The following is a 72,089-nucleotide window of genomic DNA, read 5'->3' on the forward strand; positions in this document are numbered from 1 at the left end:
CCAACAGCAGCAGCACTCTCAGAAACACCACTTTCTGGGTCCATTAGAATGGGTTTCACTCCTCACTGCCTCACACAGCTCTGACCTTTCCAATTCTCTGCCACCAAAAGCTTATATCATCTGCCAGATCCATCTGCAGCTCCACCTGGCCTGCTTTCCCACGCCAAAAGGCCGGATCAAACATACGTGTCTGAAAACACATCCCTGCTTTTTCTTCGCACCACCCGGAGGGGAAGCACTCCCCACCAGCTTCAGACCAGAGGAAGCCTCCAAGAACACTTCTGGAAAGCCCCGAAATCCTCGGAAATCGCAGCAAAATGAACTTCAGCACCTTGGACAGGACACACCGACAGAAAACCACTGAAATGAGCTCATTGGCCCCGAAAATGCGGTGCCTGGACATGACCCTCTAGGACACATCTGCGGGCCCGGTTATTTTTAGTATTGACAAATCCTCTTTGAATCGCAGCATTTATTTCACCATCCGTCCTGTATTTCGGGAAGAGCTGCTCGCCAACCCAGTGGTGGGAGAAATCAGGGCCACGAGCTCTGGATTCAATGCCCGTTTGTGGGATCACTGCCTGCCCCAGTTGAACCTGGAAAAAGCTTAGCTCAAGCACTCACAAAGCTCAGCTCATCCTTTCCAGACAAAACAAGACCTGTTGCTGGAGGTGCGCGTGGCTCGTGTGTTTCTCCGCTTTCTAGAAGCTCATCTCCACCTCCTCAGCCAAATCTCCAGGGAAAATAAAATGAAAAGGTCTGATTTATTCCCATTGCAGCCACACTTTCATTGTGTAAGTTTTCCTTTAATTTAGCTTTCATTCTTTCTTACAGTGCTCCCAGTATGTGTCTGTTCCCCTCGAGGCTGCCTTGATAAAACCATGATCACCTTGCCGGAGCGCAGCACAGCTCTCCCTGTTATTCTTTTACTTGCACAAGCCAAGTGGAGCTTTTAATGTGTGTCAGTAAAAACTCCAAGCATTTTAAGCAGAGATATGCTACAAACAGCTCTGTGGTGAGCGGTGCCATTAAGGTATACACTTAAAATATGTCAATTCTCACAAGTGATACCAATAATATTCTCTTTATACAGGAGAACGATACATTTTCCCTGCCACGACAGAAACACCTGTTCTAGTTCATTTCTTCCCTTCAAAACGTGCCACTGAATTTCTACCCCGACACATCTGCTGCCACATGACATTAAGCAAACAATTTGCAGAGTATTTTCTATGTTGTGAGTTCTTTCCAGCACTTCTGGGTGCAGAAGCGAGATGGAAACTAGACCCTGACAGAGTTACCTTTCGACAGCAATACACATATACACACACCTATATCCTCTGCTTATATACCCTGACAAAGCTTTTCTGAGCCAACTTCTCTCCCCTCCAGCTCCTCCCACGTAGCCCCTCTGCCCGGACGGGACCTCCCGCCCCGAGCGGAAAGTTTAGGGAAAAGATAATCCCAGCACTACCTCCACGACACGCTCGGAACCGGACGTCTTTGTCTTGTGCTTTACTTCTTTTTTCCACCCCCCTTTTTATTATTACTATAATTTTATTAACAAGCAAACAAAAAAAAAAAAATAAACTTACATGTGTTTATTTAATTTTTCCTGCTAAACCCAGAGTCCCAGAGCCACTTCACTGTATCCACAGAGTTTTAGTCCCCGAGCGGCACCGTCCCGCGGGCAGGGCCCGGCTGCTGGGCGCGGAGGGCGCATGGCTCGATCCGCCGCGCCGACTGCGCGCCTGCCGCCCGAGCGCGGCCCCGGCCGGGCGGCGGGGAGGGGCGGGCAGGGGAGGGGACGGGAGGGCGGGAGGAGGCACCGCCCGCCCCGCCCCGCTACCGGAACAGAGCCCCGCCGAGCCCGCAGCGCCCCCTGCCGCCGGTGGGGAGAGAGAGGGAGTGGGGAAAGGAGGAGGGATGGGCAGGTGCGCTGGAAAAGGGGGGGAGGGTTAAGGATGGGAAGGGAGAAATGGGAGTGGGGAAGCTGGGGGAAGGTTAGGGAAGAAGGATAGGCAGGGGTAAGGAGAGAGAAATAGTGGGAAAGGAAGAGGGGATAGGGAGGAAGGAGTGAGGAGGGTTGGAAAAAAGGGAGGGATTGAGAAGAGAAAGATGGCAGCGGGGGGGAAGGATGGGGAAGGAAGGGCAGGAAGGAGAGATTATAGCAAAGGAAGAGTAGTAGGGAGGAAGGAAGGGTGAGGAGGACACTGGGAAGAAGGAAGGGATAAGGAAGAGAAGGATGGAAAACGCAGGAGAAGAGAGCATGAGGAAGGCTAGGGAGCAAGGTGGGATGAATAATACTGGGGAGAAAGGTGGGAGGGGGAAGAAGGGGGATGGAGCTTCAATGGTGGATGGGGGGGCACCATGAAGGACTTTGAGAGAGGGATTGACCAGGGAACAGGCATAGGGGAGCAGCACATGGCAAGGGACACCCAGCACGCAGGGGAAGGGGGCAGGTGTGACCAGTGCCAAAGCTGGCAATATTGAAGTATTCAGGGTGGTAAAAGTGGAAAAGACCTCTGAAGAACTGCAAAAGGACCCCAAAATACTGATCAAGGTAAAATACAGCCAAGACTGGCAACACTTTACTGACTCAGAGACGGGCTGTGATGAGTGATGTGAAGAGATGTGAAGAGAGTCTGGAGCTGTAACAAACATTCCTATGAAAGCAGCTCAGGGTTTAGTAGTGATCAGAAAGAAAAAAGTGATCAAAAGGAGCAAGTCCTGGAAAAGGAGTGGATCAGGAAGAGGAAAACTGAGGGCCTACACAACAGACCCCAAAATGCAGCAGTTGCCCCAGGAAAGTGGCTGGAGAGCAGATTTCCATTCAAGAACAGGTTCATGCTCAAGGAAACTATCAAATGAAGGATTCAAAATATGCAAACATTGTGAACTGGAAAGCAGCAAATGAAAAAATGCATCACAGGGAAGATTCTGGGTGAGGAGGATGAGGAGAGCTGCGATGGGGGGGTAGAGGTCAGAGACTGGAAAACAAAGACTACAGAGGAAGGGAGAAGGAAGGGAGTGAAGACTAGGAAAGGCAGAGGAGGATGGATGTGCCAGGTAGGAAATAAGGAGAAACAAATCCTCAGGGATTTAATAGCTCAACATGAATCTGAATGGTGATGGTACAAAAGGAAGGAAGTTCTCGTGAGGACCTAGGGTGGACAGAGGATGGGCATATCTTCAGCATGGGAAAGGTAGACTGTGAATCCAGCTCAGCCCCTGCTGTTGAACCCTACGGCTGTGGCAGGTGCATCCCTAAAGGGCAACTCTACCTTACAAGAGGAACAGCTCTTTTTCAGCAGTTTAATGGATTTGCAACACCATTGTAAGTTCAACCAGAAAAAGGAATTCATACCTGAGCGAAAATGCTGCATAAGGGTTATCACTGGCCTGAGTCCAGCGGGCTGTGGTCACGCTGCTCGTCACAACGGCATAGCTGCCCTGGAAAACCTCCACTCTGGGATGGCCATGGCATGGTCCCGCCATGCAGATGTTCTCAGCACCCAGAAACACCCCTGCTCTGGGGCAGGAGGGCCAGCATCACTGTGGGGTGCTCAGACCTGCACAGACTCCTACCATTGAGCCATGCCCTATATCACTTCTGAAAATGCTGCTTCTTCCCCTAGATCACCCAAACAGCTAAAAAATACTGTCACAGGTGAGCTGGGCTTGTGCAGAGGAAGGACAGGTGAACCTACTGCTTCTTCCTACAGAAGAGCAGCTAATTAATAGACTGCCTTGGTAGTGGCATAGTGCTCTCTGTGCTCATAACAGGTGAGGGTACGTATTTTGGGGCTGATACGCATGTGTATGAGTGTGAGGGAATTTTGGGGTTGGTGTATTTTTGCCTGTGCTTCCACAGACCAGAGTTTGCCTCCGCAGGTTGATGTTACACAGACATCGCTGGAGCTTTAACTTAAATTCAGGAGGTTCATGTGGAAGGTGCCTTGGCAGCTAAAAGTAAATACTTCAGTCTCTTCCATGCAGTTCTTGCTCCACTCACAATCCATGAAGGAAGGTCCTCAGCTCTGTCTTCCTTCCTGCATATTCTCAGTAGCAATTGTCTCAGGATTGACCAGAGAAATAAAGTGGGAGTGGACCACAGGAGCAGTAATGTCCCAGTGTCACAGATTCAGTGACACAGACAGGTGAAAGCCTGTGGCTTTCACCTAAAGTTTCACCCACTGATCCTGAGCTTAAGATCTCATGTCTCTCTTTTGCAGTATGTAATAGATAATGCTACTGTAAATTTTCAACTCTATTTCTTTTTTACAGGGAGGAAAACCCTAGTAAAACTAAACCCTAATAAAACACCAGGAAAAGCAGTCTGTTTCATCTGTCTTTAGACAGTGAGAAATTATTTGTAATACTAGCAAATCCTCAATCCTGTGATAATGAAATCGGCCCAGTCTATAGGTTATAGAAAAACAGAACCCAGGTTATAGAAAAAACAGAGCAATATTTACAAACAAAATAAATAAGGTGAATAAAAGGGAGGAAGAAGTACAGGAGAGGAAAGCTAAATGTCAAATTTATTCCATGCCAGGAGCAGGACTAAGATGGTTCCCCAATTTCCCACTCTTTAGTTCAACTCACAGCCCAGAAAACTGTCATCTTGCCTAGTTTTCAATTCAAATATGTACACATTGAATCCTTGCTTCTAAATTGCGTCCCTTTAGGCATCACTTCTGAAGATTCAGAAACATAACGCAGGAGCATACACCAAAGGCAGTGCTTCAGGGGTGAGTACCGGCTCTGTGCAGCATCAAACTCACACAGCAAGCAGGGAGCATCCTTGGCACAGGAGCAACTCATAATGCAAATTCTGATCATAAAGCAACCCTATAGGCAGACTGATCAGCGAGATAAATTGATTAAGCCTGTGCTGCCTTGCCAAAATCTTCCTTTCTGCAAGAAAGGTTTAGGTAATGCCGACTTACTGAATATCTGACAAAGTTCAGGCAAGTCAGCTGAAACCCAATAAATGTGCATGTCAGATGGAAGTAAGTACCAGCAGCAAAATAAATACTGTGTGGGAGATCAGTTGATGTCATCTTTCTATTCATTTCTCTCCAGAAAGGTACTTTTTTCCCCCACAAAACAATACTGTTTTCTTAAAAGGATTACAGGCAGCAATGCTGGTTGCAAAGAGCCGTTTATTCTCCCAAGATGTTTATAAAGCTTTTCTTTCATCCTGTATCCCTACACTTTTGTTGCTGCCTTTTTTTTTTTAAACGGAAACAAAGAAAATGGAAAATGTGCAGTTCTTGAAACAGAAGAACAGTTTAAGTTTAAAACACATATGGGGTTTTTTTCCTTAAAAAACCCCATGCTTCTTTAGAAATACTTTTCTTGCAAAATTTCATTTGGCAGAAAGGAAATAAAAATATTTTCCTTCAAAATTCGGAAGCCTTTCCCCTGCCATCCCACCCTGCTGGAGCTCAGTGGAGTGCTTTGATTTTCACAGATTCTAGCTTTCTATAAAGCCTTTTACAACCTGGAGTAAGCGCTGTGAGAATCTCCTTTAGCACGAAGCAAAACTCAATTGAGCCAATACTTCCCTCTACCGGGAAAGAGAAATACTGCGATTTGTTACAATTCCCTTCGAAATAGAGATACCAGGACAAGCAGGGTTTTCCTAGCTAAAAATGACGGAAGATTCAGGGTGTGTAGGATGAAGAAAGAGCATCAGATTAACATTGCTCATTTATTAACCAGGCAAAAGAGGTTTTGACTGTCCCATATTGACTCCCCCTTGATGAGGATTCCCCCCAAGCTCCCTTCTCTGCTGGATTCCTGGCCCCACTGTGACTGTGATTGAACAGAGAAAATCTGCAGGCTGTGTCCCCTCTGCACCCCCACATCTGTGCTACAGAAAGCAGAAGATCAGCCCCTATCAGCCCCAGGACTGAGTCTGCTGCTGGGTTGCATCAGGGATGGTGCTAAAGCTTCATTGTATGACATTGTCTGGGATATGGGCTTGCTCCTTCCTCTGTTATAAAAGCCCTGATTCCTTCTCACCCCCCACTTCAATTTCAATAAGCAAAGAGACCCTGACGTAAACCCAGCTGCTGTGTCAGGAAACATCTGTATCAGTCTTCAGCTTCTGTCTTTTAATTAAGTATATCATCCTCATGGAGCGTCTTTCATCAAGCATCCATGGGGAAATACTGTAATGCCTGGCTAAATTACTACATTTGTTCAATCACACTCAAAGATATAATCCTAACGTGAGCTAATCTAATTTAATGGGGGGGGGGAGGGGGGGAGGAGGAGGGAATTACAGGCAGGCAATGCCTCTGTCAACAAATGTGTCCAAGTGTGAAGAAATCGTTCAGTGCTCTGTCAGACACATAACAGCTCACATCATTAAAGTAAAATGCCTTTTACCTCCTTAAAGAGGCTCACACCCCACACCACCCCAAATTATGCCACTTAATGTCATAGCAAAATACAGCTGTATTTTAATTTAGAAGGGGATGAAGGTTGTGCTGGGCTGAATTATGTCCCTTTAGCACACTCCTGCCACCTGTGGACAGTGCAAATATTTGGTAATTAAGCAGTTCAGAGAGCAGAGAAACACTGCTTCACTAAATGAGGGAAGCACTTACATGGGGTTTCATTGTTAGCAGTGTCAGAAAGGCAGTCCTCAGGTTTCCAGCAAAGCTTTTCATTCCTCCCATGTTCCCTGCATCATAATAAATCACAGACCCCATGAATTTCTGACACTCAAAAGGCTGAGAAAAATTTCACCTCGCATGAGCCTCCCTTTGCTAGCTTCCTCAAAAAAGTTATCTGATCCGCCGCTTTCCGAGGTTAGATAAAGCCTCCTATAAGAAGTGATCACACATGGAGCCTTCTCAGGATGACTGAGAAATACAAATCTGTTTCCTCCTTTCGGGATCAAAAGCACCAACTCGTGACACCGAAGTTGCTTTAACCCTGCAACCTCTCAGCAGGGGACACTGCCATGTCTTCAGTGGCTTTGAGGAACAATAAGGCTTAACTTGTGGAGGGAACCCAGAGAACTCCTGGACATCAAATGCCCAAGGGAGATGTTTTAGGGAGGGTGAAGTTTAAACTTCGTCTTGCTCCAAGGGACTTTTGGCTGTGATTTCCATAGGGAAGGGCTTCAGAGCAGACCCAGTGAAAGGTTAAGCATTTCTAAGAAAAGAAATCCACATAGAATCTAAAGCATCTAGAAACATTGGTTCTTTAAATGCATTGCAAGATCAACCACACCTGATGTAAAATCATATTTGATTTGTGGCAAATTACATTTGCTGTACATTTTCCTCTCCTTGCACGGACACTTTGAGCAAATCCTTGACCTTCTTTTGCCTCCAGAGCCACCCCTTGTACAATATAGAGGATCTCCAAGGATCATCTTTACATTTCATTTTGCTAAAGACACCAAAAAAAAGTCTGTCAGAGAAAATTGGTTGATTGGTTGGTTTTGGTCAAACGCTACCTGTGAGCCTGCAGTTAGAAACCTGCCTTCAGGTGCATCACGAAGACAGAGCTAATGAGAAGACCCCCATAAGCGCTGGAGGGAAATTGAAAGCAATAATTTTCTGCATTTAGTACACTCTTCTTTTGCTGCAGTCCATCATGCCTTCCCTATTCCATCTTAACACTAATTAAAGTCAAGCTTCCTTCCAGTACATTTACTTAATATTTTAAGCCAATCATGAACCATTTCCTTTTTTTTTTTTTTTTTTTTTTAATTTGAATCTTCTAATTAATTGTAATGCCTATTAGTTTGCATTCAGACACTAACATTTCATTTCTGGGAAGTGCTCAGGGTAGCAAGATGCAGTATAGCTAAGCAATAAAGACCACATCTTTCAGTAGAGAAATAATCCTGTGGACTTCTTTAGGACTGCTCTAGGCCTATCAATGCTTGCATAGGCCAAATCTCGGGCAAATTGTGGTTGCAAGTGGTTAAGTGACTCAGAATTTCTGATAAAAGCTTGACAAATATGAGGAAAATTAAGCTGAGTCCTCCAGTTCCTCTTCTTGTAAGGCTTCCTGTAAGGTTTCTACATCATCTTTATCCCTCAGTGCCCTTTCTCTTGTGCTCCTCACTGATGGTTTCATCCTTCTGCTTTGTAAGTTGCAACCCAGGGGTTGTAGGCTGCAGGACTGTGACTGGTCATGTTATTTCATTTGCAAAAGTCTTCAGTCCACCAGATAACCTATTTCTGGTCACATTTCCCTAGCATACCTAGCTTTTCCATCCATTTCCAACCTAAATATACTGCAACACAGATATGAGACAACAGAGTCTGTCTTTCTGAAAAGAGGAAGACATGACTGAATTCAGGACCTGTCATTAATATTTTTTCAGCATCTTCAAGCTTAAGCAGCTTGAGAAGCCCCAGGTGAACATAGGGGCCCTGCCACCAAGCTCTTTCAATCTTAAAATCTTATCCTGATACTGCATGTACGCGGGCAACTTGTCTGAGCCCTTTTGCCTTTGGGGATTGCTCGCATGAGTGCTGCTATTCATCCTCCTGGTGAGATGAAGGCACAAGGAGGATGGGTGATCAGCAAGAGCCTGTAGAAAATAGAAAAGGATTCAATGATAAACAGGCACTCACAAACTGGTGGTCTGTTGGGCTGACCCGTTCGCTACTTGGAGATATACAAAAAGGCACCAACAAGACCCAAGACCAGGAGATACGTTCACATGCAGATCTCCACCTTTCCTCCACCTTTGAGTGAACACTACAAACCAGAAATAATCACCAAATATACCCACCAGCTGCCTCTTGTGCCAAGTTAATAAGAGTCAGTCACTAGCTCTCATACACCTCTGGGCTTTCTCCTTCTCTCCTTCATCTGCCTGTTTACAAACACAGTCTGCAAACGTCACCCCTCTCCTGCTTACTTCCACTTTCAACTCAAAACTTTCATTAGGTCTTACCACTGATTTCCCCCTCATCTTCCTTTCCCCAGAAAAAAAAAAAACCAGTTTATTTTTTACACCAAACTAGATCTGAGACAAAGTTAGAGCCATGACAAGACAATCATCCAGCATAAATCACCTGTAGCCCTAATGTAATAAACCTGTCTGTCACTCACAAGGGCAGGCAGGAGGAGGACAGCATTCAACAAGGATGCTGCTAATGCAACAAGCTCCATTACCTGCTGGGATAAACTACAGTGAAGTCACTGCGTCCTCCAAGCATTCAAAAATTTGCCTTACTAAAAGTCAAGAAATCCTTTGAATCCTCCTGGTTTGCCTCTTTGCAAAAGATTTTAAACAAAGCTATAATTGCTCAATGCTCTCAGCTTTTCATACTTCGTCCTTAATGCAATATCCTACCTCTGACAAATGGAGCCTTTAAGAACTGTACTGCCCTTGACTGGAAATCTAGCATTAAAGCACATCAGTGTGTACACTGAACAACCACATATTGCTTTCCAAGCTGACCCCCTTTGAGTGCAGGGTCAGACCCTTGCTGGATATTGAATGCTTTCCTCATCATCAAGCAAAGTAATTTTTTTTTCTCTACAGAGCTTTTGAGTGCTCTCTCAGAGAGGTTTTTAATTTTATCTATCCTTTCATCTATTTTCAAGCATTGATTTGGAGGTGACTTTAAATGGGATACAGCTGGGGCTTCTGCCAGGTATTTTGAAGGGAATTGCTGTCCCTCAACACAGCCACCCATGGACAAATAACACAAAATCCTGACAACTGACTTTGGTCTCCCAAAGAGGTGGAAGGGTTCAAGAGTGGCCTCTCTTTGTGGGCATTTGGAAGTCTGACAGAAGTGATGGATGCTGGAAATGTACTTCCTGCTGCCTGCCACTTTTCAAATTTTGCTTTTTAGAACAGATTTTCACTTGTTTTTTTCTGTACTCACATTTGAAAGAGAAGTAAAAAACAACACAAAAAATGGTTTAAATAGATGGCTTAAGTAAAAGAAATGTTGAATTGTGAATATATGTAAAAGGCAGGTACTCTGAACTGAGTGAGTTTACCTCATTTTTCTTACAAACAGGGTCACCATTTTACTATTTTTGTACAACTGATAGCAGTAACTCACTCATGTCAATCCCTCCCCAAGAACATCCCATTATCCTACAGTCTCACTTCATGTCCCAGGTTTAGTACCCAACACAAAGACAAGTAGAGCTATGAAACCATCCTGCACAACAGATGGGCAAACAAAAGCAGTCATTTCTTAAAAGCAAACAAATAACCACCCCCAAAACCAAACAGGATGAACCCTAAAATTCCACATGCTTGCAGAACACAGCTCCAACAATATCCCCAGCAAAAATACGTATCTCAGCCTTATAAACTCATTAGATAAAGAGGCCATGATTGGTTTAGGACTATAACATAGCACAAGAAACTCTGAAACTGCAACAAAGGAGAGTGGTCACTGGACTTAACCAGACTTGGGCTCAGTGCAGAGTCCAAAACTTTCTCCCAAAATCGTGACTGTGCAGTAAACCCATCAGAGGTTAGTGCTTTACAGCTGTGAGCTTTGTGTGTTTTTTCCAATCTTGTGTGAGTTATAGTGGGATTAATGTGCTCCCATTAAGGTGTCTAAAAGTTAGACCTAAGTCTGAGTCTAAATAAGTCATATTATGTCTCCCCTCCAAATGGTCAGTGGAGAGATATGCGACTATCCATGTCTGGATAGGTAAGATCAATCAGTCTCTGGAGCTTCCTTTCTCCTCTGCATTAACTTGTAGTGTGAGCCTAGAGCTGAGGTTGTAGTGTATTAATGATAAATTGTATTGGGTTTACCTTGCCACACAAACCCAACCCATAAATATGCAGCTCTTCTGTGGGGGTTCTTCCTGAACTGACTGATGAGCAGCAAGATGTAAAGGCACCCAGTCCCAGTCCTCCCACTTGCCTATTTTTATTTGCATTTATTTTATTTAACTAGGTTTTATTTTAGATAAGTATCTGTGGATATATATGTACACACATGGTGGAGGGTGTTCATTTGTTGTTTTTTGGTGTTTGTGGGTTTTGGTGGTGGTGGTTATTTTTTCTTCACTTCAACAAACCTTTAAGGAGACCAGTTCTCCTGGAACTTGCAAGTTTCTGCTGTAAGTGCAACCAGAAGACCCCACTTACAAAATACCACTGCCTGAACAGTGCCTACTTCCTAACAATTCTTCTGTCATTTTGCTCTTTGTAAGAGCCACCATACTTCAGATGTTTCTCAGCTTGACAAAGGTGGAGACAGTGTCCTCCTGAGCAAAGAGCAGTGCCTGAAGGTGCACTCTAGAAAGAGACCACAGGAGCAGGTGCCCAATAAACTGCTCCATAATCAGTTTATTTGTCTGAAGAGATGCTGCTTGTAGGAAATGTTGGGGCTGATGTCAGCTAACGGACTGCTAAGGTTTGGGCAAATAAATGAAAAACCAATTTTTAAGGAAGTTTGAAGAATTCAAGTAATAGAGGATACAACAGTATTTGTAAAAGGCTTGATAAGACATGTAAGACCAGCTCAGAACACAGCTTAATCAAAATGGGAAAAAAAGTTCTGGATTGTTCTTAATGTATAAATTCCACATTAGCTTGCTCATGACTGACAAAAACAACAAAACAAAACAAAAACACAAACAACAACAACAAAAATAAAAGCAAAGACCAAGACCCCAAACCCATAACTTTGGTTTAGTTAATGAAGATTTCAGCAGACAAGGTCCTCAGATGGCATAAATGGGTTCAACCATCAATCAAATTATATCAGCTGAGGGCCTGATTCAGAAATAACTAAGAAATTAAAAGCGGGTAAAAGTTTCCAAGACACATTAAAAATTAACTAACAGATGAAATTAACTCACTTCTGGGGGGTGGTGGGCATCACTACGATTTTTCTTGCAACTGTGCTGCAGCCTCAGTGGAGGAGGGAACTAATCACCCCATGAACCTGAACATTCACCAGCTGCATTTTCCCTAAAAAGCAACTCACTCAAAAATAAGTCTCCAAAAACTTCAGGGAGGAACTGAAGAGAGAGGGAGAATAGTTATGGAAAGAAAGTATTCAGACTGATTAAGATCTTTGTCCTTAGATAAATGAGGTAGGATAAATTAAAGTTGTATTTTGCACCTGCTACCCATAATTAGATGAGAATGGGTGCTGAGCTGCTAGGAGGATCCATTTGCAGTGTCCCTCCCATTCCACCAGCATCAGTGGAACCCCCTACATGTTTAGGTTTACATGATTTACATCAAGCATCCTGCTTCCTGCCCAAAGAACCTGGCAAATGCATTTGCAAAAGATTTACCTATGTATAAAACTAAGTGCATGATGCAGTATGATCAAAGCTGGTGGGAAGAGCAATGTGAAGGAAATAGGGCCATCTTCACCCCACTAGCCTCTCTGCTGCTCACCATCAGTGCTTGGCAATGTTTTTTACAGTAGGGTTTAAAATAACTCTTTAGTGGCCATTGTAGTTTCAGTCATGTTCCCTATTCGTAGCATGGCTACATTCTGTCCTGCACAGGGATTTTTCATAGGATTTGGGTTTACCTCTGTAGTCATCTTTAGCTCAGAAGTGAGCCACAGGTTTTTCAAGAGTGTGATAGCATTCAGTCTTGCTTGTGACTGGCAAACAGTTGTGTGAAAGGGAAAGTTTTGACATCCTCTATACTTTAATTAAACATTTTGATCTTTCAGTTAATGACAACAGTGTGCAATATGACACCTGACCCACTGAAACATTAAAACTGTTAATGACTTATATGTAGGGGGTAATAGACCCCCAAGTCACTGTGCTGTACAGGTGGAGTTGTACAAGCACACACTGATGAGGTAGCCCTACAGTTGGGCATCAATGGAAATGCTGTCATTGCATCACACATGACCTGGCATTCTTTCATAATCCAACTGTCTCACAATGTCACTTCTCAGTCAGTCTGCTGTGGCAGAACATTGCTCCTGTGTTGAAACCTGTGATGTAATCCAGAGTAAAGCTTGCAATTCACACTAAGACATTTTAAAATATAACTTGAGCCTCACTGAGGTAAAAGATCTGTCAAGACCATGAACCTCAAGCATAAGCCGCATCATGCATGAGACTGAGAAATGAACTCCAGACCTCAGTATCCCAGAGACTCACAACCAGTACTGGGTTTACCCATTGAGAAGTGCCAGGCCAGAACAAGGGAACAGACCTATTCAAGATCTTCCCACTTGGAGGAGGGTTGGGTAGGGTGCAGAAGTTTTGCAACTCTAAGCAAGCGCTCCCTACATCAGGAAAGATTCTTCCTTCCCAGACTAAATGTTTATTTTAGAAGAAATATAAAGCAAGCCAAACTTTTTCAGGTTACTCATCTTGTGAAAAAAGATGCTGACTGACCTTTCTTCCTTTAGAATGTGAAAAATACGCATTATTTTGATAAGCAAACCCAGCTGCCTTTCCTTAACGTACTGCCAGACATGCCTTTTCTGGATTGCACCAGACTCAGCCTGGCCCCTCTCATGACACCAGGTCACCTCCTTTCCCCAAGGAGTTTGACACCAGAATAAAACCTCAAGGTTACCCCATGGCTTACCAGAGTAGATGTATCATCTCGTGCAAATCCTCCCACCCACAGAAGCTCATACCTTATCAGAAATCACCCAGTCATATTAAATTCAACCAAGTCTTCCTACAGCTGTAAGTCCTCAAACCACTTCTTTTATCCCTGCTCCACCTCCAAAACAACACCAAACTCTCCCACACCTCACCTTGACAGAACCCAATCACCCTTCCCTTGCCTCGCCCCACCTCGCCCCACCCTGCCCCACCCTGCCCCGCCCTGCCCCGCCCTGCCCCGCCCCCAAATACTCACCCCTATCCCTAGCCATCATCTCTTCACTTATATCTATCTTTTTATTCCTCCCACCCCAGTCTTTTATATCTCACAGCTGGGTCCTGGTGGCTGAATGGGTTAACCCTTTCCCTGCCATACCCAGGAAAGCTCCTGACAATTGACGTTTCAGCCCCCAGGAGAGGGAAAATTGGCTGCATACCATCAGGGCTATAATGACAGGTTACAGCTTTGGCACTGCTGGGTCAGCTATAGGAAGATGTGGAAAACAGCCAAAAGATTATTTGATTGATGAGAAAAATGCCTGTGTGAGAGGCTTTAAGAAGTCATTCCACTTCATTAAAATAATAAATAGAGAGATGATAGTGAATAAGTGCCTTCATTGAATGAAAATAACAGGTACTAAATAATTTTTTAATGTAGCATTAAAGGTATATCAATAACTAGTGGCTTGGAGCTGAAGTCAAGCTAATTTAAATTAAAAGGTAGGCTTGTGATTTTAAGTGTAAGCCTATTTAACTGTGAAACAAAGCACCAGGGGGAGATATTCTTTGTGATGTATATACATATATATAACATAACAACCTGCACTAAGGTCACTCAGTTGATCTGTGCTCACACTATCCAAAAGCAGGCCCTCTGGATCTGCTTTTCATATCAGCTTGCACAAACCTTAGCTCAGTACTTGTCCAGCAACCTTCTGCATTTATTTTCTTGCAATTATACTAACACCTGTCCTGCACATGACTTGTGAACATGCCAGTCTGCTCTGCTTTATGCTATACCTCCTGCAAAAGTTGCTTTGCATTTGTTGCCAGAAAATATCTTTCCACCTTCTGGCACATGTCCCAGCACATGATGTCTCAGTTAGGGACAACTGACTCAATTGACTGGATGAGATAAACAAACATATTTTGGATGATTGGATCTTGCTGTTTTGCAGCAACCTGTACTTTGAGACCAATACAGTATGGATGACCAATTTTCTATGTGTATTTTCCAGATTTTCCCTGTGCGAGAGCCCTGGCCTATAGCCATTGGGTCATGGAAAGCTTCCACAGGGAAAACTGCACCCCTCCTATACATTTGGGAGGAAGGGTCGTGGTTGATGCAGGCTGTATTCAAAATAAGCATTGTTTAGTACTCTAGTTTAACCCTCAATGACATTTATTCCCTTTCAAGAACAGTTATGTCTCTCCTCTTGACCTTCATTTTGCGGGATTAAACAAGTTAGGATTCCAGGCCTCTTCCTAAAGCCTTTCTAATCCCCTATCATAGAAGCTCTTTAATTCTTGTTTGATTTGTATGAATCTGTCTTGAGCATCAGTAACCAATGCATATACAGGTGCAGAGGCAACCTCACCCATGCCTTCCCACTGCATTAGCATATCCTGCCCTCCACGGACTATGTTTCAGCTGGTAGATCTTCACTCACGTTTGTCTATTTCATGATTGCATCACACTACACATCACAACCGTTCTGCTTCAGTAGTTTATCCTGGTCTTCACAGTGCTCTGCTGTTTCCATCACCTGCTAACCCATCTGGCTCCCAGTAGAGGACTTTCTTCTCAGCCTTATTACATTTTGTTTATCAGAGTACCAGTAGATAAGATCAACTATATTCTTCTTCCTTAGTAAATAGATTTCAAACCTATTTCATTCACCTTTACACTTTCTTTCAAGTGTTTCATTATTTCCCCTTCAAAATGTGTTCTGCAGCCCTGCAACATACTTAGTTCAGATTAGCAAGCCTCTGATTCCTTGAATTGCTTGTTAGTGCCTTTTCAAATAAAAATATTATGTTTGGGTTAGCTTTTATGGAGTTTTTTTTCCCTCCTGCTACCTTCCCTAATTTGACAGTGTTAAAAAACCTCATACCTGTCCCATTTTATGCCAATCCCACATCTTCTTTAATTTCTACTTTCTTGTATAGTCAATGAGTTATTTATCATTGTTCCAGCTTCCTATTCATGGTCTAATTCTCCTTTACCCTGGGAATTTTCACTCATTTTGTTTTCTGACCTTTAAACTGCAGCTTTCTTTCATCACAACCCTTTCACCCATTCCCTCTAAGCTCTCTTCTTTCTGCTAAAGCTCCTTCTTAAATTATTTATCTGTTTAAGTTTCAGTCCCTATAGTTGAGATAAAGGTCCCAACTACTTTTTTTTTTTTTTTACACTTTGATTATGTAATTTGGATCTAAAACCACTAGGAGGAAGCATTCAACAAGTTTCACTGTCCTGCTGCAGATCCCAGTCCTAGTTTTATTAAATTCAAAGAGGTCTGAGCAGGAACCAAGGGGCCTGCTGTGTCACAGATCCCCTTGAAAGAGCCACGGCACATAATCCCTTGAAGAATGTTTAACTATTCACCTTCCAGTCAGACTGGTTCCTTTGCTCCTTCTACAAAGCATTTTCACAATTCCATCCTCTGAAGAACAGAAGCCACTTCTAATTTCCAGGGTAATACGTGCACTTTAGGTAGTTAAATGAAGCACACTACAGTTGTCCTCATAGTCTCATGCACTTCATTGGTATATTTATTGTGTTACATCACTATCAAGGGAATAAACAGGAATATATTGCTGATCTGGTGTTTCTCATGGCCTGTCAAAGGGAAAAGCTCTCGCTTTTATTGTCTCTATTCATAATGTCTTTAAAAAATCAGTAGTTTGGGGTAAAATTTGTAATACAGAGATTATGGAAGAGGTAAATGTTGAGGAGACCAAGCTGTTAATGCAACACTCTCAGAATAGTGGCTAAAAGGGGGCAAGCACATAAGGTGTCATTCTTATGTGTGACCGGAAAGACAGCAGTGCATCTGGAAACAAGACTGTATGCCACAGCACAAGAAACTAGGGTTTTAATATGGACATCTGTAGTATCCAAAATTAAGAAGGTTCAGATAAGAACCAGAAGGATTAAAGTACACAGCAAGAGACTTGCCTTCCCCCAGACTTATCCCCTTTACTGACAAGGGCTTCTGAAGATGGTAAAATTCACCCTAAGGGACAACTGCCATTTCTTGCACCAATACACAGCTTGCTTAAGGTAGAAAATGATCTTTTGCACCCAATCTGCTACACTGGTGGAGCTCTGACTCAGCTTCAGGGTGGTCTTCCCACGCAGACAGACTTCAGTGAGGCTTGTGTATGCAGCTATCAATAAACCATTCTTACAATTAAAAATACCCCTTCCTGGCATACAGACTGACAAGGATGAGTTGCACCACCTTTGAGTATGGATGTGTTTAAACATATAATCTCCTGAGAGGGTGTCAGGACTGCTCAGTGCACATCCAAATTGACGGGAACATCATTACTACTTCTCGATGGACTCTACATTGTGGGAATCGGGCATTGAACAGGCAGGACCTGGAAAACAGCATCACAAGCGACATGTTGTCAGCTCCTGAACTGTGGCGGGTCACAAATTGGACAAGTGGTTTGAAAATAATTTTAGCCAAACAAAACCATTTAATTTGTTTCTAGCTGTTAGTTTTGGGGTTTTTTGTCATGAACAGAGTCCCCTGGGTTCCAATAGCACAGAGCTGTTGACTTCTCTGGTAAAACACAGATTAGCACTGCACCTGTCTTAAAATATGAGGGAGTCAAAACTAGTTAAAGATGCTATGATGACATGAATAGCTAGGAGAAGATAAGGGAATAGCACAGAGGAAATTAAAGTATACTATAAATGTTTATTTGTATTCAGTGTTCAGACAATACTAACTGGAAACAGAGTCTCAGTAATAGGTGTAATTTACCTTTCATAGTAAAAGAGAATTTCTATCCAGAAAGCACACAATCTGAACAGGTGAAAAAGACACAAGAAGAAGAAAATTATACAAGATAGGACATGTAACTGCCACAGTAGAGAAGAGGCATTGAAGAGAGTAGGCAACTTGCTGCAGGTTGCAAACGGTACAACAGGTCCCACTCAGTTACAAAATCTGGTTTCCTTTCTGGCTGAAATCAGTGTAGAAGGACAAGCTCACTTGAGCCTTGCCAGAACCTGCCAAACCCAACAGTGACCACACAGCTACAACATTGCAACTAGCTTGTGTGTAATGTGTTTGAAGTTTAAGAAATTAGAATGTCACGAGTAATTAATGACTATGTCTAGTGCATGACAAAGGATAACAGTTATTACATCACAAAGTGCATCAGCTGGAAGCATCTCCAAAGTACACGTACAAAGGACAAAAAACAACACTGTTTGGGCATGTGTTTTTCTGAGGATCTCAAGCTAGTTAAGGACATGAAGAAAGATAAAGAACTTCATAAGGAAAATGTGGTGAGGATCATGATAGACCATGTGCACACAGAATTTCAGAATTAGAATTTATGATTACATTCTTAGTCTTCTGTTAACCGCCAGACCCAAATGCTTCAACCCAGAATTCCTGTTTGTCCATATTCCTCGCTCTTTGGTTTCTTCTAATCTTTGAAGGAGAAAGAAAACTGGTTTTCCCATCAGAGAAACACAGGCTGAAGGGAGAAAGCCTCCTACCATCAATGGAGCACATCCACCTTAGGTTAAAGCTTCATTCCATGGCCATGGATGATGCTCACCACCGTGAGGCAGCTCATAAAGGGCCCGCACTCCGCAGCCTGGGTTACTGAAACCTAAGGGAGTGGTTGAAGCAATACTGCCAATTTCCACCCAGCTGAAGTGCTTACTTGTGTCTGTCTTAAACCACCACATTGGCAGGAATGAACTTGAGTATGAAACTAAACCATACTGTGAAGTCTGAAGAAAGGATGTAATAAACTCAACTTGTTGAGTACCTTCACCTTGTTGACAAAGGAAACCAGGTTAAAAAAGTAATCCTCACAGACAAAATATAAGGCAAGATTTTACTCAGCTCAGTAAAACTTCTGTAATACTTAGAGTTGTATTTATTATTTCATTAAGCTGCAGCAACACAACCACAATAGCATACATGCCATGACTTATTCTGTAAATTGATCATATTGGAAGATGTCCACTACACTGTGGCATATCTGTTGCTCATGCAGTGGCTATGTTTGTGGTACATCAGTCCCCAAACGTTAAAAAAGGGAAATCAGAAGCCATTTGCTTAACAGGCTCTTAGTAACAGGAATGGACATCAACTAGGAATGGGCTAAGGGTAAAATCTAGCTCCTTTCCCTTCAGCAATTTATCTTAACACTAACATTCTTTTTCTTTTCTCCAGCAGATCTGCTGATGCTTGGGCTTTTCTCTGCTTCTTACTCCAGGGGTAATGTCAGCAGATATGAATCCACCAGAGCACTCAGGCACTGTGGGACCTGCTTTGCAGTGGGGTGCCCTCCATCAAACAGATCCAAAACCTTTCTCTACATATGTAAACACAGAGCAGAGCTGAACACAGCAGAGCCAAAGGCTACAATTTAGCTGCTACCATAGTTAACCCATCACGATCAAAAGACTTTTTTTAATAGGGAGACTGCCTCAGCTGACATGTATTTACAATATCAGCCTCTGTGAACATTTTAAAATATTCTTAGTAATATAGTCACTGATGAACTATTTAATGTCTGGAGATTGTTGATTACCTGTAATTTCTCCATCCTCAACCACGAGATTGCTACCATTGGCTCTTGTGACACTGTCATATGATGGAGGGAAGGATGTTGAGGACAAAGTTTCAGACTTGTCAGGACTCCTACCATAGTTTTCACCCATCATGCCTACAATAAGTCCTTCTTTTTCTGGAGCAGCATCTCCAAGAGTATCAATGCTGGAAGTTCTGCGATGGTACAGATAAGATGCCTGCTTTACAGAGCGCAGGAACAAATGACTCCTGTAGGCACGCTGGATGACAGTGGCAGATGCTTCCTCTTGTCTGTGTCTGAGTGTAGTAGAGATTGGCTCATAGGATTTTTTTGATGGATTGGCAGACATGAACTTCTCTTCCATTTGTACTTTTAGAGTATCCAGCTCCCCAGAATCTCCTAACACTCGTTTGGTAAAAGCAAACAAAATGTCCAAGCAGTGGATCCTGTCTCCACTCACCATAGGCAGATCCATTGCTATGAGTTCAACTCTATTTGGTTTTGGTACCCGTAAAGGTTCAGCCAGAGCATCTGCAAAGTCTGAAAGAGCAGAGAAAGTTATAAACTGAGTTGCCTCAGGATCAAACTTCTCCCAGATTTCATAAAAGATGTCAAAGTCATCTTCCCCTAAAGGCTCTGTACTTTCCTCTGTAGCAGCATTGAAGTTCTCCAGAATAACAGCTATATACATATTTACAACAATAAGAAATGATACAATGATGTAACTTACAAAATAAATAATACCTATAGCAGGTTTACCACATTCACCTATAGTACCATTTATATTTGGATCACAGAATGGCGGCCCAGTGTTTAAGATAGGACTGAGAAGACCATCCCAGCCAGCTGACGTAGTGATTTGGAAGAGACAGAGCATGCTGTTAGCGAAAGTTTGGAAGTTGAATATATCGTCAATGCCATCTTCCATCTTCACATAGGCAAAGTTAGCCATGCCAAAAATGGCATAAATAAACATGACCAGAAAAAGCAAGAGGCCAATGTTGAATAGAGCAGGTAGAGACATCATTAATGCAAAGAGCAGTGTTCGAATTCCTTTGGCAGCCCGGATGAGTCTCAGTATTCGTCCAATCCGAGCCAAGCGAATGACCCTGAAGAGTGTAGGTGGTAAGAAATGTTCAAATGCTTTACCAATGCCAGAAAGCAGTAAGGCTAAAATAGAAAGGATAACAGCTGGTTAGAATTTGCATTTTAGCCTAATTAGTAAATAGAATGAAATTATAGTATCTGTTCTGTTGAAAAAATATCTGATGTGTGTGTGCTAAGACCCTAACAGAACAACCTTTAATAGAAGTTAGATTAAAAAAATAGCTTTAGAAATCAGCAATTATGAACTACATTCCTCAGCCACCAGAAGACAGTACCTGTTGCACTAAGGATGGTAAGCACATTTCTATATAAAACTTCAAATATCCAAATCAGTCAACATTCAATGACTGATGGTTTTCTTTGACACTCGTTGCATGAATACTTCAGCAGGTGCAAGTTATGCACTTACCTTCTAAATTTGACTTCAAATACTGACATTACAAAGCTAAACTAACAAAACAAGACATAATAATAATATTATGGTCATCATTTAGATAATATAGTCAAGATATGCATAAGCAAACCCAGTGATGGACATTGAAGTTGTGCATGCCACTTCACAATGACTTTTGGTTCATTAGGGACATAGCTACACAAGGATGTTATTTTATCATTAGTTTGCATGAAAAATGGCAGACCTACTAGCACTAGAAGAGGTTTGGTTTTTCTAGGTTTTGATGTGCTGGATACATTTTTCTGGATTTCCATTCCGGGAACTTAATTTCTCAAGCAAGAGCATTGGAATCTTACTTACTCTCATTGGAATCTTACTTACTCTCATTGGAATCTTACTTACTTAAAACGTAAGTCATACTAAAAAACCAAACTATTTTTCTTCTCCTAAATGCTTTCCGCTATTTTGGCAATACAGGAGTTAGGAGTTGTTACATTGGCAGAAATCTCAAATTCACTACAGATCTTTACCCCGTTTTTCCACTGCAATCCCTTCAAACTGAACCTGTGATACGTCCAAGTTGTTCTGTTACACAGTGTAAACCCTTATTTTCAATCAGCTATGCCTGAGTTTCCAGAAATGGAATTCTATAGTCTATAGTTGAATTGCAGTCTTCATATTCTCTATATACTTCAATTCTTTATTACAAACACATATGACAAAATCCAGTAATTTTTATCTGATCGAAGGTTTTCTTAGTTGGCACTAAACCCATAACAATAGAAATTATCACATAATGTGGTACTGGTATGATCAGTTATTCATTCTCCCTTTCAGACTAGGAAAAATGAACCTAAAGAATCATTATGAAATATTTTACATGACACAAGTGCTTTTAATTTTTAATACTTTTACTAAAAGAAAATAGAAGAAATTAAAAAAAAAAAATTGTTTCATATTATTTGAACATAATAACGGTGGGTTTTTTAGTCCTTTTTCCTCAAGAATTATGATTTCCATTGCAACATCCTTTTGCAATTGATAAGTTTTAATTAATTTTTTCTATGAAAAGAATTATAATTGATTTATCAAATAATTTGCCAAGCAGATTTTACTTACCAACAAGTGACATGATCACAACAACTAAATCAAATATGTTCCAGGCATTTGAGAAATAGTACTGCCTCAGAGCCACCAATTTCAGTACACATTCTGCAGTAAAGATGGTAACAAAAAGTATATTGATTTTGTTAAGGATGTTAGTCTTTGTTTCACTTTGCTCATAGGTTTCCACCATCATGGTGATCATGTTAAGGCAGATAAGAATCATGATGACAACATCAAAGGCTTGACGTGTTACAATGTCAAATAGGAAACCTTGGTACCTGTTCTAAAAAAAAAAAAAAAAGAAATACATCAGGAATTAGATATGAAAGTAGGGAGTATTCACCTGTACATGTTTTATGTTGCAAAGTCATTCAACTATAATGAAGTCAGAGAAATTTAAGGCAGAACACAAAAATTACATTAAAAATCCCTTCCCATCCTGAAGTTTAACCAGTTCCAAGGTAAATGTAAAACCCAACATTATTTATGCAGAGAACTTAATAAATATTTAACTTGCAAAATCTTTAAGTGCAACTTTTTGGTATGAAATTTATTTTTGAGCACAGTCTGAGTATCAATATACAGACTGTATAAATAATTCATACGCAATATATAAACACACACACTTTTAAGTGAATTAAATAGCACTTTTGCAATGCATTTTCCTTTTGAAGAATTCAGACAGTCTTACCAGTGGTCTTGGAATGGGTTTTTGAGGTTTCTTGGATCCCAGCTTTTTCATTGCATTGTAATATTTTTTCTGTTCTTCAGTCATAAAGATATCTTCCCCACCTAAGTATTTAAAGAAATGTCACTGTTACTTAGTATGAAAGCAGCACAATTGTAGTTGCAAAGTCTGAAATGCTGGAAACTAACATTCCTTCCTTTATCATGTGTTGCTAGTACTAGCCTTTTCATAATGTCTAACGGTGTCCAAAAAACCAGTGTCACAAACCGTACATTCACAGAGCAGAAGTCCTGGGGTGACACACACCCAGCTCAGGAAGCAGGAAATCAAAGTACCTACTGAAAACCTGGACAGGAACAAATTTTTCCCTGGCTTCACACATCCTATTCTTGTTGAATATGCAGACTACTCAGAGTATCTGTACCAGACCACTTTCAAAATGAGTTTCCTGACATGCTCAGTTCCCCAAAATGAGCAAAATTTCAAGGAGCTGCAGAGAAGATGCCATTGCCTTCAAAACCCTGGGAAAGAGAGAGGTGTTCTGATTGTACCAGAAAAGAATAGAGGCAGAAACTCACCCTGGGTGTTACTTCTGCCAACTTAATTACTAATGCTTTTGTGAATGCCAATAGAAGTTTAAGATTCTATGTATAGAAAGGACCATGTTCTCTTAAGATAGTGTTGTTCAAGATATAGCAGTTACCTGGGAGCACAAGCAGTATACTTATCTTTTTTTTTTGTTGGTTGAAGTTGTCAATAATAACACCCACAAAGAGATTCAGGATAAAAAAAGATCCAAAAATTATAAAGATCACAAAGTAGAGATACATAAATAGACTGTGCTCCATTTTTGGCTGTTCATTTTTCTGCAAAAATAAGAAACAACATGAAAAATCACCAATAACAACACGGGCCCAATTCAGAATAATCTTCATATTGCAGATCTTCCCACAAATAGATTCCAGAATTACAGACCTACTGCTAGTTTTGACAAAATTGGTATAGTTTAAAACTACCAGTAGTGCGTAACACAAGATTTTGTATGTATATGGCACTTTTGAAAGGCGAACAAAATGGTGGAAGAAAGTAACATTCTTATTGCAACTACATGATGCATCAGAATTCTAGGATCTCATACAGGCATTACTGTTTACATGCCATTGTGGTCTGTTGGGGTTTTTTTAATTTTCAAACCTGACTTAAAATCCTACAGTTTGAAATTGATTGAGAACTAAATAAGCCAATAGAAACAGTTACTGAGTTGGACATTCTTGACATGATTTTCACAATAGTTTCAGAAGCATCATGTCAGCTTCTTCCAGTAAGAATAGGAGCTGTAAATTGCTCAGTACTTGAAAAATCAAGCAAACTATTTAGATGTCTAATTCCAAGCTGTTGTCATTAAAAATCTTGGCCTACATATATCCCTTTCTTCTCAGGAAAAAACTTCTCCACGGTTACTTGGGACAAAAACAAAATCAAAGCAAGAAGTTTTTCAAATCAAAACACAAAAAAACCCACTGAAACACTCACACACAGAATTCATGTATGGTTACTTTTAAAATTACTTGACCCCTTTAAACTCACAATCAAATTAAGATAGCCTCTTAATTTCAAATTCTTTGCCTCCAAAGACATACCACTTTGTTCTGCATAACATTGGATGATACGTCTAATATGACAGCAAATGTGACTGAAAACATAAACAATAGGTGAAATAGTACTCCTGATGCTTGACAATGTATTCTAAATGGTTGCTTAGCCACAATAGCTCAGTTCTTGGTGAAGAATGGTTTTATGTTTTGAAGTGGACTATGCTACTTCAAAACATTCAGGTTTACTCTACGCTTGAGTTTCATAAAATATGATGTGTAATGGTAGGTGCTTCCATGTGAGTGGGAACTTTGACCTCCCCTGCTAGCTGATGGACACCCAGTTATTAGTAGAGCCAACATACTACAAAGAGGTGTTCAGCTGAGCAATACAGATATCCAAGGTGAGCATAAATACTGCCTAGATCCCTCTGAGCACATTGACTAGATCTTCATCACTGATAGAGGGCATTTGGAGGTGAACTCAAATGGAAACCTTACGCTATGGTTAACTGCATTTAGGTTGGTGAGCGGATCTGAATTCCTCTCCCCATTACAATAGATTAGCTGTAGGATATGAGTCATTCACAGATGAAATGTTTACATCAGCTGACAAAACTGATTACTGGAAAAAATTTGCACAAACAACAGAAGTAAAAGTGCAGAAATCATAATGCTTTTGCAGAAAGCAGTAGTATTTGCAAAAAATATAGTTTAACTATAATGACTGACCTCTCGCGAATCTACTGCTGCATACATGATTTCCATCCAACCTTTAAATGTTGCCTAGAATGAGAGATTATAGAAAACATGTTGAACTTTCAGGGTAAAAGTCTTCACATAATTTGCAATATCTGAATGACACAAATTGGAGTAAGAGCATGGTATGGTCACAAACCTTCATTAGCATGGTCTATTAAAGCCTTTACAACCCTCATGGCCAAACAATCTGTATTTTGGCAGATTAGGTCAGTATTTGCCCCAGATTTCCTTCTGAGATAGACCCTAGCTCTCAGGCTTGTGAACCTGCTGGGGAATCAAACAACACCTGTATACCAGATGCTTACTTTATCACCGGGAAATTCTTAGTGGGGTTTAATTTGTCCCCCTTTTTCTATTTGTGTGTACACACAGTGCTAGCATTTGAACAGCCAGATACAAGGGAATAGCCAGCTGTACAATACCACTCTCTTCCACCACCCTTAGATGTAAGTTAGGAGTTGATGGGAAATCAAGCCGACACGGCATGGTGCTGGCTAGTGAAGGCAAGCAGCACTTACCACCTGAAGAAGAGCCAGGTAGCCAGAGCCAACATCATCAAAGTTGACTTTAACATTGACCCAGAATATTTTTCCTGTGTTATTATACATTCTACAGTCTGTTATGTCATTGATTGAATTATTTAATTCTGAATCTTCTTCTGTCAGATTGACACATTTCCCAAACTTCCCAGCAAAGAGGGTCACTCCCATGATGCTAAAGATGAGCCAGAAGATGAGGCAAACAAGCAGAACATTCATGATGGAAGGGATGGCTCCCAAGAGGGCATTGACCACCACCTTGGATGAAATAGGAGAGCAAAAATACACTTAAACAAAGATAGGCTCAAGAATCTGTTCAATGCAATAAGCAGTCACTTGGTCATCTCAGCAAACAGAAACCTAATGTTTTCCACATAAATACTAGCCACAGCTGTCAGGGGTCCCTTGAACAGATTCAAAGCTCTATAGTATATCTCTGCCTTCACAGTAATAAGGTTGCAATTGGAGGGCTTAGTCTCACTTCCAGAAGATATTCAAGAGCAATCTATGTTGCTGCATTACGATATAAGTGTGTGACAGTGATACCATAGATATTTCTATCACTTGTTTTCGCATACCAGAGTATATCCTATAGACTAGACTTCTGACAAAATGCCACTGTGATTATCATACTGTTTCACACTGCAGAGTACAGTTGTGTTTTGCATAGGGCTTAGGGAAATTTTCTCTGCAGTTGCTTAATGGTAGATTTGCAATTAAATGTTTTTAATGCCCAGCAGCTTCACATTGTTCCAGGTGCTCCTTTGATAGAAAAAGGCAGGAAATATTCTACAGACAAACACTCTTGCATTTTGAAAGAATAAGTCTCTTTAGAACAAGAATTTGAGCTAAGTATTTCTTAATAGCCTAAATTTTTGTAAATCAATCCAGTGAAAACTTGTGGAAGGGAGGTGATTCTTTCCTCTAAATTAGATGTCATCAGACTTTGAAAATGAGAATTGTGCTCACAGTTCTCATTCTCTCTTTTATTTTTGGCTATATCATTAAGACAGAAACACAAGAATGACTGAGCAGCAATGGAACAAAGTTCTGCCTAGTCTATTTTTAGTTTCAATGGCCCTTAGGATCGATCACTAGAGGAAAGTCCGTAAGCAGCAGCCAAGTACAGAGGAACCTTTTATAAATTCATTTTATAGGTTCTAAACTGAACTTGGGATAGATATGTGAACTTCATAAAGACACAGTCATGAGTTATGAACTTCTAACATGCTTATTATACTGACAAGCTTTAATTTATATTCAGTCTTACTCTCATGCCTTCAAATCGAGATAATGCTCTTAAGGGTCTCAGAGCTCTGAGAGTCCTAAGAGATTTCATGGGGCCTAATGAGCTGCTGAAGAGGTCTATTAAAGAGACCTGAAAGGGAAGACAAAAGAAATCATTAGCAATGTCCTGACACCTGTTTCTTTTATTCCTGTTTAAAAAACAAACCCAACAAACAAAAACAAAACCAAAAACCCAAACCAAATCTCCCCATATTTTCAGCACCCAGAGTGCAATATCCTGAAACCATCATTAAAGGAGGCAGGAGTGCTGTCTTAACTTCGTATCCAGAAAATAGTCAGCAATTCTACTGCATCCTGCATCACAATCCCTGTAGAAACACCAAAGGCATAACTTACTCCTACAATAAGGAAGTCCAGCCAGCACCAGGCATTGGTGAAATACTTCTTGAAGCCATAAGCCACCCATTTCAGAAGCATCTCCAGAAAAAATATGAAAGTGAATATTTTGTCAAGAAATGACAACATGGTTTTAATGCTTTTTCTCTCATTTATATGTATGTCTTCAAATGCCTGAAATTGTAACATAGAGATAAATGGTAAAAGTCAGAGATGAGCTTCATAAAATGGAAGTCTAGCATTATTAAGAACCCTTCATCATTCAATAGGTGTTTTACATACATCTAAATGCAATCTTTTACTCAAATCTATGTCAGCTGATAAACCTGAAATTCTCCCTGTCCCTTCTCTTTCTTTTTCTCTATATACTACAGCCTTGTACTTCTCTATATTACAGCCTATAGTACAGCATGATGTGGGGACACACACATCATACACACTGGAATCCTAGGAGGAAAATATATGCCTTTTGGGAAATTTATTTCAAGACATTTAAACATTGAAGAGAACTAGGTACTATTTTTTTTAACTGTTAAGAGTAATTTATTTCTTTTAATGATATAAAAACTCCTTTATATTTCACAAATGAGAAATAACTTCCTGAGAAATATCCAGTATACAACCAGAATAGAAACATTTTCTGAGATTTATATATTTTTGGCTTTGCTCATGCTCTCTTATAATTTTTCATAATATGAATAATACATTTGCAATAATTACAATAGTGAATAAATGACTGCTATGTGAAGCCTCTTCTTTTTTTTTCCCTGATGAGTTCAAAGATATTTGCTGTGTTTTCTACTGAAAACAACTTCTCTGTGTGCAAATTAATGTTAAAAATGCCTCTAAATAAATGCATGAAACTGTGCTATACTAACCAGGGCTCCACTGCTCAAAAGAATCATGAATATGATAAAAGATTCAAACCAGGAATGTTCAACAATCTCGTAGCAGGTTTTTCTCAGATTCCACCATGTTTCTCCTCCAGACTTTACGGTACTGCTCATAGAACAACAAAAGTATCGAACACAACCTAAAGTGAGAGACAATAATGAACATATGGGAGGAATGTACCTGCATGTGAAGGGGTGCCCCAGCAACCTTTCGGGGCAGGGAGAAATCAACAGACACATTATCTGCATCACTGTTGGTCATTTTCCCTGTTCTACCATGAGAAATAAAAAAGGAAACATCTAATTTTGTTTGCCTTGTAGCTCCTATTTACATAAAGCAGGTGGAGCCCTTTTGGACAACTTCCTGTTACGTCATATTCTAGCTGACACATAGGCTCCCTAAGACGACACATCTTCTTTCAAGCCCACCAGATTACTTTTTATATCAGACAATGACACCAGAGCCATCTGACATTTCCTGACAATCTCATTACAAAATCCTTATAAATTACTTACTAATTTTGCCAAGAATTAACTCACCTTGGCTAACATTTTCCTTGCTGTGTGCTCTATGCTAATTCATGTTTTCATTATGTCCACAATGTCAGTCAGAAGGCATCTGTCATTTCCAAGCACGGAAAAAATAATGCATATATGTGTCATATGTATGCGATATACACATTATATAGTATCATATATATAACTCATATATACAATAGGATATAATATATGTATAAAACATCTAATCGTTTTTCTTTTAATAATCCCAGTTTTCCCAGTAATGTTGATCTGGGGTGCAAGATGAGGCAGGGATTGCACAAGATGAGAACTTTTTTTTGTGCAGACATCTGTGTTAGGTACAGCCCTGCTGCACTTTCAGTTAAGTTTTCTGATAGTTTGGCCACAGCAGTCACATTCCAGCCTGGGACTACAGAGCACAAAACATTTCACAAATCTTCTCTGGAGCAGGGAAAAAAACCCAAAACCAACGAAACAAACAAAAAAGGAACAAAAAATGTTCATTTCTTTTGTTCTAAGGGCTGTACTGGCAAAAAAAAAAAAAAAAAAAAAAAAAAAAAAAAGCCGTTGATAAAGAGTTTTGGAAAAAACCCGACCCTTGTAGCTCAGAAAATTGACATCTGTATTATTAATGCAATACTTGTGTGTTTTTCAGGAGAAATCTAACTGCAATGTAGGAATAGTGAATCTCCCTGAGGATTTATGATGTATAACACAACAGTAAAAATATGTATATTATTAGTACACAGAGAATACTTTGCATTCAGGTACAACACCTCTCTAGCTTCAAATAATTTCTGCATGCTTCACTGTTATTGATTTAATCCTAAAACTGCACGTTAGAAATTTCATTGGCTCAGAAAGTGCACTGCTTAAAAAAGGCCAGCTCTGCAGAACAGGGCAAGGAGATGAGGGGATGGAAGTAATTACAACCAGATTGGATTTATCCATGTTTTTGTCAGATAAAATATCCAGGAAGTGGTGCTTAAATGGGAAAGTGGTGACGAAAGTAAGGCTTTGCCTTTGAGAGCGGAGGAGGAAAACAAGCTCAGAGAGCTGTGGGACCTGCTGCTGAGCTCCACACATGCAAGTTTGAGAAGTCCCTCCTGATCAATTTGTGTTAGAGGGAAGCTTGAATGGATAGAAAACAACAGACTCAAAAAAATCTCGGGGGATGGGTGGAAATGGTGATGGAGCAAAGAACAAATTGTAGCACCAGGAAGAACTTTACTACAGTTATTCATTTAGTATAACACATGTAGAAGAAATGAGCCTATAACCTGACTTGATATAGCTCATTCTCTTGCAATTAATACTGAGAGTGCAGTGATTACACCTGGTCTTCAGTAGCGATGGTTATTAGGGAAAAATCTCAAGAGCTATGTCTTTGCATCTCATGAAAACAACGTGTTGTTACACATTAGAGTAGGAAGAATTTAGAAAAGTACAAAACAAAATGTGAAACTATTTCTAAAGCTAGATGTTGTATGATGACTTGAGAAGGGATTCCCAGGTTATCTCCTTATAGAAATTCAGCTTCATCCTAGAAGCTTCTCTCTGCTTATTTCCCTCCTTTGTTTGCTACAAAGATAGCTCACAAAATGCTATTCAAGGAATAAACATTCATACAGTTGCAAAGTTGTTAAGGTTAGAGACCCTTTTTTGTGTTTGTCTCAAAGCAACTCAAAAGACAGAAGGAACTGACAGCGTGTTATCGCTCGGGCAAACGGCCAGGGTCAGAGCACTGACCCTGCTCTATCAAGGTGGAGGATGCTTTCCTGTGTTGTCTGCCCAGAGGCCGTGAAGATTAATTGCTGTGCCCGGCAACAAACTGCCAGGAGACAGCAACACAGATACAGCAGAGCCTGCCAGGGCACAACGTGAACTGGATCTGGGGTTTACTTGATATTCCTGCAGGTGAGTCTCACCTGGGAGAGAGCCAGACCCTATAAAAAAGCAGATGACGTTCAGCCATGTGGTGCATCCCTCCACCCTGGATCCCAGCAGACGCACTGTCACAAGGACTGGAGGGGCCACAACTGAAAGAATTCCCACTTGCTGACCAAGAAGACATTGATGGATCCACAGGGTAGTGATCCTGTTTCTCTGTTTATTTTCCTTCCTCCTTTTTTCCTTCTACTTTGGATATTTTATAAGAACCTGCCACTTCCTAACAGTTTTAGGGAAGTTTACAATAAAATTGTTTTGTTTTTTTCAACCTCCAGAGCTCCCATGGTTTCTCCAGTGAACCGTGCTGAGTATAGCAAAAGATCACCTCCCCACACATGGGGAGAGGACAAAATACAAATAAATCTGATGTGCCAAGTGGCCATTGCCAGGTGAGACCCTACCACATACACTTTAATGTTAAACTCCAGAAGTGACTTGGATTCTGTCCAATAGAGGGGAATTTGCCTTACCTCACTATAATAATCTCCTTTTTCAGGATTTGGTCTATGCCATTCCCCAGGTACCAGAAGCAGCTAGCATTTAGGGGAAGGGAGGTTATTTTTCAGGTATCACAATCTCTCCATTGACTAGAGAGGCAGAAAGATCTGGACTATTTATTCAATTTCCAGATAACTAATATTAGCTGAAAATAACCAGACCCTACTGACTTAGTATCACTAGAGAAACAAGTTGGGTTTTGACTCTTCTCACTTCCCAGTAGTGAAATCATGAGAGCCTTACCTTCTGGAAAACAGTCTTCTGGAGTCTTGAAGTCTTCAGCAAACTCTGGAATCTGTTTCAAAAGATCTTCAGGATTTGTCAGATCCACTGTGCTTCCTTCAGAAGAGCTGACACTGTTGAGCTATGGAGCATAAAAAGATCAGGTTTTGATTCTTTCTGCATTCAGCTCTAAATTAATAATTTACCCACAAACAAATAAATTTCAAAATTAAAACTTGGCTATGTACTAATATTTCAAATAGTGTGGCTAATGGAACAAACTTTGTGATCTTATAAGTATACGAACCTAGAATTGCAAATAGAGGCCAAATATAATTACAGTATCTGTCTACATGGACCAGATGTAGCCACTTTATAAACTGGTAAATTGAAGAGGTTTTAAATTGCTTATGATCATACATAGTCCTCAAAGCATGATAAACTACTTGGGTTACAATCATGAAATCATACAAAGATACATTCAAACAGGAGAAGCAGATAAATATATCAGGTTCTTTATACCCATAGCAGAATTAATGAAGTAGGAATTGGAATCATATATTCTTCAGTTACAAAGCTTTTTGCTATCCCATTACACGACATCCAATGTATGATGAGTCAGCAGTTTGTTACAAATTACTTCCTCTATGCTTTTCTTTTATGTTTGCATTGTGGTGTTTGTTAGTTTTTTACTGTATTCTTTATTCAAAATTATTCAAAAAATATTTTTAATTAAAAACTACTGCCTTTAATGTCATAGTGAGAATGCAATTTCAAGTATTACTTTTCTTGATATCAAGATACTTAGGACACGGGCAGACACGGTGGCACTTCCTACTTGGAAACATCTCTCTTTCAATATCAATTTGGACTTCTTCCCTGCTCTTGTGTTTTTGTGGACTCAGGTTTCAATAAATGGAAAGTAGCAAAGAATATTTTATATATTATTTATGTGAATCAAATTATTTTGTATTTTTTCCTTTCTAAACACTCTGTTTCCTATACATACTTTTTCTTAAATATCAATACCTAGAAACAAGCACAGCTTTGATTTTATTCACAGAATTCCAACTGTCATTAATCAGCCAGACTGGCTACTACAAGCTCAGAGTTGCTTTTGTCACTGAATCCCACTCCAGCAAATTCTTGGACAGAGACGTGCTTGATCTGGTCCAGAGTTAGAAAGTCAATGCCATAGGAAAAAAAATTGTTACCTCTTTTTCTTCTGACGATGACAATTCAAACTTCCTATCCTTTCCTAGGTAAAGCACACTGAATTCTTCAGAGGAAAATCCCGATCCTTTACTCCAGCTGCTTGAATTTTTAGCTCTTTCTCCCCTTTGCCTCAGGTGACTTTCATCCTGAAAATAATCTGTGGATTAGAAGGGTTTTCTTTTCCCTTTTTAGGAGGTGGACAAGTTGGAAGGGAAAGAAAGATAAGATATGCATTTCATTTAAAGTAGGACTCTCCTGACAAAATCATAAGATACAATCTTTTTGATTCTCTTATTTTACCTAAAGATAGAGAAAGGGGAATTTTTCTCAGCAGACATGTGGCAAACTGATGAATTCCAGTGAACTAGCTGAAAGTTAAGTGAGAATTTTTACATAAGAATTAAGACTGCAACATAAGGTAGGAAATCTTGAGACTAAACTGGCAATTTTCTGTGGTTAAAATAAAACTGAAAAATTAAGAGAACACAAAGAAATAGGATAACATATGCTAGCATGTAAAAACCATGACCTTAATAAGAGTCAATCCACGCTTATGCTTTCTAATTTTTTCTAATAATTACTACATACTATGCACAGTAAGGACAAGCACAGAGAATGGACCGGAGCTATAAATTTGTGTTATCAGTCTGTGACAATGTTCTTTATGCAGAACATGCATTTTTGCTCTGTTATATAAATAATTCCAAAATAGTTGGTATTATTCACATAATGGTTTTTTTTTATATATAATAATTCCAAGTTCACCATGGACTGCCACAATTATCTGTGGGCAATCTATGAGCTATGCAATCACGTGTGTTACACAGCAGGTCACCTAGGAATTCCTGCAGCAAACCCAACAATTTATGGTCTTTCTTTTAAGACCATGAAAGAATTCTGATTTTAAAAGGCTCCAAGTAATAATTTGCCCTCACTTTAGACGTTGTACTCTTGGTTCTAGTTCAAAATTTGGTAACTCTAGAAATAGATCAACATATGCCACCCTGCTCTGCTAGAGACAGTCTTCCACCATACATGCATCCATCAACATACATATGATGCTACTGTTCCAATGCAAATGAAGAAATTCATTACCTGTTTGCTGTATTCTGTGTCTGTAAATGTGCTCAGCTTATCATCATCTTCAAAATCCTCACTTGTATTCTCTGCCTCAGCAATAGGGACGCAAACAAATACATTGGGATTGGTAATAAAATCTTCAAGACCTAAGCATTTGTCCTCATTTTTCTCAGCCCACTCATTATTGTAATTCTCTTTACAATTTTTTATTTCTTCACACTTGAACCCAAGTTTGTTTTGTGCAGTCAGTTTGATATTCTTCCTGTGAGCTTTCCTTATATGCTTGAGCTTTCCACAAAAGGCATCCCATGTAACACTCTTCACAAAGTGAAATCCCTTGTGAATCCGAGCAAAAGCAATACGAAGGTTGTTCATCTCTCCATCATCCTCTGCTATCTGAAGACAGTCAGCACTGAAGGAATTCAGCAGTAGTGCAATGAAAAGGTTGAGAACCTGAAAGTCATTGAAATAACAAAATTAAAAGTCACAAGGGTAGAATTTGGAAAACTAAATTCTGGCAGACATTATCAAAGTTCAGCCTTACTAAGCAATCTAAACAATGTAATAACACAATTACTATGACTGATCACATTGTGGTTGATTAAGCAAAATTCTCCCTCAGAAATTTCAATGTTCTCATGATCCCTTTCCCCCAGAAGTTATTTAGATTAGTAGTTAAAACAGATTTGTGTATGCCAAATGCATTAGTTGGCCAAAACAACTTTTCAAAGGTTATAGTAGTAACAAAGACTATGGTCATGGCTTGTCAGTTTAATAATGTCTCTTCCTTCTTCAAACTAGAATTAAAACAGGCCTCTGTGGAGCTGCTTTCAAAATCCTGTGAGATCAGATTCAGGCCCAGCAATTCAATTAAATCTGCAACATTGACATGAAAGTCAAAATCAAAAGAAGCTCAAAGTGAGGTTTCCATGCTACTTTTGAGTAATTTTTTAAATGGAAGAAGTTATAAACCTAAATGACTTTTTTTCTTTTTTTTTTTTTTTTTTTTTTTCTTGTTAAGGGAATGGGAGGATTTAGATATTTTTCTAGTTGTTTCACTTGTTCCAGTTTGGGATGTGTATCTTAATTTTTATTGTGTCAGAACTGGGCAGATAAAACACCTGAGTCATCCAGGGACTACAGTCAGTAGAGAACATCCGCCCTCCAGAGACCAATTCACCCCATCTGTTTTAGTTATTGACCGTAGGTTGAAATAAATCTCTTGTTTCCTTCCATAATAAGAAAGCCTAGACAAGGAATGTAGATGAAACACTTAATTGTTTGACAGTTTACATTACGTCATATGAATATAATTCACAGCATCTCATTACTGAAATCAATCACTGAGGTGTAGAACTGGTGGAACTTCAAACCAGGGGATTTGGGATTCAGCCATACAACAGGTATTTCCCATAAAGGGTTGCCCAAAATTAATTCTTTTAAATTAATCATGTAAATTAGGGAAAATTGATAAATGAATGATACTAAGAATGACATATGAACCAAAGATTTTTTTATGATTTGGGCACTAAGAAAGGATAAACCAGGACCAGGAAGGCAGTCTGCCTCTTATGCCCCAGCACAGGCACGTGAGAGTGTGTAGTGTATGCCATAGCAAGATCTAGCTTTTGGATATAAATATACTTAGAGATAATTAAATAAAATCTTGATTTCAGTGTTAGGAGTATAGATTCTGCCATTTGCTGATAAAGAATTCAGTACTTGCATGAGCTCTAAAAATAAAAAATTAAAAATTGATTTTTTGATTTACAGAAGGACTTTAACATTTAGCTCCATTAATTCAAGCAGATAAGCCATAAGCCTTACTGATTATTTACATCCAAATCACAAGATGTGAAGAAAAATAGTTGCCTGTGTTACATTTACTGCAAAGATATTCCTCATCACATTGCCACATGAAAGGTCAAGTGATGCTGTGTGCAAAGCACACAAAATATGAAAATACGGTTAGCGGTTCAAAGGCAACAGGCAAGGGGCTTTTGTAGACCGTAACATATGCAAGTAATTTTTCCACCTGTGTTTAGGGAAACTGGCTCTTGTTGGTCGGGGGCGGGGGGAATAGCAATTTAGTAGATTCAGCTATAGACAGGATGAAGAGAAGAAAATACTGGAAAACTCACCACTAAATTTCCTATCACCATGACCAGCAGAAAGACAAGAAGGCACAGTGATGGTTCAGCAACCACCATGCAGTCCCACATGGTCTCAATCCATTCTCCACACAGAATTCGGAAAATGACTAGGAGCGAGTGGAAAAAGTCCATCATGTGCCAGCGTGGCTTGCCGTATTTGTTTATTTTATGGCTGTTCTCCAGATAGCTTCTCCCAAAAAGTTGCACCCCTACTATGGCAAAAATGAAAACGATGATTGCCAGGACGAGGGTCAGATTACTCAGTGCTCCCAGGGAGTTACCAATTATTTTAATTAGAGTGTTTAAGGTTGGCCAGGACTTTGCCAGTTTGAAGACCCTCAGCTGCGTAGCAACATAAAACATAGTGTTAGACATCAGTAGAGATAACCCATCTTTGCACCATTCAAATCCTGCAAAAAACACTTTAGATATTCTGAACTATTCCAGCATGCAATATTTGCAGCACTGTGACACTAAAACTTTTTAAAAAGTATTCATAGGTTTGTTTTGTTGGTTTTCTTTAATTGAGTAACATTGCAAACATAAACTAACCACCTCATAAAGGACCAGTTCGACTAGAGTCCCTGATTAGTCTTTGGCCTGCACAGGTAGGTATCCATAAAATGCACCTGATGTAGATTATGGTGCATAACTTATGTGTAACACAAAGGACAAAAGCTGTGAGACCAACTGCTGTATTATTATTAAAGGACCCTATATTTTGGTGCAGCAACATAAATCAGTCCATGGTATATCATATGAATTCCTTATCATTTCACATCAATTTTTAAGTATAGGGGGTTTTCTGTATTTGTACTCTGACACTTTTTTCCTAAGTTTCCTGTGCTGGTTTTTGTATTTTTGATACCAGTTTTGTAACATGACTACTCTGGAATATTTTTCCTCTGAGTATTTCTTAGAATGTTCGACAGAAATATGTCCTTTAAGCTCTGGCTTTAATATCACAAGTAGTTTAAGAGAGTGCTTCTTATTCCTACAGCCAAGAGGAAGAAAAAATATTAAAAGTAATAATATATTTCCTGCACCCTAACAGCAGACAACAGAAGTATTCTCTACTATATTCACAACATAAAGTTTTATACAACTGATCAAGTGTGAAGCTTACCAGTCTGAAGGATCTTAAAACTGACAGGGTTCCTCCTTTTCGCCTTTCTTTCTTGCTTCTTTGTTTGGGTAAACTCAGTTCAATTAAACTCAATGTGACAATTACACTGTCAAAAATATTCCAGGGCTGCTGAAAGTAGTAATAGGGATCTAAAGCGATGATTTTTAAAATCATTTCTGCAGTGAAGATTCCTGTAAAAACCTGTGTCAAAGAAACAGTAACATCAGCCTAAAAAGTACCCATGATTTTTTCTTACTTTTAGATCATGTTCCTGCAAGTAACATTCATGGGCAGGTCAACAAGACCCATTTTTATGAACTTCTAATACACTTTTAATTAAAACTGGAGGATTGATTTCTTCCTTCTCAAGAGTGTGTTAGAAGTATATTGATAAAATCTGAGTATTGTATATATTAGATATTCAGAGTTTATAAATGCAGAGTTTGCTAATCTTTAATTTTTACAGTTATTCTCTATGTCTTAAGTGAAAACACCCATCAATCAACCCTTGGTGTAAAATGTCACATAGCTGAGAGTTTGCTTACCAAGTTGCCTGCATTTAGCATTGATTTAAAATTATCTGACATATTATTGTGCTCCAGCGCCATGAATAAAGTGTTCATCACAATGCAAACAGTGATGGTGAGATCAATAAAGGGATCCTTTATGAAAGCAGCCACTTTTGTCTTGATTCTCACCCAAAGTGGGCAACAGTCCCAAATTAGATACTTTAAAGCAAAATTATTCAGGCAGGGTGGGCATCTCCGCCGAGATTCTTCAAGTTCTAAATGCAAAAGAAAACCCCACTATAATTAGTTATCACTGAACAAGATGATGAGATTACTACTTCAAGTATTCAAAAGACCAGAGAAGAAAAAGGAAACCTCATATCTCACACAGAGCCCCCAAGCTTTCCTCCACTTCCTACCATTCATGCAGTCCCTACATCAGCTAATAAACATGAAGATAAAATTCAGAGAAAACTGGATTCAAAATGCATTAATGTAAACATACTTCGTAAGACTTTTCACCAGGTTTTATTTGGCTTAAACTTGTATTACAATCATCTGACTAAATTCACGTATATGGTGCAGGGGCCAAAACACAGTCTGTAGGTCAATATAGTATGCAAAGGCACTTTTCATCTTATCCTTCCATAGATGTCTAGGACAGTGGCAGTACCACAGTCAACATCTTTTTGTCTCCTCTGACTCTCAGCAGACAATAGCAGCCACAGGAATTCTGATTATAGCTGAGGCAAATACAAACTACGGTGCCTAAAATTTGACCTTAGGCTACTTCTACTGGAAAGGCCACGTCTACAATTTCCCAGTTGATACAAGTTGCCACACTTGTCCATTTTCTCTGATTAAAATACTGGACAGAAGCTGTTCTGGCTTTGTCAATTTTGGTCAAATATAAACCTCATAGCCTTTTTTCTTACAACGCCAAGGAGTCCTTCAAAATACTTTTGACCCAGCTGAAGTCCCATGCAAATTCATTGACAAACTGGAGCTTAAAGCTAAATACAAGCACAGTAGGTATTAGTAATAACTGGGTGTTCAGGGATCTGAAAATTTTTAGACATCAGATGAGCTGGATCTGAGTCATATCTTTTTCTTAGTTAGACCTGTCCTTACTTCTTCCCAGTGTTTAGCTTTTTTCACTTTTTCCCCTCCAGGCTCAAGTCTCAGATCCCACCCTACAGTGCTTATTCCAGTGTGACCATCTTGACTCAATCTCACTCCTGGACTAGCACTTGTCCTCTGTTTTTCTAGATCAAATGGTTTCCTCTGTATGTATACAGTGTGCATCCGGTAGAACTGGTGGGCAGGTCCTAGCAAAGACCCTTTCCTCTCCCCTGTTCTCAGGTTAATCCACAGCCACACAGAGATACAAGTTCTGTTTCATCTCATTTCATAACTGAAAGTGTTCAACAAAACCCTGATCTTTAGTGAATTACACCGCAAAGCAAGGCTCCACTGGATGTATTGCAACTGTGATTGTCCCAAGAAAAAAAAACCCTAAAAATTTTATAAAAGGGACATTCCTGCCACAACAGATGTAACATTCACCCCATCCCTGCTAAATCCCATACTTGTGGTCTAAGAACTGGTGATAGAGCTCCTCAACAGGGACAAAACAAAACAAGACTGACTTTCTCATCCTGAACAACTTGGGCTGAAATTTTTCAGTAAGATCTGCAACAAAACTATCAAAGTGATAAAACATCCTAAAATAAATCATATGTAAAGTTAAAGGAATAAAACAGTGGCGTTAAGTATTCAAAACCCAGGAACTGCCACAACTGATTTTGCTTGCATGATCTTACTATTGGATTCTGCATGCCTATGGCTCTGCCAGTGGCATATCATAAGTCACAGGGTCAGGGGGAGGAAACAGTATCTCAATCCTGCACCTCAGATGCTATATAAACTCTTTCCACCCAGTCTCCCTCCAATCCCCTTCACTGTCTGTCCTACAAAACAAGATCGTACAATAGGCAAAGAATGTGTTCCAATATACGACTATGTGATAATGCTTTTTTTTCCCTTTTTTACAAAAGAGCCATATTAACCATGAAACTCCTAACTACACACCTACAAATCTCTGTTAACCTTTAAGAAACGCATTGACATTTTGGTCTTTCATGCTAGCATTACCTTAGGATTGAAATAAACATAATGAGGAACCACTTACCCTCCAAGACACTGGTAATTATGCTAACTGCACTTGCTGCCCTTTGTCTCTGAAGTGCCTCGTTAAAGTACTCCACTGACAGATGAGGAGGCGAATGCATCATGCTGCTCTCATCATTTACAGCTGGCTGCTTGAAGAAGTAAACATGATTAGGAAGATACTGCTGGAATAAAATTAAGTAGGATGTGATGAAGGGTAACTATGGAAGTTAATAGGAACAATGACGCGCAGCCAAATAAATGCACCTTTTTACAAGATGTGATAGTTGTGGAGAATAAAGGTCTCTACTTTTCAGTAGTAACACTAGAGTAAATAGATCCTGCAATCATGCAATAGCAACAGGGCGAACACAAACATCAGAAATAAGTCCATGAGGGAAAATAGGCCTTGGAAATATTCCAGAGATTAATGGACAAGGAGAAAGATGAGAGATAAACTGGTAGAAAAGCACCTCTACCCATTTGTGGAATTTACAAAGTTTCTGCATAATGCTAAAGGTTCTATGAAGGGGAAAGAAATTGCAGGTATTGCTCAAAATGCTCCCCCTGGACAGGGCATGGGATAAAAAAACACGTTGGTGATTTGTAAGTCCAGTACTAGGAACCTTCAAAACTACGTTAACATAAACTGTGAATAGCAAATTGTGAATAACTTCCCACATCAGTATACTTCATTTCACACCACAGTTTTGTATTACACTGAAACTCTAAAGAAAAACTGCCATTTACAGAGAAACCATATTATAAAGTATTTATTGAAAATAATATATTTTCCTTACCAGATTCCCCTTTCCTGGATCTTCCATTACCGGTGGAAGCATTACTCCTTCAGAAGACACTGGATCTAGGCTGTGCACCTTGCTGCCTCCTCCTCCCATCATTGAAATCACACCATTGCAGTCATCCATGTTAGCCCACTTGCTGCTGTGCACGTAGTTTGGTGTAGCAGGGTGAGAGCTTTGGCTTATTTGACTTTGCATGCTGGATCGTCTTCCCATCTGCGTGACCGACAGTGACCGACACTGGATTTTGTGTTCCCCAGCACTGCAGTTTTCCTCATCACTGAAATCTGTTCTGGAATCAACTTCTAAAGCAGGTATTTGGAAATTGAACACACTCCCATGGCTAAGCCTGCGTTTTGCCTGATTTGCATGGGGACCGTACACCAGGCCAAGGAAAGACTAAAAGACAAGGAAAAGCAATATAGAGAGAACAGCATAATATCACAGAGAAAATTCGCGGAAGCAATAAATGTTTAGAGTTTCATAGCAGTTCCTATCAACCACTTCAAGTCTAAAATTCTTATTTAATTCAGATTTTTCATGGAGGTTTATGCTCAGATTTTCAACATCAGATAATAAAATTCTATCAGCAGTAGCAGCTATTTTTGTGATAAGCTTTATATTTATGTTTTAAGTGAGAAATTTTGAACAGAGAATGATGGCGCAGAAGTTAAATTGTGATAGTCATTCACCATTTTCTGTTTCTCGGTGTTACAGAAAATGTATTTTAACTGTTAATAAAACTTCCTTTCCATCCTTCATTTATAGTATTTCCTTCTTTTTCAAATTATTTTTTACATTGAATTATTCCTTATTCCAAAAGGTTGTTTATTTTAGAGATTTAAGAGTGATTTTTGTAAGTTTTTGTAATGGGATTTGGTTTGTGTGTTCAAGCAATTTATTTTAGTAATTAAATTGGAAAAGCTGTGAGGATCTCAGATTCAGACAATAGATTACCAACTTGCGTTGACTATCCGTGGACTGTGACTTGGGGAATTGTTCTTCATTATCTTCTATCCCCAAGGACTGATTTCTCTTTTTCCTATTGCTTCTTTCTTTGATTTCTTTGGGAGACAGAGAAGAGGCTTCAAAGGAGCTAATTGACAGGACATCAATTCCTTTAATAGCCAATGACTGAAATTAAAACAAAAATGTGGGTGACATTTTTGCTGGGTACTTTTAATATGAGCAGAAAGAAAACGCTTCTGTGCTCTCTATTATTTCCTTTTAACAATTTGTGTTTCACAAAACTAATTAAATATCTTCCATTTTTAAAATCTCCATAAAAAGAACGAGGAGAGAATTTCCCCAACATATGGAGCACTGAACAATATGCTATTTGCAGTATGTTACACGATCATGTGTATTGAACCTGCCAGGAACAAAATAATCACATTATAGCTCTTATTCTTCTACACAGCATATTTGCTTACAACAAAATTACTCCATTTAAAAGATGTTGTAGAATATATCCTTTTCCCCAAATTAATGCTCAAAGAGTATTAAAATTCTGTCTTTTCACTGGAGATCCTTGGGACTGTATTCACACTGTGGCTGACTTCCGTTCATATACTGAATTTAGGACAATGTTGTCAAAACACAGGAGTTTTTTGTTCTAGAAGCTTCTAAGCCATTTGTTACCAAGACACTTTCATTCAACTATGATAGGTTTTGGCTCAGATGCTAATGCAGTTACACAGAACTACTGTATATTTCTCTGCTCAGCAGCCCACAGTGATAAAATTGAATAAAAAGTAAAAACAAGTACATTTTCTTTTGGAAGCTGCTAGTTAATTTTATAGTATAATTTAATACTTTATACAGATTTTAAAATACTATTTTTCTTACAGTTACAGCAGCCCTTAATACTCATTATCCACAAAAAAAGTTATTGTTTCACAGGAAAAATACACAGCTGAACATGGAATTACTCCTGTAACTCTAGGAATCACAACTTTCAATAAGTTATCACTTGCTCCTGCTCCCATGGCTGACTGCTTTATACAACTGTACACAAGGAGTTATGCTTTCCCTTATGTGACTGATGCCAGAACACTGAAACAAATGCTTGCAAGGGAATAATTTACATACCTCCTGCTCCTTCTGTAATAATTCCATGGCTTCACGAAATTTCCTTTCCTTTGCCTCCGTTTCAGCAATGGTGGCCTTATTCTGCTCTTCATATGCCATTGTCACTACAGCCAGAATCAAGTTGACTAGATAAAATGAGCCCAGAAAGATGACCAGCATGAAGAAGAGTATATACACCTTCCCAGCAGCTCTGAGGGTCTGTAGGCAACACATCCCAGAGATAAAAATTACCATAAAAAATAACAAATAGTCTTTCAGTGTGTCCCTGAAATTCTTTCGAATCACTCAGCTTCCTAGACATAACGGTTTAGGAAGCTTGAGTGGAAATATGTCTTCCTTGGTCCTTCTTCTCCCTTTTTTTCCCTCTTTCTCCCTCTTCCTGCACCATCTCCTATGAATAATTGATCATATACCCTATAGGTATATCCTATATCATATATAGGACTACTGCGGAGGCATTGCTATATTTTTGAAGTACAATACGGGACACTTTTAGTACTTTTCAAGTCCCTAAACAAAAAGGGTGATAGGTCTATTGCTGGGGAGCACTTCAGCATCCCTTTTCTAGGAGGCACAGCTTGTGGAAAGGGAAAAGGGAGGATGTGGGTTTGATGACTTGCAGCTATTGCTTTTCTCTGATGTTTCTCGCCCTCTCTACACATTTTCTGCTTTGGGTCTTGCTCTTCCTGGAAGACCAGTTCTGAATTAGGCACAAAGCTGGTACCTGCTGATACAGACGCTCCCAGTAGTCCTGGGTCATCAGACGGAACAAGGAAAGAAAAGCCCAGCCAAAGGAATCAAAACTAGTGAAACCATAATCAGGATTTGGCCCAATTTTCAAACATATATAGTCTGGAGGACAGACCCTAGAAGTAAAAATGAAAAGTGGAGCTCTTTTAAGCATGTAGATTCCAAAGAGAACTTCAGCTTATGTGAGAGTTCTGATGATTATTCAGCTCTGCATTTCATTAGATTGCAAACTCATTGTCTACTCCAGGTAGTATTGTCTGGAAACTGGGGTGAAAAAAGCAACACCTATAACCCAGCAGCAAAGGAAGAGAGGCTGGAGTAGATCACCAGCCCAGGACAACTTCCTCATACCCTCCCCTTCACTGCAAAGTAGACACATTCCCCCCTTGCCCAAACCTGCCCTCCAAAGTCCATGTTACGTTTTTCCAGTTCAACACTCATGAGCCTTCACAGAGAGAAGCATGTCTGTCCTGTGCTATATCTGAGATCTTTCATGTTTTCAGTTCTCTTGTACATCTGTGGGGAAGACAATGCTTCTGGAAAGCCTCAAAGGAATTTAGAGTAAGTAATAATGTAGAATAGATAATAATTTAGAATAAATAAATAATTTAGAATAAGCCAACTGCAGGCTCATACTTCATTCCTTACAAGTTATCTGACTGTTTATTATATCGTGTTGTCTGTGTTCATGTTGCTGCATTTAAGGAAACCTTGGAATTTCTGCTTATGCCTCATATGACTGAGCAGATATAGAAGCACTAAGACAGACAAAACTTCCAAAGAAGAAATATTAAGTGTACTTACTACCAAAGAAGAAATATTAAGTGTACTTACCCAGCATCAGGGCCACATAGTAAAATATCTGAGGTGCCCTCTTTCTTAGCAAAGTATGCTATAAAAAAGGGGGGAAAAGTTAAAAAGAAATCACTTTTTAGCCTGAATCTTCTATCCTTTAATGTGAGTAGTGGCAACTAATCAGTGACCTCTAAGTGTATTGCGCACACACATGGACAGATTTCCCACACTCACAGTAACTGCACCAGATTGCAAGATGTCCTCATTTATAAACATGTGTATGCACAAATTTCAGATTGCAGGCAGTTCTTAAAACAGAATTTAAAAAAATATCACTTTGGCCACATCTGCATAAATGAAATGAAGAATTGGAGGGCACAGGCACAAGCACAGTCCCTGGTTTGGTAATAGCACAAACTTTTTTTGGTTAATAGCAATTAGCCCTCTTCCAGGGCAGTGTACAAACGTTAATACGGGATAGCATAGACCACTTCCAACGGGCAATAAAAAATCAAAGCTCTGTTCTGGCAGGGAAGAACACGGATACACACCATGTCATGGCACTGCCCAGCTGAGCCAAACAGCAGGTCCTAACCCTGCTTAGCTGAGAAATAAAGATTTCTTCATTAGGATGCTTTTTGACCTCTTCCTCTACTTCTCTTAGCATTAGTTACTTTGCTACCTGAGCTAGTACCAGGCTGAAAGTAATAGCTTTAGTGTTATTAACTATTTAGCCCCATTAAGATGTGGGGTCATTATCCCAGACGCAAGGGAGGTCTCATGTCTTCCTGGTGTTCCACAAACCTCAGCTGTGCTCATCAAGTAAGTTGGCATGATTCAGAGCCGACAGGAATCTTCAGCATCAGCTGTACCGTACCATGTAAATACACCATAAAGGAATGAGTCATTATCTCAGCTACTTTCCTTCTGAATTTTGTTCAGTTTTGTTCCTGCCAACTGACAAAAAGGTTTTTTTAAGAAGATTCAGGGACTGAGCTTCGGAGAGTCATAAGAACATGTAGTTCTCCAGGTAGGAGAATGGAACTTCCCACACAATCAGGATCAAAGCAGCCCATTAAAAAAAAGTACAAAAAAAAATTTTAATTCAAAACTGGGCTTATAGGGCTATAAGTCCTAAATCCTGTGGGAAAGTCACCTAGCTTTCATTAAACCTGTCTGGGCTCTCCTATTCTTTTTACCATCATTGCAAATCACCCTGAATCCAAGACGCATTTTGTTTCCTATTTCTTCAACTAAATGCTAAAGGAACTTCGCATTTTTAGCCAAATTTTGTCACACGTATGGTCTCCTTTGTGGTATTCCAGCCACCACCTGGTTTCTTTTGAAGTTTGCTTTCAATTAGGAGTTTTACAACATTCTGTGTATATAAATGACTTTGTTCTTAGACACACTTTTTGGTAGGTGCAAGAGTTTGTTGCAAAAGGTTTTTTCTCAAAAATCTTTCATACAAAGTCTTTCTCCCTCGACTATGAAGTTATTAGAGAAATCCTGTCTGAACAAATCTTTTACATAGGGTGTGCACAAACAGCAATCCTGTGTGGCTTTTTTACGTATTTCAGCATTTCTCCTGTGAGAATGCTTCTCTCCTTGCATGACTACTGCTATGTCTGAACTCGCTGGAGGAGAATTTCTTCAGTGATGAAGCTTTCTTTCTTCATATTTTTGGCATAGACGTTGGTTTTTTTACATTTTTTCATGTATATTGAGGCTTTTCCTTTAGCACAAGGATTTTTCCTACTGAATTGCATCTTATAGTTGCTGTTCCTCTGAGTACGGTTTGGTGCATTTTCGGTTCTCTGCTCTATGCTTCCATCACCAGCCTTAGTTGTATACATGAAAGATGTATATTGTAGATATAGAAGACATAAAAAGAAGATGCATAGGATGTTAAGAAGAATGTAACTTTGACTTTTAAAAAAATTCCTCTGTTTCAAACTGAGGACTAATTAACTTGGCAGCAAAATGATCATGTACAGGTTCTTCTGCATGTAGTAGAAGGTGAACTTTGGGGAATTACAGCAGAGAACGAGCTAATGCATTTTTCAGTTATTGCTATATCATTCTGGGAAACAGAGCTGGACATTACTGGAAAATTTAGGAGTGCTATTTCTTACAATGAAAGGAAGGGATGCACGCCTGGATGCCTGCAAGCTGCTCTGGCAATCTGAAGGCCATTATCAGGTGGTTACTCATCAAAATATTAGCTACCAAAACATCAATATAATTTACAGCAGTGGTTATGCGTGCATTCATAAAAAAAATTTTTTTCTTTTCTAAAAAAAGAATTAAGGAGGAAAAGTTACCTGTGTCATTAGCAAACATTTCATAGGATTCCCACGTTTTGTTAAGGAAATAAGGTATTTTACTGAACTCTGTAGAGTTCCTGACACACTTTTGTCTTAGAATGCCCTTAAAAAGCTGGAGGCCAATGAGAGCAAAGACACTCAGGCAGAAAACAGTCAGGATCATCACGTTGGCAAGTTTCTTAACAGACTGAATAAGTGCCCCCACAATGATCTTGAGTCCTAGGAAGACAATAAATGAAGAAAAATCAGCATGAAAAACTGAGATTCTTACATCATGCTTGATTAGAGATAAAACAGTATGTAGCAACCAAAGTAACAAAATTACTGGAGAATAGATGGCAAATATATTTGCAATGCAAGTGTAGTTTAGATAACAGAGATTAATATGAAAAACATATTTTTCCCCTGATTTGATTGACCATAAAATTTCAAGGTGTTCCTCTAATCCCTATAAAATATTTAGGTAAGGGTGAGGAACCTGAAACAGTCCAGTTTTTCTTATCCAGAAAGAGTAATATGCGTAATTCAAAAGAAATTTAAAAAAAGAAATTTCTAACACTGATAATCTGTGAAGAAACTGGAAGCACTGGAAACAAGAATGAATATGATCAAAAAGATCTGAAAGAAAATACAGAGACAATCCACTGGTTCTTAATTTGTATTTCATCATGAGAAAGAGTTTACTGGCTTTATCATTAAGAGAAAAGTGCAAAGGAAACTGTTTTCCCAGGGATGATTTAATATGGTTAACAGTAAAATCTGTTCAAAGGAAAAAAATAATAATTAAAAAAAAATGAAAGGCAAACCCATTTTTTGATTGGTGCAAAGAATCAGTTGTAAGTAGCAACAAATATTCAGCAAATACGGTTTCTTACCTGGAACTACTGAAATGGTTTTCAAAGCTCTCAGAACCCTGAAAGTCCGAAGAACTGACACACTCCCCAAGTTACTAAATGCTCCCACATACCTGTAAAGTCAGGACATTCTATGTCAAGTGGTTGAAGTTGAGTAAACCAGGCAATTATTTTACAGTGTTCATTTTGAACTGTCAATCCGTCTGAGTATATTTTAAGTATTAATAAACTACATATCTAGGATTTGTCTGAAGACTTATAAAATAGAAATCTGTTTCTTGATTATTAGAGTTTCCTTATGAGGCAGCTCTTGGCTTGTGCACAACTGCTTTTGTGTCAGCATCTTAAGTATCATGCATTTGAAATATAAACAAAGATAACACTTAAAATAATCCATTTCAGGTGGAAACACTGGCTGAACTGGTTTGATCTCCCATCTGTAGGTGCACCTAACCAGTATAAAAGCTTTCTAATTACCACAAACTGAAGCTCAAACTGTGATTTATGGAGGCAAAAAGCACAAATTTAATCCACCATCGTGGTGTCTATGCATACTACTTTATTATCTAACTTACACTTCCATTCACAGGACTAGTATGCTTGTATTTGACAGCCCTGCTATTATATTTTTCTGATTGAAATGTACCCATTCCTGTACACTCACCACAGAGTGTACCTTACGCTAAACACTCACCACAGAGTTATATCTTACTCTAAACTGTTCTACTCCCATCTTGAAAGACTAACGCATTGTTATACAGTGACTAATAAAACAAGGAGAAGAGTCAATGTCCTAGATAGTTTCAGATGCAATTAGAACCCGTAGGTTGGTTTTTGTACTTCAGACAGCCTTTTGCACTGTACCAATAAGACACTTCAAACAGAACACTTCAAACAGGTAATCCATATTTTATATATTCCCACTTACGCCATGACAATAACACTGAAATCCAACCAGTTCCAGGGATCTCGAAGGAAAGTGAATTCATTTAGACAGAATCCTCTTGCCAATATTTTTATCAATGATTCAAAAGTGTAAATGCCAGTGAAAGTAAATCTAAGGAAAGGAGAAAAGTGCCAAAGGAATACAGCAATATTAGCAATTAACAGAAGAGACAGTCAGACTATTTTATTGTCTAAACCAAAACCCAAACCAATGCTGCAGAGAAGCGATGGAAAGGTGGCTGTCGGTTTGAGTGTATTCTATCAGTATCTGATTCCCATGGAGTTTGAGACAGTAGTTGACCACAATCTATACATGGCTATTACTGTGCATGCCTGTAACATGGTTTTTTGGCATTCCACAATTTTTTTTTAAACTCTTTCATGTGAATCCCCATAATTTGCTCTTAGCTACTTGCTAAAATAAAAACTCTAGCTAACAAAACTCTAAGCTGCTTGCTAAAATAAAGATCAAAACTTGTTGTCTTCCTCTGGTTTCTAGTGGCCAAGTGGATGTATGATATGTTGTGTAATATTTACTTCGGGCACACAGCATCCATTTCTGTGCAGGATGCTTGAAACACTTAGATAAATGTAAAAGTACAGGATTTTCAATTTAAGGTGGCAATTATTCTTATTAATGGAAAATTATCAGTAAAAGCTCTTCTGTACTTACTGAGTGCACTTATTTCAGCAAGGCAGCAATCTCCCTACAGAATTTGAAAGGCATTTATTCGGTAGTCAGCAAATGCACTAAAGAAATTTGGATGTAGTGCTTCCCTTTTCATTTAGAAAGAAGTATTCTGAAATTATTATTGAAATGCATTTGAACTGTAGTTTTGATGCCAACAGCAGCTGCAACTCTTATCTAATCTTTAATGCTCTCATAGGTAGTGAGATACCACAGCATCTTCTGGAGATATATATATCAATATCATACTTGCAGAGGATTTGGCATTCACAACTGTTTCAGCATCATATAACATGAGACAGGAACAATTCCAGACCTTGTTTTTAAAACTAAATACTTTGGAACCTTGTCCTTTGCATTAGGTGTTAGAATTATTATATTCTAACATCTTTATGCCAAATAGAAAAAATGAGAGCTGAAATAAAATTTAAAAAAAGTAAAAACATGTAATTATCCATCTTAAGTGTTACTACAAAGGCACAAGATTTATTGTGACTTAACATTGCAAATGCTGGCAGTGCTGAAGATAAGAGCTTTACTTTCTAACAGTGTCCTGCAGGCCAGGAGCTTTTGGCAGAATGTTTTATTAGATCAGAACTCAACATTTCAATATTATTAACAAGAATTTTAAGAGAAAGCAGCTCTTGATGTGCTTCATGAACATCAACAATGGGAAATGTGTCTGGATAAAGAGCAATTAATTAGTGAGTAACTTCTGGAAATGGGATAACAAACTGGAGCAGTAGGGCAGACATGAAGCTAGTTCAGCATTGGAACTTTGCCTACACTTACTCTCTCCTACAACACCACAATTATCATAGATATTGAGTTTAAAGAGAAAAGTACTCCCTCAAAGAAAAACAGATGTCTTAAGCAACTGTCCTTCTAAATCCCCCACCATCTTGTGTGAAAGTGGCAAGATAAATCTCAATAATTCAATATAAGTACAGAATTAAAAGGCGTACATACCCACAGATAGATACTTACTCAACATACTTGTTCCACGAAGGAGACGGGGAAGCTTTAGAGGACTCGGTCAGAGCCATGAATACACAATTAGTTAAAATAGTGCACATGATAAACAAAGTGAATAATGTAAGTTGTGGGAGTGAAGGCAAAGAATATGATATTGATTCAGAAACATAAGTAAATATTCTATCAGTCATGGGCATAGTATCTGGTTCTGAGTTTAGAGCTCTCCATTCCCTCAAAAAATCTGCTGCCTTTAGCTTCAAGCGTTGCCAAACTGTCATAAACCCTGGAGCTGGACCACTAGTGTTGAAATGACAATATCAGCCAACTTCCTGGCCAGGGAAGGTCTCAAATGAGATTTGGACCCACTGCAGGTAACTCAGCATCACAGAGTCAGGAGATGGCTGGAAACCTAAAATCCACACAGGGATACAGCAAAGAGCACTGGGCCTGATTCAGCCCCAAGCAACAGCTCTGGTCTCACTTCCCAGTGCCAAGCTGCAGAAACACACTAGTGATTCCTTGCCCCTAAATCTGATGTATGAGGCAGGGTCTATATTACCTTTATGTTTCAAGAGCATTCCCTGCAACAGCACCCCTGGAAATTTTCACTTTCATATACCCAAGATATATTTTTTCAATCCGATTTCTTAAAGCAGCTAAATTTGCATAATTTTTCTTTTCTTAAACTGGCCAATGGTTGATCAGCTTTGGTACATGAGTTGAATTCCTACAGTTTGAGTAAATGGAAGATGAGAAAGAAGATAGACATCTTGTTCATCTTCTCAGTGAGAAAGGCTTCAGCATGAGGTACTTGTTAATGAAACATCAGGAAGTCAACATCAGAGATCATTCTCAAAACACGTATCTGTAGAAAAATCAGGCTTCCATACTCCCAGTTCTCACTATTTATTTCTGAGTAGCACAAAGGCAACAAGTCAATAATAATTTCTAAGGTAATTCAAAATTAGAAATCATCTGGAGTGAGGAAGACTAAATTAATTCAATGCTCCAAAATACATAAGCAAGGGATAACATAGGGGTTTGTAATTAGGAAGAGGAAATGAAGCCAACAAAAGGATATGAATGTACTAAAATTTTAATTGCTGTTCTTCGAATTGGATGGAAAGGACTGAGGATCCACAAGGCACTTGTAGCAGTAAATCTGAAGATTGTTTTCTTCTTGTTTAGCACTATGAAGATCTTAAAAAAAATATAAAGAAACGTGAAGTTTTCAGGAAGTTGAACATAGAGCATACTTTTGTGCCATATCCTGTTGCATCAGTAATGAGCAAGAGCTTGATTTTAACTTTGATGTTTGTTGACTGTTTCTGATACTTTGTAATATTTGCTATCCTTTCATCAAAGTGATGAAAGATTTAATACCCATTAACTGTGAAGCTCTAAAAAAAAAGAATCTCAGCAGGAAATGCTTTTATAAACCTTAGGACTTGTAAAGAGTTGTGCACAGAACTAATCTTGCTTATGACTACTCTCTCAAATAGAACCTCCCATTGAGTCAAGATAAACAGAGGTGGAAGGAAGTACTGCAGCCTTTAACATTGTTTGCTGTTGTTGACAGTGATCCTCTAGCTGTAAGACTGTAGAAATTAGTTCAAGGTATCAACCATTTCTCAAGCAATAAGCATAATTTCCAATGGATTAACCCTCATTTTCTCTGTTCTTTATTGAAAATCAAATTCTTCAATATTTCATAACTAGAATATGGAGCTTGAATAAGTAGGTTTCAAGGATTCATCAGCAAATGTCTTAAAATGTTTTTATACATACGTGATCATTTATTGTACATGTAAGTGGAGCATAACCACTGAGATAGAAAGGAACATAGTTTCAAGTCATGGCATTTAAGAAAATTTACAAATTATCATAATTTCTTGTAGATTTGACTCAGCCCACCCTTTTCTTCCTTTATCCACTTTATTTTTTCTGCTTCCATTCTGATTCAAATGTTAATCAAGTTCATACTATTTAATTCCTATGATTCAAAATTAAGCTTTTCTAAAGAAGATTACAGCATGTCATTCAGCTGTGCCAACTGCACGTGTTATTATAATCTAGAAAGGGATGATAATTTTTCCAAAGGGATGTAAGCAAAACAGTTGAATAGATCATTCACATAAACTCTTCTTAGCAACACGGTAAGACAAACTGAAATGAAAGAAAGCATCGTGGTTGGCTCTAACCTTACGATCTTTGTAGTATGGGTCAAGATCCTCCAATGGCTCCCCAATGAGCTCTGGAGGAGGATTTCCATAGAGAGCTGGTAACTTCTGGAAAGCTTTTAGGTCAAGTTGAGGACGTGGTTTCTCCTCAGGTTTTTGGTCCACAGTATTTCTTCGACAACTCTTCCTGGCAGCAATCCTCTTTTTGATGGCAGCCAAGGATTCAGAAGTGAACTTACGGAAGTTGTTGGTACCAGGTAGTAAGAACTCGGCCATTTTTCATTCTTCTCTTCCTGTTACTAATTCTGTTCAAATAATAGAAACAAGTAGAAAGAAAATCAGATAACTCCAAAATAGGTAAGTTAAGAAAATTAAACAACTGGTTGCCCATGCGTGGCTAGTAACGTAAATTTCTGAGCCATCAGCTTCTAAAAAGAAAAAAGAAATAAATGATCAATAGCTATTTCAGTGAGATGCCTGGGATGTGGGCAGACCTCTGTAAATTTCAGAGTGCCTTATTTAAGAGTCCTGTTTTCCTGAATGCTCTTGAGTTATTGTTCGGAAAAAAACCCTAAGGTACTGATTTAACACAGTATTTGGAAACAGGACAATAAAACCCAAACTGCAGTAACATTGAATATGTGAAAGGTGTGTCAGCAACAGAAGGACCAGGTATTAAATTAACTAGTGCAGAGTAAACACTCAGGTCGATAACGCATCCTGGTGGTGTTAGCATAGGAATGTGCTGCGTTCAAGCATCAGATTTAGCTCATGACCTGTCGAGTCAGTACTGACTGACCCAGCGGTCAGAAATGCTTGATCTGCTAAGTATCAAGCATTAATTTTATGCCCATTTGTCAGAACAACAAAAGTGAGATTACACTAGGAAAATACTTTGCATTATTTAATGGAGAATTTTGGTCAGGTATTGGACAGTATCTGTATAACTAAAAGCAACCTGAGTCCATACTTGGCAGTATAGTGAATCCAACCTTCTACCTTAACACTGAAAAACAAGCCCATGAAATGCACATATATTGACAGTGAAAAAATAGAAAATGATACACAGAGTAGGATGATCCAGACCTGTATCCTTGCACTAAACTCACTCAGAAGCTCTATAAGGAGATTTCTCTAAAATATTTCCTTTGATTATGACCTCTAGGAAGACACTGTTGATTCAGCACAGTCACGGAGCTACTGAGCCAGTGCAATCCCACCTGCACACTGTGACTGAAGGTAGAGGACATCTGATAGAGGACTTTACCCAGGGTGGATCAACATTGACTATGCATAGATTGCATTAGAAGCACAAGGCCAGGTCCTTCCGTCCAGAAGCTGCCACCACCACTTCAACGTGTCCTTCAGAGTTTACACCATAACTAGCAGTCAGATCTTGGAAAGTTTAAGACATCCTTGCAGAACAACTGCCCAATGGCCTGTTCTTGCACCTTTCCTTTCCAGGCATTATATGCAACATCCCAAGAAGAAACAAAATCTGAATCAAGAGGCTTTGTTTTACTGAAGATAATTTTACCACATGCGTGCTGACTCCCTGTATCTTCCCCTTGCCATGATGTGCCACTTCACTTCTCCCCAGATACAACATGATTTCAGTTGTCCTCACACTGCTGAACTGTATGAAACCATTGCTGTGAGAACAACAGCTGGAGGTCAGTGACAAAACTAACTGCAGTGGGATCTCTGTATTTTTGCAGTCTATCTGCTTCTCCTATTAAATAAGCACACAAAATTAGAAATATGAGAAGTAACCCTTGCTTCCATCACAAATTAGCAATATTAATGGAACAGAAATAGGTATTCAAGCAAGAATATTCATTATTTTACTTTTTTCAAGGTCAAGCTAACAATCTGAAAGCTATGCATGGTATCATAGCAAAAATGAAAACAGTAACATCCACTCACAAGTTTTCAAGTCTTCAGCTCACCAAAGTGGTATTTGCTTTGTTGACGCTCAGGGTAATTTAGATGTTGTGGTATCAGTAATGAGAGCTGTGAATGATGCATGAAATGACACAATTTCTGTGCAATGCACAGAGGGAATACAATAATTACTTTATTCTGCTGTGTGCCAAATCATTTAAACATACCCATCCTGCCAACACAGCACTTCCATAAAAGTCTACCTAATCTCAGAAGTTCACCATTACAATTCTGGTTTTGTTGCAGATACCTTTGTGGGTTTATCTTCTCTCTTCCGTGAAACAATCTTTCAAATCCCAGAAAAGAAACTTTGGTTGTCACACTGTTCTCCCTTAAAAGTGCTAGAAGGCAGAGCAAAATCTGGGAAGACAAGGGGTGCCGGCTAAAACCAAGGGTGGGGAAATAAAAGGAAGCATGAAGGCACACAATTTGCAGGTCCTTGGCTGAAGTTGGGGACCAGGCAGAGGAGTCTTTCCTGGTGGTTTTAGAAATTGCTCCACCGGTGAACAAACATTAAGGAAAGGAAACACAGTGCTGTGCTTGCTGTGTCACACATCAGTGACAAAATGTCCTTTGATAGAAGGTGCAAGTCATGGAACAGAAGGCTACAATACACTTTTAATTCATGGGCAATTCTGATCTACTCAGCCTAGTCCTGAATAAAGTCTAATTATTATTAAAAATAAAGTAATCCAGAAAAAGTGTTCCTGATTCATTCAAGCATCTTTAAAAATAGCCCCAAACTAATTTCTGTTACTCATAGTCTAAGGGAGGATAGCATGCAAAGTACAGCTGAGATGTGTTTAGGTTTTTATATGACCAGGGCTGGATTTAGCAATTTGACCAAAAGAAGCTAAAAGTGTTAATGTAAAACCATTTTTGCCTTCTATGTCACAGAAGCAACAAAGTAATTTTGTCCTTTTCTCTAGACTTGAAATATCTGAAAAATAGATTGATATTTAATATCTCTTCAAAACGAAAAGTTTTCTTATCCTTTGACTGAGGACCAAAGAATGCTAAATTAAATCATCATGATTGAATAATAATAATAAAACCCAAAAAGTATTTAGGATTTTTTTTTTAGCTGTCAAACGTATTTCCTATGAATTATTTGTCAAATATCAAAATGTGTAGCTAGATGGCTTTCTAAAGTAAGGCTGCTTTCTTCCAAATGTGTTTTCCTCTTTAGGAATATTCATTGTGACAGACTGGGAAACAAGGTTATTGTCGAAGATGTTTTCTCTCCTTTTCTTGTTACTGCAATCACCCAATTCAATCCTCAGTTAATGAGTAAAAGTTGTTCTCAATTATTTGATTTCCTGGCTTCATGATGTATTATGGAGAGAGGTGAGAACTTGTTGACATTTACTGTGATCAGCATGACCAAGGTAATTAGAATGATCAGAGTGGCCAGGATTACCTTATTACTTTTTTTTTTTTCTCTTTAGCTCGGAGGATTGCAATTCTTGTCTGCAAAAACTGTCCTTTTGGTTTAAAAGGGCTTTCATAATATGCACAGAAATTATCTCTTAAATAACTGCATAAACAGTTGTTTCAAGACAGTAAATAGAAAGCCTCATCCTTTTGAAACAGCAGAAATGTTATTAATGTCTTCAGTGTAGTTGATTTTTTGTACACTTTTGCATCTTATTCAGTGATAATATCTCATAGCAAAGTTAGGGACTCTAGACTGATCCAGCTACTTATAACTCCAATAACTAGTTTGGGAGTCAAATCCATCAACATAAACTTTGGAAAAACTTGTCAAACTGCATCACCCAAAGTTACTATGGTATACTTGGGCTGTGTTGCACCTTTCTACATCTAAATTACCAATGTAAGACAAGTTTTTCTGGAACCAAATGAGAAAAGATTGAGTTAACAGCAATTTAAAGCTTCTGTAGAACTGTTCTATACTTTCCTCAAAAACCTTTCTATATTTTAAGGCAAATAATTAAACCAAACCAAACTGACATTACATTAATGATCTTTAAAACTTGTATGAAAATAACTTTGATATATTAATGCATGTAAATTTTTATCATAGAATAATTCAGGTTGGAAGGGAACTCAGGAGATCTCTAGTTTAACCTACTCCTCAGAATGGGTCAGTGATGAGGTCAGGGCTTTATCCAGGCAAATCTCCAAGGCCAGAGACTGCACAACCTCTTTGAGCAACAGTACTTGACTGTCTCAATCCATTTGGACTCCTTGATGTTTTCCAGTCATGCCCCTTGCCTCTTGTCTTCCAACCGTGCAGCACTGTAATAATAAAAAATAAAATATTGCATTAAGTTGAAAGCTACAAGGCAACCCCTCCTCCCCAAAATGTCTATATAAGGAAGACAAATATTACACCTACTTCAGCTCATTTAGTCTACCTATTTATGCAGCTCACAAGAAACATCGTACAGGTCTGAATAACACCATCCAGTGTAGCACCATTGAGATTGCCATGGAAAACAATGATCAGAGTATTTGCTCATTAGTTTTCGACCTTTAGAATACCACATCATACCTGAATTGTGCTGCAGCACCATCCTTTGAATATTCCAGGTTCAACCCGAAAACTTGCCTACCTTCCTTAGACAGCATGGCTGAGAGCTCCAGTTGTCTGAGTCTCCCAGCATGGCATCTGAATGAGATGGCAACAGCTGGTATAGCTAGCTCATACTCCCTTTGCAGTCAACAAAACCAAGGACATAGACCAGACAAGCTAATGATCAGTAAACACAAAGATTAAGGCACAATGAAGAGTGCCGAAAAATGCAACTGGTTTTTATCATTGCCTATAAAAGGAAACTTGGTATGAGATAAATCCCACCTTTTCAATCTAGGATTCACAGCTTACAGCTCCACAGAACTGGGGAATGAAGGCAGCAAACCGTAGATTTGTAGCAACTGGAGACTGACAAAACAGTTTACCTGATACATCTGGTAAAAGACCTGATACATCCTGTTAGCATTCATCCAGAAAGCTCCTTTGGGTGGGATTCATCTCACCTCACTGCAGACACCTCAGAGTTAGACAGCTACATCTCTACCAGCCCTCCAACAGCCTGCTTTTCACATTCTTTCAGAATGAAATGAATCACATCTCAGAGTTCCAGCTGACTACAACTGACCACCTGAGATATCTCAAGTTAGGTGAGATTAATTCAACTCTGCATCCATTAGGCCTACTCTTCTTGCTCCCTCAACTAAGGGACAACTGCTAAACTTTCAAAGATTAATAATACAGTCAGAGGTAGAACTAGGCAAACACCATTAGTCACCATCAGACTGTGAACACGTAAAAATTCTAGGATTGCCTTATATTACATTGCTTCCTTAATGACTACTTACAGGACAACCCTTCTTAGCAATTAGTGAAGTGTTAAGTCACATTTTCTTTTACATAGTAAAGGTGGACTGATTTTCAGCTACTTTGCTATCATAAATTATTTAAATCTGTGCAGAGATTACTTTCTGAAAGCCTTGAGCAGTCAACTGACAAGTTGTCAAATGGCCAATTGTAAGTACTGAGTAAGTTAAGAAATTCTGTGGCAACATAGGAATCTGAAAGAAAAGAGCTGAAAAGCTTTTAATGACCACAGATTAGTCCATTGCTGCAGCAGTTAGTATGTTAGATATAACCAGCAGAGTTATTAGCATAAGCTCATCAACTTTAGCTGGTAGCTTTGGTGTGCCCAAGGAAATAGCCAAACCATGGAAACAAACTGCTGGTCAACAAGAAGTGCAAAGAGTTCTGAAGTGGCCACAAGAAGATTGTGAACACCAATAGTAAATGCAATGACAGTAAAGTCTGAATTGAGTAATCATCAGGAAGCATTCCCTACCTATCCCTGTAACTAAGGATAGTATAGGTAGCCAGAGGACAAAGACAGACTGATGGAAAACTCCATGACCCAATATCACGATTCTGAGCCACCTCTCCAACCTCTGAGGAACCCAGGGAGCAGAGAAGACCCCAAGGAACCCCACAGCCCAGGACTATGCATGGCACAGCTGGAGCTGCACTACAGGAAAGTCACATAATAAAATTGCATATATCTGTGATCAAAATCTGATGATATCAAAGCCCATTGATCCTCCACACTATGGTGACAATTGCAGACACCTGAGATAATACTCTCCTTCCTATGCTGTTACCAACAACATTGACCAGTGGTTGGACACAGATGACAGGGCAATAAAACTCAGGTTTGGAGTTATAGAAAAACAGAGAGTCACATTAGGACTTAATCCTCTTCTTAATTGAATGCTACATGTGCTTAGAAACCCTGCGTTAAATGGAATATATCTTGATTTAGAAGTGCCCTACCAAGAAATACCAGCTGGTCTGAGGGCAGATTTAAGAAGGATGGCCAGACCGTGTGAGTTTCTTATTTTTCAGGCCCAAAGTGAGGAAGAGGAGGAGCGAAAGGAGGAGGAAGTGAAATTCATTCATTTCAGCAATCTGGACAGGGTGGGTCCTGCCAAAAGGGTAACAGTGTAAGGAAGGAACACTGTGCTGCAGGTCACATTTAGCAGACAGTAGAGGGAAAAGTTGTGATTTTTAGTTGCACATTTCTCTATAGTGCTATACTGAACCATCTGCAGATTTTATGGATATTCAAACTTTGCAGCAAACAGAGGGAATTTGAATTCTCTTCACCCTTAAGGAACGAGAACTAAGCTCTCGCCACCTCAGATTTACAAGAGGCTAAAGGCACTTAAGTAAGACTTGCTGCAATTGTATTCACATAGCATTACTAAATGGTAACTTGGGTGTTTTTGTATTTGAGATTTAGGGCTCTAAAGGCAAGACTGCCAGTATGTCAGATTTTTTTCTTGCTACATACAAGCAGCGTTTCAAATACAGTTAATATGATTAACGGTTCTATAAACTTTTAGCTTATATTAATTAGAACAAATGAAAGCTATAGAAACTCAGAAATACGTGGATTGGATTTTGGACAGACACCATTAACAGAAAAAGCACTAAAAGTATCATAGATTTGCCACTTTGTAGTTCTGAGGATTGGTTTAATCATGTACATTTTGATACAGAAATGTCTCTTAGCAGCTGAATATATGCTTTAGAGGACAAAACTTTACATAGAACATGAGAAGCCTTTTTTCCCAAAGTCATAAGAAAAGTCAAATGGTCAATGAAATAAAACCTGGAAAAAAACCCTCAAACCCCAAACAAAAAACCAACACACCCTCCTGTTAATAAAAAACATTGAGGAAAGTTTTGACATTTAAGTTCTTAAATAAACAAAACTAAACTATCTTGAGTATACAGTCTAAATCTTAACTTTGATTGCCAGAAGTTTAGTGATCCCACAAATTGTATGAAATGTACAAATTAGTCTTTTGTCTGCCACATTTTTCTACACATAAAGTTTTCTAAATAAATTAAAATGTATCTAATCAGAAGTCAGTTTTGAACAACCCATTCGCATTAGATATGTCACTTAATAATGTCATTTAATAATGACAACTAATGTCACTCTTAGGTTTCTCACTTTTCATTATGACCTTCACCTTTTTCCTTTTTCATCCAGAAAGAAATCCAAATTTCAAAGAACTTTTCCCTACTGATGTGGGAAAGTTTCAGGTCAAGTGAAATAATTACAAAGAAAATAAAAACGCAGTACAGAAAAAAAATCAAAACCTAAGAAACAAGGTAAAGGAGCAGTACCAGTACCATAGGGAGAACCTCAGAGCACTTGTTTCTGTTAGGGCTCTGTACAAGTTACCTCCCCAGTTTATCATCCTTATCATCTTAATGAAACACCTTTGCCTAATGTACAGCTCTATTCCACTTAAAATTTTCTTTAGAGGTTTACCTGTTGTCTCTGTGGTGATCTAAACACACTTAAGTCACTGATAGCAGATAAAATCTATTGCACTTCTTCCAATGCAAACCTGAAAACTTTAATCTCTTTTGCTCCATCAAACAGATTTATTTCTGTGGGTTTTAAAAGACTGTCTTTTCTATTGTCAATTTACCACCTAACAGCCAAATTCTCCTCTTGATCACATCATTCATTAAGTTACTTTGCAATCAGTATTCACTTAATTTGCCCCACACTTTATCTTGATAAAAGCATTCACCAAACACAGTCCAGCATATTCCACACATAAAACAGATTTCATTACTTAAAAAAATGCATTTAAAATAAGATCCATTCTTCTTCAGTCTCAAAAGCTAAATGTTTATCTGTATCAGAACAATGTTACTAAGCATAAACCTATGCAAAAGAGTAATGTTATAATAATGTTATAAAACTTAAGGTTACTGAATTTTTTCTGTCTTTACTTTGAAATAAATATTGTAAGTAAAGAATTTGAACTTTCTATATAAAATATATATGTGCCAATTTCATGCACAGAAAAAAAAACTTCCTTATAAATGTATTCACTCTTCTGTGCATTATTTTTGACCCCAGTAGTTAACTCATTTCAGCAAAATAATAGGTCAAAACATAGTGGAAACTCCTGTGCAAACATATTGCACTGAAGGGAATAACAATTTATTTTCCCCCACTTCCATTTTCTTTTACATGCCACTCACTTAGAAAAAAAAGTTCCTGATCAGGTTCTTTAGTGTTTTTAAAGTAAATAAAAGGTCACTGAATCCTACAGAAGACCCTTCCACAAACCACCATTTTTCGTAAAGAAAGTGCAATAAACCACAGGACTTACATTATTTACCATTCCCTCTAAGTGAAGATTCAAGGAGTCACTTCTTTCTGTGCAAGAGAAACATATCTCAGCCCATTTATCGCCCAAGAAACAGTTGGATAGAATTCCTCACTGCCTTCATTATCTCTATCTCCCCTTTCAGCAATCTCTTGCCACCCCGGCAATACTCTTCCTTCAGGAACTGTGTTATTTGTACATGGGGGGTGTTGAAGGAGGCGTCTATCTAGCCATCAGAGTAACTGATGTGATCATACAAGGTCTCATGGGAACGGCTGTAACCTCAGTAAGCAAAACTGCAGAGGCTCCAAGCTGAACATTTCCTTCAGATATTGTTCCACCCCTGGATTTCTGAGTGATTTCACAGAGAAACAGGAGTGCAGCAGAACAAAGTGGTTGGGAAACAGGGGCTAAAATGTGTTTGCCAGCTTCACAGTGAGAGCTTGTCTAAACTATAACAGTTTTTTTACAAAAGGCATTGGCCTTTACATTTTATTTAAATATTTCAGTTTCAGTTGTCTGCTTTAGTAAAGTCAGAAAATGTATGATGCTGAATCTATAAAGTGAACTGAAAGACTATGGCTGAAGCTAATGCATTAAAAATGTGAGCGCTGTTTTGACCCATAAGATCTGGGTGCTGGATCCTTACAACTAAAGCTGCTGTGGTAGATACTGATCGGTTTAGTACCCATACTAAATAAAATCAGGACCAATAAAACATTTTTTTTACTCCATTTGTATTTTGTCCTTGGTGAGTTTGGTTGAGGTAGAAGAGAAATTTTCAAGGGAATTAGTCTTGCAACGTATTGAGACAAATGCTATTATATTCTTGTTGAATTTGGGTTGGTTGCCAACATCCTATCTTTAAAGTTACCTCTTATCAAAGTATGTGGGACTGTGAGAAATGTGGGGGAAGAAGTCATGATGGTACAGCAGTTCTCTAGGTTTGATGTGTTGGTGAAACATTGCCATCTTTTGGCAAACGCTTTGGTTCATTAGGCTGTAAATTTAATGAGTGTTGTAGGACGCTAGACTATGTCGTGGACACTTTGCACAGGGTGCTGCATGGAAGATTTAATTTCATGGAAAGAAGCACATCTGTAATGATCAGGGAGGCTATCCACAAATGAAATTAGGAAATTTCATTGAAGGTTAAACCAAATAAAAGATTTATTAATCCATCTGACTTCACAACTATCAACACTATCAAGCCTTAAAGTAACATCACGTACAGAAAGTAGCATGTTCACACCAGTTACATGAATCTCAGACTTCATGACACAAATTAGATTCATCTCTTGTCCCTGCAAGCTGTCATAGTTTTTATATAACTTTAAAACCAACTTACATTAATTTTATGAAGTTTGAACTGTTTGCAGCTTCACTTAGGTATCTGGGAAGGTGGGTAAAGTTCACTTCCTTTGTATAAGTAACTGCACCTTGTATTCATATGGAAGGAATAGGCAAATAATAAAGGTAGATTTTAAAATATATTTACACCCCTGAAGAAATATATGGATGCCCAATAGGATTTTCAGTGTCTGAATGACATTGCAATCAATGTGACTTAAGCTTCTAAACACTTTTAAGAATGCCACTCTCAAGTTGCTCTAACAGCATTTAGGTAGATAGCTTTTGTATCCACCTCCAGTACTAACTTACTTGCATTTCACCTAGAGTTACAGACAAAAAGCAGACCCAAAACAGCCGCTAGTCTTGGCTTCCTCCCTATTAGCTATTCTCTCCTTTGAGGGAAAGATAATCTGCAGTTTCTAGAGGCAAGGAGTTATTGTCATCTATAAGTGAAGAAAGCAGGAATGGCATCTCATGTTTATTTCAGACTTTCCCTGGTCCTTGTGCTGACCTTGAGATGGGCAAGTTACTTACCAACTCTGGCCCAGACTGAGTCAGAGACAAGCTTAGCTCTCATGTATTAAAAATATCCCAAGGTGTTTTCAAAGGGAAATTCCTTATACAGGTTGCTTTCAAGGTATATTCGTTGTGGGTACCAAGATATCCAAGCCCATTGACTAATTGTGACAAAGAGACAACTAAATCAGCTCTGTCAACCAGCTTTACCCCAATGATTGCTTGAGAAATCAGGCATCTCGCATCACTGTGCTGCAAAGTGGCTTCAGGTCACAACTCCCTATGTAGCCCGCAAAAGGTAGCACATACGTGAAAAATGTAGAAATCTTGAATTGGAGGGGCCAAACAAAATGCACATTTAGCTCAAGGGCTGTTTAGTTCAAGGGCAGCTCTCTGTGCTGATGAAATCTCCCGTCAGGATAAACAGGAATTTAAACATGTCCCACCTCCTTTTAAATGTGTGGGGAGAAAATAGAGATTCCCTGCTCGGCAGGGAGGGGTGAGGCACCTTTGGCACTGACTTTTCCTCCTCTATCCAAAAAGAAATCCTTATTTTGCCCATTGTACTCATGGCAAGGCTTTTTGAGTCCCCTCTGCTCCATCAATAGGAAAAGTTAAGAACCTCAGCAAATTCAAGTCAATCAAAGCAGCTGGAGGGAAATAAATCTCAAGCTAAAAGAAAGTTGAAAAAGTGGAAATGTAAACGCTGCCATGACAAAATCTCAACCTTGCTAAGTGAAGGAGAAGAGCCAAAAAGCGTTTTGCATTTGTAAAGAAAAAACATGGAAACAGTTTATTAAAAAAAAAAAAAAAAAAAAAAAAAAAAAAAAAAAAAAAAAACCAAGGTGTTTAGAGGGAAAATTTCTTGAGGTATTTGAAAAGCTGAGCAATATCTGCATTTGCAAATGACACAGAAACAGCTTAATGGAAGCAGGTAAATATTTGATGTTAATGGATATTTGAACTTAAGAAAAATTAATACTTAAAGACAAGTGAAACATATAGATGTGAAGTATGTTTGCTATTAGAAAAGAAGAATATTCATTAAATGTAAAGTAGTTTAATCTACAACAAAGCTGAACAGTCAACTTAAAGTGAGATTCAAATTGCCTTTTAGTTTTACTCTCCATGGCATAGCAATAACTTTGAGGTAGGGAATGGTTACTTAAAAATAGGACAAAATAATTTAATTTCTTAATTCTTTAAAAAATAACCACCAACTTATTTCTGCATATTTCCTGAAGGTGCTTTAAATGGTATGTGTGTACATACCTGTTATAATAAATTATGCTATTTTATAGCAATTTCAGAAACAATGGGGGGAAGGTAGATTGTATCAGTATACAGCAATCTATCCAGTTTTTACATAGATTTCATTGCTATAGTAACAGGAACACAAAAGCAACTACAATGGCAGTTTTAATAGGAAGAAAGCAGATGAGTTGCACAAGTGCAATCATTTCTGAATATATTTCTGGAATCTCTGAACATCACCAAATTTATTAAAGATTAATTTCTGGTCCTTTCTGAGAAATTGGATATTATTTCAAAAATCTTATCTGTAAATTCCTTTTGCATTTTCCTATCATGTTTTAAGGATACAGTGTGGATTTTCGTTTTATAACCCATTTAATTTCATAAACATGCATCAATCAGAAACCTTTCAACTGCACAATGTGGGAGAAAGGAGATGACCAAATAGAAAGTGTTAATATCTAATGTGTGAAATACATCTGAATACTTCATCTGGTAAATGAAAAAAGTCAGTGTTCTGATAGCTTTTCATTACCGTTGCTAACTATATTTCATACTGAAATTCTTTGACAGATTTCAGATATACAATACAAAATCATATACTCATTAATCAAAAGAAAACTTACATACTCTGATCAGCATACTTATAACTAAATTATAAACAGTAGCTTTCTGATTGCAAGCATTGTGATTTCTAATGCCAACCAACACAGACTGGAAAAAGATTAATTTTTCAAATTCTTTGTATGTATTGGTTCAGTATAACAATTTCAGTTAAGTTAGAATAGCTTAACTGATATGGTTTTAAACAGATAAAGACCATATTTACCATCTAATGCTTTCTCTTTCCCATAAAGAAATCACCATGATGAGATTCATATCAGCAGATTTCCAGGTTTTCATGGATGTGTTGCTGATTTTATTCTGTCAATGAAATTATGGTATGGAAATGAACCCTCAAAATGCTTGTTTATGAGCTCAAGAGCTATGTTCATCTGTACAATGTTTCTGTGACTTTACAAAACCAGAAGCTTCTCAATGTTAGGTGGGTTTTTTTATATAACACTTTTCTAATACAATGAAGACTGAGAGCTTCTGGTCAAGAGGGGAAACCCTCATAAATTGCTGTTTATGGGATGAGTATTAGCATATGTGGGATATGTAGCCCAGTCTGAAATCAAGGAAGTGATGCTGCAGAGAGCTTTCAGTGATTTATGAAGGCCCTTTACTGCAGAGAGATTAAAATAACTTTTAAAATATATTACATTGCTGCTTTATTTTGAAAGAATAGCTGAAGTAATTTTCTGATTCACATAATAGGGAAATCTAAATGGTATAAAGTAGTTAATTGGCATTTTTGTCAAAATAAAGACCCAGTATAAAGGAATCTCATTTCCTTTCATCAGAGAATGAAATTATATTAAAAAACATCATGATGATGTAAAATTCAGACTCTCTTGAATGGATAATTGGTATTACAGAGTAACAGGAAATTGGTTTCTTAGTAAGTACGTATTAAAATCATTCTATTACATACAGCAATCTTCAGCTCTTTAAATGGTCCGATGCACATCTCAATCAGGAAAATTTGCTTATAATCTACTCAAATGGAAAAATATGGATTGCTCTTTTCTCTCTCCTCAGTGGTCTATCAAAATAATACTAAGAGGATAAGGGTAGTGAAGTAGATCAAGTTAGAAAATTAATATTCCTAACACTATTTCATCAAGCAGCATTAAGTAGGTCTCAAGATTTTCCTAGCTGTATTAGACACTGGATATTTACTCTTTGAGAAGGTTTTTTTACCCATTATATCTCTATCATTATTATGAAAAATCAAAACACAAAAACTTGATTATCTGATGTAACTCGGACGCAACTTTAGTTTTTTGAAGATATTATGCACTGGATTGAAGGTCCAGACTGGGAAGAATAAACTATAGCCTTCAGGAGCAGGGAGTTTTAAGGACCTACATACATTACAAGCTATTTAATACATAATAATATGATTGACTAAAGTTTCTGTTTGGCAGAGTATGGTGATTTAGAGACTGCATTATTCATCAGATTGGAAAAGCTGAAAAAAAAAAGAGTGTCAAATATTGCTTAGAAAATGAGGTACCCTTCTGCGGGCAAAATAGTTTTACAAGAGGATCTAAGCTGAACAACACTCAACAGCTTGTTCTGCCAGCCTCTGCACTTTGAACTACAGCATTTATTCTTTCCATCTTCTCTGGAATAGAGGAGCTTGTCACTGCCTGCTATCTTCAACAGTTTGTTGCAGGAATTTTCAGTTTTTCCTTTGTAATCTTGATAATGTAATTCTGCATCTATTGCATGTTTCTGTGAGGTCTTTCTTCAGCATCTCTGCCTCTCCTTTTGTGGTTTTCTGTCCAATGGTGGCCTCATTGGCCCTTGTAGTCTGTGGTAGAAGGGAACTGAGCAGATAGTACTTTTTTTTCCAGTTTTTGTACATTTTCAGTTGGTCTTTAAACTTCTTATGTTACAGAAGGAGTGTGAGAAAAGCAAACTTCATGGTCAGGGTGTCGATTCATTACCACAAGTCCTTCCAACCAAATATCTCAAGAGAGTTGAAGAGCCTTAATCCTATCAATTTGAATTGAGTATTTCCATTCTAGGAGAGGTGTCTAAGTTTTCTGACTGGGGACCTTGTCATTTACATGGTCTACCATTAAATCTGGGAACAGCAGCAGAAATTATCTGGGGAAGGGGAAGAAAGAAAAGTTTTGCACAAAAGGAGTCACATTAATCACAGGATAACTGTATAGGCACTTGTAAATTGAGAAATTGTTTTGTTCTTAGAGCCAAAAAGTAATTTAATTTGATGATATTAAAAAGGAATTAATTACCTTTTTAAATATATGGAAATACTTGTGTTTTTTTTTTTTTTTTTTTTTAAGTTAGGCTCATTTGGAAATTCAGACATTTTAAATATCAGGTATCAAGAATTTTCTTTAAAGAACAACAGGAAATGACTAATACAAATATACAGTAAAACCATTTGGTCATTTACACAGAGGAATCTTCCTCCAGCTCTTTAATGGACTAATGCATGCTATATTGTAATGGAACTAATTTGCTGGACACCTACTTAAGGAGAAGATGCAGGAGTGCCTGATTTTTCCTCTCTCTTGGGTCTGAAAAAGCAATATATTGCCTCCATGAAAGCATCTGTGACACTTTGACAGATACAGTGAGCTGCAGCCAATGCATAATTGGGCAACGCTAAGAGAACTGTCTGAAATTGCCTCTCAGAAGACATGCTTTAAGTCTATCAAATTCAACAAACAGAATAGGAAAAAAAAAAAAAAAAAAGGAAATCTAGGATTTGTTTCATCACTCATCTCACTCTCATCTTTTAAAGGTAAAACTAGAGCTTTGAATTTGTGGAAATAGGGACGCGCAATTGGAAGGTATCCTGCTACTGAAACACATTATGTTCTAAACATCTATGCTTTGCCAGCCACAAGTATTTTTGTGTCAAATTAGTGCAAAGGCCAGAGGAAGTAAATATCTGAAATCAGTGTCTCACCTGTGTTAGTCATCCCAATATTTCTTGCAACACGTGGACTCCATTAACCTCCAAAAGAGAAAATTCAAGCAATCGGCCTACAGTAGTCAGCACCTGTGGTAGCATATCATAAATACACAAGTGTATTTACACATATAAATGCATAAAATTGGTGGGTTTTCCCCAAGTAAATAATATGTCCTCCAGCTGGGGTCACACTTTTGTATTATTTTATAACCACTTTCATTCTTACTCACTTACAAAAAGATAAAGGTTTTCTAGGTACCAGACATGAAACACAGTGCACAGGATTTTAGAGGTTGGTTTAATTCTCATATTTTAACCACAATGTTTTTATCATTCAGCTTCTTGCAACACATAGAATATAAAGAAATTAATGTTGAAAAAGAAAAAAAGTTGGAAGAGAAAAGGTGAGAGGGAAAAATAAGGAAGTGCTTGTATTAATCTGAAACAGGATTCAGCTTTTGACATAAAAATTCTTTTCCTTTAAAAGCAAAATCAACAGTTCATAATACCAGAGCTGATGCATTGGGTAGGGATTCCTTTTTAAAGTAGCAAAATCCAATATTTTCCACACATAACAAAAAAAAAAAAAAAATTTCAAAACCCAACCAAACAAACAAAACAAAAACCAAATCCTTTATAGCAACTATTACCTTGGTACATGAAAAGCTTGCTCGTGAGGTGTTTGGCTGATAAACACTCTTGGGCTTAAAATTCAAGCAAAAGTTGAAGGGATAGCAGTAATAGCTGGGTTTGATTGCAGCCAAAAATGAAAATTTTTGGGATTTACGAGAACATGCAAGCATGCTTCCAATTTTCACTTCCAAGACTGGGCAGCCATGGGACTGTCTTTGTTTATTAACTGGGGTGTACATACGCATACCACAACTCATCCAATTGCTAACTGTTCTGTAAGGGGAGACCTTCTTGAAGATTTCTGGTGATTTATTTCTCTTCCTGAAGTCAGCCAGGTGCTTTCTCTATACTATGTTAAAGAACCTAGTAATTCAAATTGCATTTAGTAGGACAGGCATCAGCAAAAGGCCAGCAGCATGATGAACCCAGTAAATATCTTCATGCTTTTCAACACCATAGAAATATGGAAAGACAAAAACCTTAGAAGAAGGAAGGAATGACATTTAGCTATGTAGAGAAGGAGGTTTACTGTATCACCTTCAGAAAGCCAGGAAATGTCTTGTGAGGAAATGCTTATTACTCCACAGATATTTCAGTGATCCTTTTTGCATAAATCTCTGAAATATGGGCACTATCTAAGCAGTGATCACAAAGACAGATTTTAACCATTGCATTTGCTTATGAGAAAAGGCTCATTGGACAGTGTGCACTGTTAAAACACAAGCAGGGCAATAATGCGGCACTTGGAATTGAAAGTCTCTGCCAATCAAGCGCATTGTATTCTCCTTTGCTACAGCTGGATGTAGTATTCAAATCCACTAATTGGCATCATCAGACCAGGAATTATGGAGACAGATTTCACTTTACTTCTTATATATTATTCATGGCATGCTATGAAACATTATGAAGTTAATTTAATTGCACTGCAATTAAAATACCTGTTTCTGTATGCATAGATAAACATACAAAATTTATAACCATAAATGAAGACGGCTGTTATTGTTTCTATTATCACTAAAATGAGTGAATAGGTTCTAAAATAATTTTTTTTCTTTTACTATTGCCCCATCTTTAAACAAAGAAAAAAACCCTTTTCTCTAAATATGTGCTTATTTATACTTATGCAGAAAGAAGAATGGCCATGCCAGGTTGGCAGAGTCTGACACTACCTGACCAGGTTTTTTTAGATTCTTTCAGATACATGCAGAGGAATATGTGTTTAATACCACATTTACTTATTTGAAGATGTCTGATGCAATGTGGAATTTTTTTTTAGCAGAGTGACATATAATACGCTAAAATCACAGTACAAATGTAACGTTATACGCAGCAAAAATTAGCAACTGCAATATCCAATTCAATCACACTGTTAGCGTCAAGACAAACACATAACCACCGGAATGGTTACATGAGGTGCTTTATTAAGGCGCCGAGAACCAGGGGTACTCACCCAAATCTGGTTCTAACCCCGTCACATCGCGTTCGCAATTTATACACTACAAATCGGCTGATGCAATACGCCTATACAGATTTATGATCTATTCCCGCTTTGTATTATAATGATCTTCACACTTGCACCCGCACTCTGATGACTTAATCTTGGTCCAAACTGTGGAACTATTGTTAACTAGTTTCTTAAGTGCAACTGGCCAGAACGATAGTTCCAACCAGGTTTTGAACAAAGTTTTCTGTTCTAACTTTATTCTTGGATATTTTCAGTCATCATACAAATTGTTCCTTGATTAGGTTTCTAACATAATGCTTAGTTATAAAGTAACTAAAGATAAATGTACAATTGTTTTCCTAATGATTTATGATTTCTAAACACAATAGCCTACTGGAATAGTGTCTAAAATACAGAACAGCAAAGTTACAAAATTTTAACATATGTACAAAGGCTTTCTTTGCAAACTGCAAACTTTTCAAATATAATCACTTCTATCACTCTTATATGATTATGACAAACATAAAATTTCACCCTTCTCTAACAACACTACCAATTTGACCTCCATTACTCTCTCTATAATATGCCCAGCACCATGATGCTAGGCATCCCCAGTGACCAGGGAGAAGGTTTGAAGCAGATTGGTCTCTAAGCAGATTGCTGTCTTTAAATTCTTTGCTTAGTTATTGTTCTTAGCTTTTATATTCTCTGTTGGGCCAACCTATACACACATTCCCCCCATACTGTTCTCATTAGCTCAAGGAAACATTCCCTTTTAATGAACCTAGGGAGAAACATTTACACAGCTGATCTACTCAACCATTGATATAGTCTGATGATCCACTCAGCTGTTGATAGCTGTTTATCTGAAACAAAGGCTACCTTCCAGACCCATTTGTGTTGAGATAAACTGGCTTTCTTTGCAACACTTGTAGTCAGTCACACCCTACATTATTCCCTGAGTTTCTTGGCCATATCTCCTGCCCATCTCCTTTGAACCTTTCTCCACTCCAGGGCAGTTATATAGGAAGAAAATGCTTTTGCCCTGGACTGAAAATGGGCCCAACTACATTAAGCAATGTCAGTTTAACAAAATAGATTCTCTATGCATGTCACCATGAACCTAATGAGACAATACAATATAATGAAACAAAATAACTTTGAGATAAATTTTCGTTTCAAAAAACAACTTCTATTTTATTTCATACTGTATTCAGCTGAAGTAGAATATCAGTTTAAGCATGTAAAGCGTTTATCAGTTTAAGCATGTAATGCATTTATCAGTTTAAGCATGTTTCAGGCTGAAATTGCAGGCTGTAAACTGGTAAGAACATATAGGGCAAACATACTTTCAGATTAAGTATTCTCAAATAAATACCAACTAGTCACACAAGCAGCAGAATTAACAAAACTCTAGTTTTTCCTATGACTTTGTATTTTGTTGGTGGATTCACAGGTGTATGAGAAAGTGTGGCTTGCACTGACTTCGTCCATGCTTGTACATTAATACTCTCTTTTTCTTATCTGTATTTTTTGGGTGTTTGCCATCTGGATTATTGACTGTTTCTTAAGGGATGAGCTGCCTACTCAGGGGAAAGTAGGAGACCTTAACTGTTACCCATTATATTTGATGTTCTCACTGTCATCAGATATTCTAACTTTTGCACAGCTGGCAGACAAAACAATTTATATAAGGAAGCTGAAGATAAGTAGGGTGGACATAGGGGACATAAGCACAAGCATTATATGAAATGAGATGTCAGACAGAATGAGAAATGAGTGATGGGCACTACATATGTGTAGAGAGGAATTGAATGTCATTCTCCAAGGTGCTGTGGTGGGGTCTTGTTGCTGCTATTTGGATTAAAAATTACTGTTATTTCGTTGAAAAGTGGGAGACATTTTCTATAGATGCTGTTCAGAAGGCAGGGGGGAAGCAGCAGCTGGAGGTATTTTTGTGAATTTCTTTGCACAGATATTGCAGAATCTGTCTTATTACACGAACACAGATTTCTGGCTGCAGCAGTTACAAGCTTCACTAGTAGCAGCAACAAACAACATATCAAGTGCAGAATAAAAGGGTGACTTTCTGTTTGCTTATTATGTCTGTTATTATTCCAGCCATACCCCCACAAAAAATAGGTATGTGAAGTACTAGTGCAAAACCTTTGCTGATAAATTCTGAAGAGAATGTTAAGACTGATAGCCTAGTAGGATCACTATTAAAATACTGTCTCCAGTTCTACTCTCTTCCTTTCAAGAAGAGTATGAATATATTAAAGAAAATTTACATAAAAGTTGATCTTTCCAGTGACTATTTCAATTTATCAGTGGGGACAAATTCTACCCAGTGTTTGTGTAGCAAGCTGGGGTGGCTGTTGTCTTAAGTCTGACCTATGAATCTCTAACATTTGAATAATCTTGCATAAGCCCATCTTGCCTGGAACCTGAAGAAAAGAGGAAACTGCATCGCCCTCAATTTGCCCAGAACTCTAGCAGCTCTGATTAAGGCAATGTCTATTATAAAAATCAGCTTGGCCTGTCTTGCGTTAGCTCAATGAAACCATGAAGCAGATAACTGCAATGGATTTGCCCAAATAGCTATATTTTTCTGAGGGGCTGCCAAAATACCTCTATTGCTCTTCCAAAGTCTCTGTAGATCAATAAAACCACTTACAGAATTGATGCCTTCACGTATTTTCTCTGGAATTGGCAGAGCAAAGAGCCTAAACTTGTGCCACCACATTCAG

General features: G+C 38.5%; 1 protein-coding gene across 1 annotated transcript; it reads right to left on the reverse strand.

The window, feature by feature from the left end:
• Positions 1-19,339: 19,339 nt before the first annotated feature.
• LOC308216929 (sodium channel protein type 5 subunit alpha-like) lies at positions 19,340-52,219 on the reverse strand (the record flags this gene model as incomplete). The annotated part of the gene is made up of 26 exons (XM_080609631.1): positions 19,340-20,538; positions 21,989-22,259; positions 22,668-22,768; positions 23,389-23,530; positions 24,989-25,042; positions 25,537-25,815; positions 26,828-26,935; positions 27,202-27,375; positions 28,080-28,234; positions 31,305-31,425; positions 33,594-34,031; positions 35,720-36,073; positions 36,858-37,058; positions 37,403-37,641; positions 39,558-39,720; positions 40,336-40,737; positions 41,296-41,472; positions 42,430-42,627; positions 43,154-43,295; positions 44,014-44,071; positions 46,299-46,520; positions 47,177-47,268; positions 48,084-48,212; positions 49,776-49,883; positions 50,845-50,963; positions 51,965-52,219. The coding sequence occupies 26 exons, from the start codon at positions 52,217-52,219 to the stop codon at positions 19,340-19,342; spliced, it is 5,901 nt and encodes a 1,966-aa protein (XP_080465757.1).
• Between the last annotated feature and the right edge of the window lie 19,870 nt (positions 52,220-72,089).

The sequence above is a fragment of the Psittacula echo genome, assembly GCF_963264785.1.
Source record: "Psittacula echo genome assembly, chromosome: 2".
NCBI lineage: Eukaryota > Metazoa > Chordata > Aves > Psittaciformes > Psittacidae > Psittacula > Psittacula echo.